Consider the following 72089-nt stretch of genomic DNA (forward strand, 5'->3'; position numbering starts at 1 on the left):
GAAGAGTGTAGAGCTGCAGACAGGAGTTCAGCAGTGACTCTGTGGGTGTATCTACATGAGACACTTTACTGTGCAGTAGACTAATTTACTATGCAGTAAAGCATCACCAAGTAACCATGCTAATAAAATACAGTGCAGTAAATTAGGCTACTGCTCAGTTAGCTTGTACCTGTAGGGCTCATGTAGATGCTGACAGGAAACAAATTTATCCTGAGCAGCCACACCAGCAAGGGGCCCGGTCCTGGTGCACAGCTTTTGGCTTGCCCAGTGCAAAGACTAGGTCCCTCTCTGCCCCACCTCCCTCTCCTGGCACTGTGAGGCTCCCAGCTCCCTGCCAGAGTGGGGAGCTGAGCAGCACCCTGACTGGGAAGCTACCAGTGGGGCACCTGTGTGAATCTACAGCTGGGCGGGGAATCCCTAAGTGTTTCTCCTGGTCTATGTCTGGGTAATTGAAGTCACCCATGACTATCAAGTTCCTTACCCATATGGCCACTGTCAGGTCTCAAGAGAACTCCAGATAAAGCTCCTCCCCTTGGTTCATTGGCCTGGATTAAATACCCACAGTTAGGTCTCTCTCACCTCGCTCCCCCTGCCATCCCCACCTCTCCCCATAGCTTGATCCAGACCAGGAGCCTCAAGAGAGGTGTACTGCTCCCTCATGTAGAGAGGTATTCCTCCACCTTTTCTTCCTACTCTGTCCCTTCTGGGCAGGGTGTAGCCCTCTATGGCTATGCTCCAGTCTTGTGAGGAGTCCCACCAGGTCTCCATGAGGTCCCACTCCCAGTGTTAACTGGGATAGCCAAATTCTCTCTTAATGGGGTAATTATAAAGAAAGACACCTTACCTCTACAGAGTAGGGAATACAATAGAGGGCCTTATTTGCCACTAATGACTGTCTTATATCTGTGACTAGTTCCCAAAGAGAATCAAAGCTATGTCCTTAGGTGATATTGGTCTTTTATTCTGGAAAATAGCTGGGTTTTCAAACAAATTATCTTATTCACTGTGGAGAACTTTTATTAATGATTTTGTTATTGTACTTTTACAAGAGACATGGTATGCGAAGATGGTGTCCATCCCTGGGTATATTTCATTTTATAAAAGCAGTTGGAAAGACAGAACCAAAGGGCAGTTCCAGGGGGTTTGGCTACAGTTATCTTAATAAGGAACCTGAGTAAGGGATTAGAAATAGAAATCATCTCTAACCATCTACTAGCAGTTAAATACCATGGCAGATCTCCCTTGGATCTTATTAATTTTTACTTCTCATCAATCACATCAACATCTGATATAATTTTGAATTGGGAATAGTTATATAATACTCTTGAGAGGATCTGTAATACATTTCCAGAATTAGAAATAATAATAGCAGATTTTAATGCTAGTATTAGTGGCATTGACACCCATTACAATGAAGATGTCATTAATGAAATATGAAGAATCCCCTCTGAAAACTTATGGGATAAGAAAGTAAATGAAGGAGGATGGTGCCTCTTAAAATTCATTTATGAAGAGAATTTTAGAATGCTGAATGGACAAGGTAGCAAAGATGTACCAGGACATTCATAATGGTTACAAGTAAATGAGCAAGTGCGATAGAAGATATATTAATAGAACAACATATGTGGTGCAAGTATAAATCATTTTAAATTCTACCATGGGTAGAAAGTGACCATTTCCTCCTCTCATTGAAAGTCCATTAGAATTTAATGGGAAGCCCTTCCCAGAAACTGTACAACTAGCCTGAAAATTAGAGGTAGTCAAGAAAGAAAGAATTAAATGGAATAAGGAGTTATGAGATAAACATGTTGCCCTTCTCAAAGACACTTTCCCAGACCACTTATCTCATTCTCAAAGTAAAAGAACCATGAGAAGCAATTACACAATATGAAGCACTTGTCCAACAGTTGGAAAATTCTCTCACAAAAGAGAATGCGGTTGTTGGGAATAAGCACATTTGAGGGCACAGAGCTTGGTTTTATAAGGCTGTTCTATGTCTAAAGATGAGTTAGGAAATGCCTGGTATTTCAATGGATCAAAAAGATTCAAACAGACTAAAAAAAATTGATAGATAAGAAAAAGAAACAATATTAAATGAGGCTATGGAGGAAATAGCAGCTGTAAGAGAAAATAATGATAATTGATGTTTTTGGCAAATTGTAGCCAAAGGGACAAAAAAAATTAACTAATTCCTGATGAATATATCCCTGAAGATATATGAGTCTTGTTTTTTAAAAACAAGTTTAACAATTTATCTGAAGGTGGTGAAGGAAATGGTAGCTTCTTATTGAAGGAAATGTTATCTGTTGAGCTACAGATAGGTCATTATCTCACCTCTGAAACTCAAATAAAATCAAATATATCCTTACTGAGAAATGAAAAGGCCACTGGTTTTGATTTTCTTCCCCTCCAGAAATCTTCAAGAAATTCAGTGACTGATAGTGTCCAATTCTGACCAAAGTTTTTGATATAATAATTTTAGAAGACACTTATCCAAAGTATTGGAATGAAAATATAATAGGCCCAATTTTTAAAAATGGTAATAAAGGAGATCCCGATATTTACCCCATGTATATTTCTGCCAAAATACTTCTGAGACTTTTACTTTTTCACTTTCAGACATGGATGTCTAAAAATAATATTTTGGGAGAACAGCAGGTTGGTTTTCACAGGCAAGGTCAGCTTCCAGACTACTGTACTAGGCAGCACAGGGGGGAGGAGGTGAGCATCCGTCAGTGCTGAAAGAACAGGCTAGGGACTACTTAGAGAAGCTGGATGTGTACAAGTCCATGGGCCAGATGGGATGCACCAAGGGTGCTGACAGAGTTGGCTGATTTGATTGTAGAGACACTGGCCTATCATCTTTGAAAACTCATGGTGATCAGGAGAGGTCCTGGATGATTGGAAAAGAGCAATTAAAGTGCTCATATTTTTAAAAGGGAAGAAGAAGGATCCATAGAACTACAGAGCAGCCAGCATTACCTCAGTCCCTGAAAAAATCATGGAGCAGATCCTCAAGGAATCCATTTCTAAGCACTTGCAGGAGGAAAAAATTATTAGGAACAGTCAGCATGGATTCACCATGGGCAAGTAATGCAAGACCAACCTAATTGCCATCTATGATGAAGTGACTGGCTCTGTGGATGCAGCGACTGGTGGATGTGGTGTACCTTGATTTTAACAAGACTTTTGATGCAGTCTTCCACAGCATTCTGTCAAGCAAGCTAAGAAAGTATGGGTTGGATGAATGGACTGCAAAGTGGATAGAAAACTGGACGGATCATTGGGCTCAGAGAGTAGAAATCAATGGCTTGATGTCTAGTTGGCATCTGGTATCAATTGGAGTGCTGGTATCAAGATTGAGTGCACTGATCAAAGGGGTTGGTCCTGGAGCTGGTTTTGTCCCATGTTTTCATCAATGATCTGCAAGATGGCATAGAGTGCATTTTTAGCAAGTTTGCAGATGACACCAAGCTGGAGGGAGTAATAGATACTCTAAGGTAGGACTAGCATTCAGAGTGACTTACAGAAATTGGAGGATTTGACCAAAAGAAATTTCATGAGGTTCAACAAGGACAAGTACAAAGTCTTGCACTTAAGACAGAACAATTTCATGCACCAGTTTAGGCTGGGGGATGACTGGCTGGGCAGCAGCTGTGCAGAAGAGGACCTGGGGGGTGACAGTGGACAATAAGCTTAATATACACCAGTATCATGCCCTAGTTACCAACCAGGATAATGGCATACTGGGTTGCATGTGTAATCATTAGGTCAAGGGAAGTGATTATTTCCCTCTATTCAGCACGTGGTGAGGCCAAATCTGGAATACTGTGTTCAGTTTGGGGCCCACACTACAGAAAATATGTACAAAAATTGGAGAGTCCAGTGGAGGGCAACAAAAATGGTGAGGGGGCTGGGGCACATGACTTTTGAGGAAAGACTGAGGGAACTGGACTTATTTATTTAGTCTAGAGAAAAGCAGACCAAGGGGGGATTTAATAGCAGCCTTCAACTACCTAAAGGTGCGGTTCAAAAGAGAATGGAGCTAGACAGTTCTTAGTGATGGCAGATGACAGAACAAGGAGCAGCAGTCTCAAATTGCAGTAAGGGAAGTCTAGGATAGATATTAGGAAGATTTTTCTCACTAGACCAGTAGTAAAACACTGGAAAAGATTACCCAGAGAGATGGTGGAACCTCTATCCTTGGATGTTTTCAAAACCTGGCTAGACAAAGCTTTTCCTAGGAAGATGTAGTTGGGGATGGTCCTGCTTTGAGCTGGGGATTGGACTAAATTACCTCCTGAGGCCCTTCCAACCCTAACTTTCAATGATTCTATAATTCTAAGGCTATTTCTGCATGGACCATTGCTTGGCATTGTATTATCTTGCATCTTAAATATGTGAAAAGAGAAAACCATCTGTATGTAGCTTTCACAGATATCAAGGGAAACTTTGACCTCATAGATTGGTTAAAATCATAGAAGAAATTAGCAATAAGATCAATAGAAAAGCTCTCCTGCTATTAATCATCTCTTAGTATTCAAACACAGCATCAAGGGCATACCGTGGGATTAGTATAGGTTGTGGCCATGTTGTTCTAAGGAAATAGGCAGACAAGGTTCTTTATCTAAATCTGTTATATTTTATTAGACCAACTGAAATATTCGGAAATTTTTTTCTTAGCAATAATTTGAGTATAAATACCCTTCGTCAGACTAAGGAAGCATCTGCAGTTGGTGTGTGCTCTTCCTGGATGAAATGAATAGTAAAGAAGCTAGAGGCTGGTACGAACGTAAAAAAGCCAGTCAGTGAAGATGTAAATTGAGGAGTCAGTGGGTGAGAGACAGGCTGGGGGGAGTGGAGAAAGAATATAGCTGGTAAATAGTGGAGAGGTACCTGGGGAGTCAGATGTTAGGCAGGTTATAACATGTAATAAATCTAATGTCTATGTTTAGTCCATGATTTTTTGTATCCAGGAGGTTGGTGAAGTTCATAGGCTCATCTGTAAAAAGTGTTTTGTAAATTCCCCTTGAGCATTAGAACTGAGAGACTGAAGAGAGAGTGGTTTTCTTGTGAAATGTGTCCCACAGGTAATTGAGCATTCTTGACTTTGATAGATTTCCAGTGTGCATTCATTCTAGTGCACAGTTGTTGTTTGGTCTCTCCTAGATGCTTTCCATCAGGGTCTTTGGTGCATTGGATGAAATATATTACATTTCTGGAGGTGCAGTTGTAACATGTAGGGATGCTGATGGTTCTGTTGTGGGGTGTAGTAATTGTGGGGGTTAGAGGGTGGAGATATGTTGGTAAGCTTTACATTTCTTGTGATGGCATGGTCTGGATACATTCTGTGTACTTTGGGCTATAGGAAGTTTGCATTTGGTGATGAGGTTAGCAAGGTTTGGTGCTTGCTTAAAGGCTAGGTTGTGTGGTTCTTGGAAGATCTCTTCTAGAATTGGGTCTTTGTTTAATCTGAGTTGCAATTGTTTGAGGTATAGCTTCAAGGGAAAAGTGATATGTCATAAGCAATGGTGTGCAATTCATGGGGGTTTTCTTTCTGTGCTGCAGCAATTCTTCACATGGTATCCAGGTGGAATACATGAAAACTGTGCAGTAAGCATGTGTACCTGTAGACACATGTCCTTACTGTGGAGTAAACTCTGTTACCGCACAGTTAAGCATCTTGTGCAGATGCACCCATAGGGAATTAATTCCATGCACCCATTATTTTGCAAGACCATCTCTCTCTCTTGCTTTATGCAGATGATGCATTAATTGTTGCAATCCCAAATAGATCTTCAAAGATTATTAGATGTCTTTCAACAGAACTGTAACTCAAATATCTTAGAAAACAACATAGCGAAAACTAAAGTAATAGCCTTTGGAAATGAAAGAAGGAAACTGGATTGTATTTTACAGGAAAAGAAACTGGAGATGGTGTTTGCCTTTAAAGACATTGCAACATATTTTAGCAAAAATCTGAGGTATAATAATCACACAGAAAATGTAAATGTCACAGAAAAACAAGCTTTGGGTGGAGTTTTATTAAGACAGGCAGAAGAGTAGTTCTGGAAGCAATAAATGTCTGTAGATCCAAGGTATATTCCATTTTACTGAACAGAGCATAACTCTGGGGTGTTGACCTTATGGTCCACCTGAAAATTGAAAAGATTTCTAATTACTTTTTAAGGTGGCTTTTATCTTTACCTAGCTTTATGACAGAGGGGCTCATGAACTCTGAAACCAGACTGATAAATGTGAGCATTTTAGCCCAATTAACACCCTTAAATTACTGAATTAAAGTTAGATCTTATACTCCTATTAGATACCCCAAGAAATACATTTTAGACACCTCTCCTTTCCCAAATAAACCCTGGTTTGGAAGATTAAAGAATATCCATATTCCTCCAGATAAATGGCCTGGAAAATGTACCGAGTGTAACTGAACCAATATTTCCCCAGTATTTAAATCAAGACACAAATTTAAGAATTAAGGATGCCAGCATACAGACGGATATGATGGCAGTGAGATGGTCTTAAACTTCCCCCTTTTTTAAAAATTAATGAAACATTCCTTTGGCCCTAAAACCTGTCTGTGGTGCAAAACTTCAAACAAGAGGCCATCATTAGATTGAGATTCACGCTAATGAGATCTCTAGCTGTCATGGGCAGGTGGTGTCAGGTTCCATATTCAAATAGAATATACTCTTATGGGAACAATGCGATTGATGGCTTAACTTAGCATTTGTAGTCTTGTATGTTCTTTAAAGAAACGAGGGAGAAATGGATTTCTCCATCAATGGGAAAAACTAAATACTGGGCTAATGAGGAAAAAAAATTATGTGTCTTCTATCTAACACTTTGGAGCCTGTCTTTTACTCAGGTATATTTGCACTACTTGCAGAAAGAATAAGGAGTAAATCAAATATAATTTTTCTGTCTCAATTTATTGTTCATTACTCCATATTACCTCTTCTTTTAGATTGTTATACATAATGCTTTCCTTTAATTTTGTGTAAAGCGGTAGAATGGAAAATTGTACTGTACGTTTTAGTAAAAATCATTATTTATGAAAATGTTATTTAATTTATATTTTTATACATACAGTTTTTATTGTTCATTTTATTATACTATTTTGGCAAAAGCTGTTTATTTAAAAAGAACTATTGAACAGTACAGTTTAATATCATAAGCATTCTTCTACCTAAACAATCCATTGTCTGAAAGACTTCCTAATGAAACTTGGAACCCTGATATGAGGTCAGACTTCCAACAAAATAGCAATAAATGACCTGACAACTTTTCAACTTGCAGGATGAAGGCTATTTTCATATGAAGGAGGAAGAACTTAAATGTATTTCAGTGTTCACTAAACCTGTCTAGAAACAGAAATGAAACAATTATGAATATGGATATTTCATTGTTCAATACCTTTTCTTTCCTGGCCACCCCTCTGTGTCCTTTCTTCCTGTCTTTGTCTACTTGCTTGTGGTTTGTTTGGGTGTTTTCAATATTAAAATGCAAGTAGTCTTTTTTGTGCAAAATGTACCTTGGGAATTCAAACAAAGATATTCTTCTTTTACATTGTAATGGATTCCGCTTATTCAGAAATATAGCTGGATATCTATCTCTAATTAAATTGGAGTGTACTTTTCCCCATTCAAGTTGATATACTGGCTAGGTCAACCAATTGTCTTAACAGTATGTAACCCTGCACTTCAGGGTTATTATAACAAATTGACATTTCCCCTCTCAGATTTTCCTTTTCCTGTCTCATAGTAGAATGAAGCCCAATTTTGACCTGATTTACAACAACAAAGCTATATAAAAAAAGTGCTCATAGAAGGAGATCTTAACATAAGCTGCTTGCACTGAATGCTGCTTGTCAGTTCAGCAGTTCAATTGGTTTGAACACTTGGAGCAGAATAAATTTCCCACTGGCCTGGTGCAATTTTCAGAATGTTTTAGGCTCAATCCTAACTGTGAGCCTGAGGGAATATATTTAGACCTGCACTGAGGAGTGCCATACTAGTATCTAAAGCTTAAAAGTTCTTAGGGGATTGTTTATCAGTCTTTGCAACACTAGTGAAAAGGTTCAATGCAGCTCTAATTTAAAAAGTCCTGCGAGGCTATGTACTGTAAGACTGGTAACACTTCTGATGTGACATTAAGTATCTGTTTCATGACACTGTGCTATACTTGGCTTAATTTTAACATTTCAACTCTATTTTTTACTATAAATTTATATATAATATCTGTAACAGAAAAAGATGTTCAGTCCAGTATTAGACTTGGGCAAAATGGGTAGAAATTTATGCAAAAGGTTTGTGTTATTTTATTTTATTATTTTAATTTTGGCCAGCAGTTACAGACATTTTAAATGTCCTTTTTCCAATTTTGGATTTTTCATAACACTTAAGATATTAAAAATTAGTCCAAATGCAGTCTGAAAATTTTGATCATTTTCATGTCATTCATTTTCTCATTAGAGACTATGAAATAACCTGATACATCTTGCTGTGAAGGGTTTTTCCTAATGCTAAATTTCCCCTTTTAATTTAAATTTCCCCTTACTTTCAGTTACATATGCGTTAAAGTGCATAGGCAAATTTATTATAGTAAACATATCCACTGATCAAAAATTTGTGGACAGGGAGGTACCCTCTTTAGGTCTTGATATTTCAAACATATGGGTGTGTTTATTACTTGATCCTTAAAAATAGTGACCTGGAAGACAGTAAAAAAAAATATCAGGGGACTATAAAGACTGATTTCTGGAGATAGCATGCTCTACTCAACTAGGAGTCAATGTCTGCTGCTGGCTTGCTTTCTGACTTCAGGCAAGGTCCTCAAATGTCTCCTCCTCTATTTCCCCTTCAACGCATTGACTCTTACATTTATGGTATTTGCAGGTGATCCGAGTGTTCTACACATTTACACAGTGGGTGCTTCTACACAAGATGTTTTAAGGAGCATTAGCCAAAATGTGAGATGCATTAAGGCACATATTTACACATGTGCACCCTTAATGTATTTTAAAAATAGCAAGTAGGGCTATTTGCACCTAAATTTGATACTTTCAGGTGCTAGTTAAAACTAGTTAAAACACATTAACAAATGTGTAGAAGCATTAAAGCAAATTAACTAACTTTAGTCCCAAGTCAGTCCACACACACAGCTTTAATGCATTTTAATGCCTACACATGTGGCTGCCTGCCTAAACCTGCTTGATGCACATTAAATTTAAGTGTGCTTCAATGCATGTGTGGACACACCCCAAAGTATGTAGCAAAATGGTATTGAAATCTCCCTAAAATTCTTATAGCCCCTGAAAGATGTTTCGTTAAACATGCTATGGGAGCTGATGCATAATCCCAACAATCACTCTTTCTGCCTTACTGCACATTCATGGCAGGAGTCATGACTGAGGGTTCAGAGATAAGATCCACATCATGCCATATTACTGGTACAGAGCGATTCCAGGATCATAATCTGGAATCCCCTGAACTGGCTTTTAGAAAGCCAGTCAGATGATCCCTGCTTCCAGCCTTGGGGGTGTATCTGAGTCAAGAGAACCAATGCACCCCCAGCTGACTGTCACTCCCATCCTGTAGACCACAGCAGAGCTCTTGACTCTAGGGCTCCCAGCCTTGGGGAGACATCAATCAGCTCCTGTTCCCAGGTTCTGGGGCACACTAGATTCAAAAGCTCTGCTGTACTGTGGAGACCAAGTGTATAAATCAGTTTCTGCTCCCAGATGTGGAGGTGCATTGCAGTCCTTGATTCTGAAGTGCCCTGGGGGCTGGAAGCATCAGTCAGCTGATAGGTTCCCATCACTCACTGGGTGATGTCTTCAGGAAACTTTCAGTATAAAAAACTCATGCTGGCCCTCACTCAGGTAAACTCCAATATTGCAGCACTTCTTTTGACCTTGTAGAACACCCATTAGGTGGGATGATCACTGCACCTCCACACAGCTACATGAGCATTTGTTCCTGCCTCTCTCCCCTCTCCAGGGAAAGCTCTCACCTGGCTGCTGTGCTTTATCTTCTGGTTCAGTGCTGGAAGCCTATCAGGATGCTTCTCTTCCATCCTCTCCTCCTCCCAAGGTCTCAGATGTTAGCATTAAAGCTGCACTCAGGCTGATTAAGACTCTCAACCCCTGAAGTGGAACACTTCCCATCTACAGCACTCCTGCTTACTCATCCTTTGGGACAGGGCATAACTTCTGCCCTATCACAGGTGGGGATTTATTCTAGACTACCTAATCAGGAGGAGAAGGTGCATGAGGCACTCTTCAAACAGGTGCCACATCTATCCAAAATCTATGGGATGGTACTGATTGAGAGACTTCAATATTCCAGACATCTGCTGGAAGAGCAATGCAGCCAAACATAAAATGTCAAGCTGATTTCTAACTTGTGAAGAGGACAACTTTCACTTCCAGAAAGTGGAGGATGCAAATAGAAGATCATCTGTCTTGGATTTTATCCTAACCAACATGAAAGAATTGGTAGAGGATGTGCAGGTGATGGTAATGTGGGAGGAAGTGATCGTGATATGCTAGAATTCCAGATCCTGAGACAGGGAAAGAATAAAGTCAGCAAAATTAGAATGCTAGATTTCAAAAAAGGTTGATTTAATCTGACTCAGGGAGCTAAAAGCCATGGTGTCATGGGAGGATAAATGAAGGATAAAGGTGCCCAGGAAGGCTGGGCACTTTTAAGGGGTACAGTATTGGAAGAAACTGCCCCAACATGATGGAAGCATAAAAAGAATGGCAAGAGACTAATGTGGCTTCACAAGGAGCTTCTAAAATTCCTCAAATACAAGAAGAAAGCACACAAGCAATGGAAGAATGGGCAGGTCACCAGGGATGCATACCAGGAAATAGCAAGAACCTGGACGGACAAAACCAGCAAGGCAAAGATAAAGAGTGAACTTCATGTGGAAAAGTGAAGGATAGTAGGAAGTCTTGTGACTATGTTGGCCAGAAAAGAAGGACCAAGGAAGCTGTGGGTCCTCTGTTAATAAGCCAGGGGGAACTTCTAACTGAAGATAGAAAGAAGGCTGAACTATTCTATGGCTACTTTGCCTCAGTCTTCACAAAAAAGGTTAAGATGAAGTAAGACTGCTAATAAGGATTATCTGGATAAGGAAGGGGAGAAGCTGAGATAGGAGATAACAAAACAGACAGTCCAAGAGCTTTTGTTAACGCTGAATTAATTCAAGTCAGCAGGACCAGATGAACTTCATCCCAGGGTCCTAAAGGAACTGACAGAGGAGATCTCAGAACGCTTAGTAGTGATCTTCGTGAAGTCATGGGAGATGGGCCAGGTACCAGAGGACAGGAAAAGGGCCTATGTAGTGCCCCTCTTTAAAAAAAGGTAAAGAAGGATGACCCAGGGAACTACAGATTGGTTAGCCTCACCTCAATACCTAGGAAGTTACTGGAGCATATCCTAAGGAAGGTCATTTTCATCGATTTCATAGACATTAGAGCTGGAAAGGACCTGGAAGATCATCAAGTCCAGCCCCCTGCCCCAGAGGCAGGAAGTCAGCAGGGGTCATAGGCTCCCAGCAAGATAGACATCCAAATTTCTCTTCCCAGTGTTCAAAGTAGGTGCTTGAACCACCTCCAGCGGCAGTCTATTCCAGACTTTGGGAGCTCAGACAGTAAAGAAGTTCTTCCTTATGTCCAGCCTGAATCGGTTGCATTGGAGTTTGTGACCATTTGATCTTGTCATCCCTTGGGGTGCTCTGGTGAACAGTTGTTCCCCAGATCCTGGTCAGCACCCCGATAAAATTACAGGTGGCCATCAGATCACCCCTGAGCCTGCATTTTTCCAGGCTAAAGAGACCCATGGCTCTCAGCCTCTCATTATAAGGTTTTCCTGACCTCTGATCATGCACATGGCTCTCCTCTGGACTCTCTCAAGCTTCTCCACATCCTTTTTGAATTGTGGATCCCAAAACTGGATTCAGTACTCCAGCTGCGGCCTCACCAAGGCCGAGTACAAGGGGAGAATGACATCCTGGGATTTGCTTGAGAAGCATCTATGGATGCAAGCCAGCACTTTGCCTGTTTTACTAACCTCAGCATCACACTGAAGGCTCATGTTCATCATGATTCCCAAGCCCTTTTTGTCTGTAGTGCTAGCCAGCATTGCACTGCTGAGCCTTCAAGGATGCTGCAGGTTTTTCTTCCCAAGATGGAAAACCTTGCATTTTTCAGTGTTAAACACCATCAGGTTCTCATCCATCCATTTCCTGAGCCTGTCAAGGTCAGCCTGGATTACCCTCCTCTCCTTAGGTGTGGATGCTTTACCCCAGAGTTTTGCATCATCAGTGAAATTGGCCAGTCTGCTTCTGATACCAATGTCTACATCATTAATGAAGATGTTGAATAATGTTGGCCCAAGGACAGAGCCTTGAGAGACCCCACTGATCACAGGGCACCATGACGATTGACTTCCGTCAACCACCACCCTCTGGGCAGTCAACCACAGAGCCAATTCACAAGTCAGCAGATTGTGGTGAAGCCAAGGCCACAGTTGGCTAGTTTTGCCAAGAGATGATTATAGGACACCAGACCAAAGGCTTTTTTAAAATCAAGAAGTATATGGAGAAGGAAAAGGCTGATCACAAGAAGTCAGCATGGATTATGAAAAACAAATCATGTCAAACAGACCTGATCTCTTGCTTTGACAAAATAACTACTTGGGTGGATGAAGAGAATTTTGTGGACGAAGTGTATCTGAACTTTGGCAAAGCTTTTGACAAGGGTCCACATAAGCATAAACTTAAACAAATTGGACAAATGTGGATTGCAAAAAAACCCCTTACTATAAGGTGGATAGACAACTGGATTAATAACCACAAGCAATGAGTAATTATTAACTGGTCCATGTCAGAATGGCAGGAGATAGCAAATGGAGTCCCACAGGGGTCCATCCTGTGCCCAATGCTGTTCAGCATGTTTACTAACAATTTGAATGCTGCCATAGAAAGCTTCTTGAACAAGTTCACAGATTCCATGAAACTTGGAAGGATTCTGAACATGTTGGAAGATGTGAGTGCAACTAAGAAGGATCTCAATAAATTGGAAAGTTGGGCTAGAGCTAACAGGGTGTAGTTCAATACTGACAAATGCAAGGTGCTACACCTTTGGAGGAATAATAATAAAAAAAACGGTTACAAAATTAGCACACTTGGCATGATAAAATCTCTATAGAAAAGGACTTTGGAGTCTTAGTAGACCACAGGCTCAGTATGAATTTACACTGTGATGCAGCCACATGAAAGGTGAATGTGATGTTGGGCTGCATCAAGAGAAGCATTACGTATAAGACACAGAAGGTGATAGTGTCTCTCTACTTGGCACTGGCTAGGCCTCATCTGGAGTACTGCATACATTTCTGGGCTCCACCTTTTGAAAAGTATGTAGAGACTAAAGAGGGTCCAGAAACAAGCAACAAAGATTATTAAAGACTTGGAAAGCAAGTCACATGAGAAGTGCTTAAAGGAGCTAGGCATGTTAAGCTTGTGGAAAAGGTGCTTAAGATGGGCCATAATAGTAGTATTCAAATATTTGAAAGTCTGCCACAATGAAGAGGGAAAGCACTTTCTCTCTCTTGCTGCAGAGAGGAGGATGTGGACCAATGGCTTGAATGTGCAACAAAATTAATTTAGATCACATATCTAGAAAAAATATTTACTATGAGAATAGTGAGGCAGTGGAATAGACTGTGTAGGGAAACTGTGGAGTCTACATCACTGGAGTTGTTCAAGAAAAGGTTGGACAGGCACTGGTCAGGGATGATCTAGTAATAGCTATGCCTATGTTCTTCCATGGGTATTTCCCATGCTTCTGGACTTTGCTGGCTGTGCTCTTCTCCCCCTTCTGCTACATGTGTCTGGATGTTTTTAAGCCTCCCCAGAGGTATTGGGTGTTGCCTACAATTAAGGCTGGGACCTCAACTGAGGTTTTCCAATTCTTCTGCTAGGAGCAAAGCTGGAGTTTTCTGGCTGTAGGGTCTTGCCCCTCTGCTAAGGGTCAGATTTGGGCTTAGGAAGGAATTTGATCCCATGGACAGATTGGTATGTGCTGTGGGGTTTTTTGCCATCCTTTGTTGCAGGGGGCCTGGCCCTGTACCTACAACCTCTTGAGCACATATTCACAACAGTTTTTAGAAGCAGGACATCGGTTGCCATGTTTCCCCTGCTTTACCTGTGGCAGGTGAGTATGCTAGGTCTATGTTGCATCAGGCTTGAGGGTAGTCTTATGTAGAGTCTAGCTTATGGTTGTATAGGATGGTTTACCTCAAGCAGGGGGTTGAACTAGATGACTTCTAGTGTTTCCTTCCAGACCTACTTCTCTGTGACTCTGCGACTATGTCTAACATGCAGTTGCTGGCCAAGTCCTATTCTAGATGACCAGAATCTATGAGACCTCCTATTCCAGTGCTTTTCAACTGGTGTGACATGACACACCAGTGTGTCTCAGAATGCTCCCTGGTGGGCTATGGGAATTTTGGACTAATGAGAAAAACGTTTTCCAGCTGCTTAGTGCTAATGAATAAGCTGAATCAATAAGATATTCACAGAAGACTCGTGCATGTGTTGGCCGGGGGGCGGGTGGGGAGAGAGAACCAGCTAAGCAGAAGGAAATTCACCTATTGTGCATGTGTTGGCTGTGGGGGATGCACAGTTTGCAAGAATCTGACCAGCTGAGTCATGGAATATTATCACAGCAATGAGCTACAATGAGCTTATAAGTATTGGGATAGGGAATGGCTTAACAGGCATGGCGCAGAAATATTTTATTACTGTAAGAATGTCTTAGGCTGAAAAAGGATTGGAAACACAGTTCTATTCTATATAGGATGTATAGACTTGTATAAAAATGTAGTGTGAAATTTTATTTCACTTAGTGGACAACCAAACAAAGCTTCTGCACAACTCTCAGGTACCCCAATAAAGTGTAGGAGTGGAGTGATTTTATTACTCCTTTTGGATGTGTAAGTCCCTGAGGAAGGTACTCCTACAAATGAGGCATTCGCATGCCTATAGGAGGAAATATACTTTCATAGATTTCATAGACATTTGTGCTAGGAAGGACCCAGAAGGATCGTCAAGTCCAGCCCTCTGCCCCAGGGTCAAGAAGTCAGCAGGGATCATAGGATCCCAGCAAGATAAATATACAAATCTGTTTTGAAGACATTCAAAGTGGGTGCTTGAACCACCTTTGGTGGCAGGCTATTCCAAACCTTGGGGAATCAGATAGTAAAGAGGTTAGTGCTTATGTCCAGCCTGAATCAGTTGCAGCGAAGTTTCTGACACCCCTGATAAACGTATAGGTGGACACCAGATCACCCCTGAATCAGCACTTTTCCAGGCTAAAGAGTCCCATGACTCTCAGCCTCTTATCATAAGGTCTGTTTTCCTGACCTCTGATCATGTGCGTGGCTCTTCTCTGGACTCTCTCAAGCTTCTCCACATCCTTTTTGAATTGTGGAGCCCAAAACTGAATGCAGTACTCTAGCTGTGGTGTCACCAAGGCGAAGTACAGCAGGAGACTGACGTCCTGGGATTTGCTTGAGAAGCATCTATGGATGCAAGCCAGCATTTTGCTTGCTTTACTAGCTGCAGCATCACATTGAAGGCTCATGTTCATTTTGTGGTCAGTCCAAGTCCCTTTCATCTGTAGTGCTAACCAGCGTAGCACTGCCGAGCCTATAAGCCTGGTGCAGGTTTTTCCTCCCAAGGTGGAGAACCTTGCATTTTTCAGTGTTAAACACCATCAGGTCCTCATCCACCCATTTCATGAGCCTGTCAAGATCTGCCTGGATCACCCTCCTGTCCTTAGGTGTGGAAGCTTTATCCCAGAGTTTGGTGTCATCGGCAAACTTGGCCCACTTCTAATACCAATGTTTACATCATTGATGAAGATGTTAAAAGGTATAGGCCCTAGGACAGAGCCTTGAGGGAGCCCACCAGTTACAGCACATCACAACAATTGACTTCATCAACCACCACCCTCTGGGTCCTACCATGGAGCCAGTTCCCCAGCCAGTGGATCGTGGTGAGGTCGAGGCCACAGTTAGCCAGTTTTGCCAATAGGTGATCATGGTATACCAGATCGAAGGCTTTTTTAAAGTCAAGATATACGACATCAATCTTTTCCCCGTTGTCCAGGTGATAGGTCACCTGGTCATAAAAGGAAATGAGTTTGGTTAAGCAAAACCTACCCACAACAAACCCATGCTTGATATCCCTCATGCTATTGCCGTCAGCTAGTCTGTTAAGGATGGCCTCTTTGATAATCTTTTCCAAGACCTTCCCAGGATAGAGGTCAGGCTGATGGGCCTGTAGTTTGCCAGACCTACTTTCCTCCCTTTCTTGAAGATATTCACCACATTGGCCTTCTTCCAATCTTTGGGCATTTCACCAGAGCACCAGGAGTTCTCAAATATCTGTGTCGGGGCTGAGCTATGATGCTTGCCAGCTCCTTTAGTACCCTTGGGTATAAACTGTCAGGGCCAGCTGACTTAAAGGTATCCAGCCTGTCAAGGTGTTCCTTCATGAGGTCAGCTTTGATGAATGGTAAGGAATCTCCCTCACCCAGGCCTCCCTCACCCACAGCGGGCAGGGGAGTCCCATGGGACTGGTGAAAAATTGATGCAAAGTACCCATTAAGTAAGTTTGCTTTTTCATGGGCATCAGTTGTCAGTTGTCCCATCTAGTTCAGCAGGGGTCCAATGTTGCCCTTGCTTTTCCTCTGTCTCCCCACATATCTAAAAAATGACTTTTTCTTGTCCTTGATATTTGTAGCTAGCTGGAGTTCCATCACAGCCTTGGCTTTTGTGGTTTGCTCTCTTCAGGTCTCCAGACCAGAACAGAGTATTCCTCCTTGGTGGTGGATCCAGTCCTTCATCCTTTTAGGTCCTTCTTTTAAGATGCAGGAGGTCCACTAGTTCCCTGCGAGCCAAGGCAGCTGTTGTGCCCTTTTGCTGCCTTTCCTCTGAGACAGAATAAACTTAGCTTGTGCATCCAAGATTGCTCCCTTGAGGAGCAACTGCTATTCCTAAACTCCCCTTCCCTTTGGGTTGTGGTCCCTTAGGACCTCACTGACAAGCCTCCTGAGCTTGTCAAAGTCAGCTTTCCTGAAGTTGAGGACTTCTGTACTGATGACTGACTTGCCAGCTTTATGGTGAATGGTGAAGGTGATTAGCTCATGGTCACTCTCACCCAGCTTCTCTTCAATCATTAGGTTGCTGATTAGGTAGTCCCTGGTTGCTTTCATCAGATAACTCCTCTACTGCCATCAGAATACTCAGAGTTGGCCATCAAGCCACACGGTGGTCATGTATAAGATTAAATGTAATTCTAGATGTCAGGTTATACCTTCAGTGGGCACATCTACATGAGACACTTTGCTGTGCAGTAGATGCAGTAAGCCTCACCATGTACATATGCAGATACATACTGCACAGTAAATCACTCTACTTGGGAGTTAAAATTGCTACCTATAAAAGCAAGTAGCAAATTAACTCCTGAGTAGTTACTGCACAGTAATGCACATGTAGACACTGACCAGCAGCAAATTTGCTCCTGGTCGGCCCTACCACTAGGGAACTACCCTCAGCCTACCCCCCAGAGCCATGGGGCTGTGAGGTTCTCCAGCCCCAGGGCTTTTGCAGCTCTTTGTCTGCCCCAACCCCTGTCCCTTAAAAGCCATTGGGGATGCCAGGGCCCCGGGCAACCTGCAGCAAGTCTCTAGCCACTGTGTGTCACAGCAGAGGCCCCAGGTCAGTCACAGCATCCTGCCTAGACCCCACTGGCCTCAGGTACAGCATCATTGCAAGCAGTCAGCCTCTGGCCACCAGGTCCCACTCCATCCAGCCCCAAGCCAGCTACAGCAGCCTGCCTGGCCCCCACCACTGGTACCTGGCACAGCATCACCATGTCCCTGTCTGTCCTGTGCCATGCCCCTACTCTGGGTGCTGCAGGCAGCTCCCAGGTCTGGCAGCACCCTGAGCCACCTGCAGTCAGCCTCTAGCCACTGGGATCTACTCTAAATGACTACAGGACAGCTGCAGCAGCCTTCCTGGACCCCACTGCTGGTGCCTTAAACAGCATCACCAGCTGCCTGCCAGTCCTGTGCCATGCCCCTGCACTGGGTGCTGCACACACTTTCCCAGGCCTGGCAACACTGGGATTATTGTGTAGAGGCCCAGTGAGCCACAAAGACAGCAACTCTGACTTCCTCCCTGAGGATGACCAGTGGCATGCTCCAAGCACAGGGCTGGCATGGGGTGAGGTGGAACTAGCCCCAGGGCACCTCTCCAGAGAAACCCCCATGAGGGGAGGGCATGGGTGCCATTAACTCCATGTTGCAGTCAACCGGGAGCCCCTTGCCCCCTTAGCCTGGGCACTGTAGGCTTGGGGGCAGTACAGGAGACAGGCTGGCCTGCAGGAGAAGGGAGGAGGGGGAGTGGTTTTGGAGCCACTGCTGCAGGTGCTACCAGAAGCCAAGCCTAGCCCACCCTGACATGGGACCGGGGGAGGTAGGCTACCTGTGGGCAGCACCTAGCAGCCCACCTCCCCAGGTAGAGTGAGCAGGGATGGGAAGCTTGCAGCAGCTGACCATGCCAGGGCCTGCCCAACTGTCTTACCATGGTCTATGGCTTGTGCATGCGTAATCCCCAATCTGAGGCCAGGCAGTGCACAACTCTATGGTGTTGAGCATGTTATCTCAGAAATGTTACAAAGTCTTTTCCTGGCTCTGTCGGACCTGCAGCTGCACATGTGGGAGAGGCAACAGCTGTCACCCAGGATGCACCTTTAGGGTCACCGACAATCTCAGCCGGGACCTTGCATATGCACCAGCTCTGGCAATGCTGGACCCAGGACTGGACCCAGCTGCTGGACTGCCTGGTCATGGTGGCTGAGTTGCAGCTGGCAGACTCGTGAGCCTGGCAGGTGGAGGATGTCACCCATGAGTGGGAGAGAGATGCACATGAGGAGGAGATACTCACATGTGAATACAAGAGGCTCACACACAAAGAAGAGAGAGCCCAGTGGAGGGACTAGGAGGACCAGGAATTCAGCGACAGCCCCCTTGGGAAGAGGCACCTGGAAGCCCAGGAGTGGAAGGCTGCCCTGGGGACCCGGGCAGTGGAAACCATGGAGAACTTCTGGGTGCTGGACACCATCCTAGCCTTTGCGGTCACCTTCATGCCACTCACTGCCCAGTCTCTGGTCACAGCCCCACCTGCCCCCTAGCAGCCACCCACCACTCAGCCACAAACACCCTAGTGGGTCCAGGCTAATGGTCAGTGGTGCATCCACTAGCCAGAGGTCCGTGCCTCAGCTCCTGCCCTGGATCTCACACCAGCCAGACCTACAGAAAAAGCTACTTGCAGTGAGGCCAGCACCTGCATGAACCGTACTGGCTTAGCCCACTTGCTGCAAGAGGGGGAGCTGGCTGTACCAGCACAGAGGCACCCCTTGTTGCCCCCGAGTGAGCCCCCCAGCCACCGGCCTTGCCACAGCATACACACCTGTAGGGGTGTGGCCAGAGGCTAGGGTGCTAGTTGTCTGTCCCTGGGATCCACTCCCTAGGTGCCCCCACCCCACTTCCTCCTACGGCAGGAGGGCACACACAACACTGTACAGGGTCTTCACAGGGAAGGAGGTGTTTTATTGGTTGTGGGTGGGGTGGGTAGTGAAGGGGTGCTGTGGGGAGGGAGTAGTGCAGGGAAAGGAGTTTTTGGGAGGGAGGGAGAGGGAAAGGGCTCTATAAGCTACCAAGAAACAACCTAAATCTACTTAGATCTAAAACCTTATTGAAACTGATAATGTTTAATTATTTCCCATTGAATATTGCAAACAGAGCACTTATTTAGCTCCCATAAGATATGATGACATAATTGGCTACCCATTTTAGAGGCTTCGCTGGTCAAGATTACTGCAATCAAGTCCTTAGCCCACTTTTCTGGTTGTACAAAAAATCTGGCTTGCCCAGGATTTCCCTGGTATAGCTTTTTGCCACTACCATTGTAGCCTCAAGTATGCCAGGAGTGTGGAAGGAAGATCACTGAGCTCCAATAATCCCTAGCAACTGCAAAGGTCCACTAATGTAAAACAAAGCAGCTCCAATTTTCTACAGGACCAAGCTGACCTCCTGCATAATTCCAGAAATGTGGCAGCTGCAGAGGGAGTACTGCTTTTTCTTGTATATCACATGCCCCCAAATAAGACAGGCACCTTGCTTTTGGAAAGCAGAATATAGGCAAAGATGACTTATGTGTTTGTGGAGGGAAATAAAGTGCTTTCCTGAGAACTATCCAGAGTGGGCATGGTACTGGGGGTGCACAGTGGGGCTGGGGATGGCTGTTGAGATGGCCTACAGCAGCAAGTGCAAAGACAGGTGCTCAGCCAGCACCTCTCACACCTGGTGCCATGGCCTCTGCTGGTAGATGAGTAGCTCACATGGGGCCTTGGCAGGGGGGTGGGGTGGATGGGCATCAATCTCACTGCCACCTCAGCTGGGATTCTCATGCCAGGCATCCTCTGCCCACTAAATCTCCTCCACCCAGGCCTCATGGAAGAGCTGTCCCTGGGCCTTTTCAATGTTATGCAGCACACAGACTATGATGATGACCTGGGAATGTTGGCTTCTGCAACCTCAAGGCAGACAGTAAGAGTGTGCCAGCATCCCATCAGGTGCCCAAAGATGCACTCCACTAACTTGTGGCTTTGCCATAGGCACCAGTTGAAGTATACTTGATGGGAGTCCATCTGGCTATTGTAGGGCTGCATGAGCCAGGGCAGAGCCTCTAGCTCCCCCTTGCTGCTGCAGGGAGCTATTACAGAGCCAGATGGGGTGAAATCAGACTGCTGCCATGAGTAGCAAATTTTCTCCCAAGTCTCCACATGTATAGATGCCTGCCCAGGATGAGTTTAATACAGAATATGTTACTCTGAAGTAAACCCATCCTACATCATTTGCATATGTAGACATGCGCAGTCAGTACAAAAACTCAGCTCTCATGTCTCCAATGGCATATCATACTTCACCGGTCAGGGGCAGACCATTTTTCATAGTTTCATAGTTGGTAAGGTCAGAAGGGTCCTGAGCAGATCATCAAGTCCGACCCCCTGCCATGGCAGGAAAGAGTACTGGGGTCAAAAGACCCCAGCAAGGTGTTCATCCAGCCTCCTCTTAAAGACCTCCTTCGGCGGGCTTTAAACTAGGCTCGTCGGGGGAGGGGGAAGATGAGGGCGGAGGAGACGATGAACTACCAGGCCCGGCAACAGCCAGCGAGCCCAGACCAATGGTCAAAAGGGAGAAACAGGTAAGTGATGGGGGACGGGGCATTGCTGAGACTAGGGGGTCAGTGGGCACAACCGTTGGAGGCCTCAAATGCCTCTACACGAATGCTCGAAGTATGGGGAAGGAGCAGGAGGAACTCGCCCTCCTCCTAGCTGTCACCAGCCCTGACATAGTGGGGATCACAGAAACGTGGTGGGACTCATCGCATGACTGGGCGGTGAGTGTCAAGGGCTATAGGCTATACAGGAGGGACAGGATAGGAAGGAAAGGTGGAGGAGTAGCACTCTACATCAAGGAGGAATATACTTCCTCGGCAATTAGCAAGGGGGTAGAGGGGGGACACTCTGAGGTGCTCTGGGTTAGAGTAAAAGGCAGTCCAGGGGATAGAGACTTAACGGTGGGAGTCTACTATAGACCTCCCAACCAGGGAGAAGAGCTCGACCAGGAATTCTTAGGTCAGCTCACAGAGGTAGTGAGGGCTAAGGATGTGGTCATCATGGGGGACCTGAACTTCCCAGACATCTGCTGGGAAGAGCAGTCAGCTAAGTCTGATCGCTCACGTCGGTTCTTAGCCAGAGTGCAGGACCTCCATCTAACCCAGGAGGTGCACAGCCCCACCAGGGGAGACGCCTTGTTGGACCTGGTGCTGGCCATGGGTGATGACCTGGTGAGGGGGCTGCGGGTGATGGGCCACCTGGGAGACAGTGATCATCGCTTGCTGGAATTCACCATCCAGCGTAAGGTGGCAAAGGGCTGCAGCAAGGCAACAGCCCTAGACTTTAGGAGGGCTGACTTCAACAAGCTAAGGAGGATCGTTGGGGAAGCGCTGAGGACCCAGAGGGGAAGGGAGCCAGATGTCGAAGGTGAGTGGTTGCTCCTTAAGGAGACGATCCTCCATGCCCAAAGGGAGGTAATCCCAACAAGGGTCAAAGGGAGCAGGAGGGCACATAAACCCCCATGGCTCACTAGGAGCATCCGGGAATGTCTCCTTGCTAAAAGGGAGGCATACACCCAATAGAGGGATGGGGTCATCACCAAGAAGGACTATGTTACAGTCGCCCGAGGATGTAGGGGGGCAGTCAGGAAGGCCAAGGCAGAGATGGAGATAGGACTAGCTTCCCGGATTAAGGACAATAAGAAGTCCTTCTTCAAATAAATAGGGGGTAAAAAGAGGGTCCCGGGTAATGTGGGGCCCCTACAGGACACGATGGGCAACTTAGTCGTCATGCCAGATGACAAAGCTAACATATTTAACGATTTCTTTGCCTCTGTCTTCCTAAGTAGGGACCAGTTCAGCCACCTCCCTGCTGGGCCCCCCTTGGGCCCCAGGAGAGACACGCCTGGGCCAGGGGTTAGCGAGGAGTTAGTTAGGATACTTCTGGAGAGGCTGGACGTGTTCAAGTCCGCTGGTCCGGACGATCTTCACCCTAGGGTTCTACAGGAACTGGCCGAGGTCATTGCGGGACCACTGGCGCGGCTCTATGAGCACTCGTGGTGCTCTGGTGAGGTGCCGGAGGACTGGAAGAGGGCCAATGTAGTCCCTAGCTTCAAAAAGGGAAAAAAAGAGGACCCGGGAAATTACAGGCCAGTTAGTCTTACCTCCATCCCGGGTAAGCTCTTTGAAAAAATCATCCTGGCACACATCCAGGAGGGCCTTGCGGGGGAATGCATGCTCAGGGGCAACCAACATGGGTTCATCGGTGGCAGGTCTTGTCAGACCAACCTGGTGGCCTTTTACGATCAGGTCACCAAATCATTAGACACAGGGGTTGCTGTGGATGTAGTCTTTCTGGACTTCCGGAAGGCTTTCGACACTGTCTCTCACCCTGTCCTCATCAAAAAGCTGGGAGACTGTGGTGCCGATGCCCACACGGTCAAATGGGTCGCCAACTGGTTAGAGGGCCGCACCCAGAGGGTGGTAGTGGATGGGTTCTTCTCGACCTGGAAGGACGTGGGCAGTGGGGTTCTGCAGGGCTCGGTCCTCGGGCCCGCACTGTTCAACATCTTCATCAGTGACTTGGAAGAGGGGGTAGAAAGCACCCTGTTCAAGTTTGCTGATGACACTAAGATGTGGGGGGATGTGGGTGCACTAGAAGGGTGCAATAGGCTACAAGCTGACCTTGACAGGTTGCAACGGTGGGCGGATGAGAATAGGATGGGGTTTAACACTGATAAGTGCAAGGTGTTGCACATGGGGAGGAAGAACCGGCACCACACTTACAGGTTGGGGAACTCCCCTCTTGCCAGCACGGAGACAGAAAAGGATCTTGGAGTCGTCATTGACTCCACGATGAACATGGGCCAGCAGTGTGGGGAGGCAGTCAAGAAGGCCAACCGTACTCTGTCATGCATCCACAGATGCATCTCGAGCAGGTCCAGGGAGGTGATCCTCCCCCTCTATGCGGCACTGGTCAGGCCGCAGCTGGAGTACTGCGTCCAGTTCTGGGCGCCACACTTCAAGAGGGACGTGGACAATATGGAAAGAGTCCAGAGGAGGGCCACTCGTATGATCAGGGGTCAGCAGGGCAAGCCTTATGAGGATAGGCTACGGGACCTGAACCTGTTTAGCCTCCACAAGAGAAGGTTAAGGGGGGACCTTGTGGCCTGCTACAAACTGGTCAGGGGGGATCAGCAGGTATTGGGGGAGTCCCTGTTCCCCCGTGCGCTCCCAGGAGTGACCAGGAATAACGGTCACAAGCTGGCGGAGGATAGGTTTAGATTAGATATTAGGAGGCGCTACTTCACAGTCAGGGCGGCTAGGGCCTGGAACCGGCTTCCAGGGGAAGTGGTGCAGGCTCCTAGCCTAGGGATTTTTAAAAGGAAGTTAGATGAGCACCTTGCCGGGGTCATCTGACCCCGGTGCTCTTTCCTGCCAAGGCAGGGGGTCGGACTAGATGATCTTCCTAGGTCCCTTCCGACTCTAGCTACTATGAAACTATGAAACTATGAAACACCCAGGGTAGGAGCCAGCACCACTTCTCTTGGAAGTTGGTTCCAGATTCTAGCTGCCCTGACAGTGAAGTAGTGCCTTCTAGCCTAAATCTACCCTCTGCCAGCTTGTGACCGTTATTTCTAGTCAGTCCTGGTAGTGCTGGGGGAACAGGGACTCCACCAATGCCTGATGGTCCTCCCTGACTAGTTTGTAAATGGCCACTAGATCCCTGCTCAGCCTTCTCTTGTGGAGGCTGAACAGGTTCAGGTCCCTTAATCTCTCCTCCTAGGGCCTGCCCTGCTGACCCCTGACAATGGGGATGGCCCTCCTCTGAACCCTCTCCATGTTGTCCACATCCCTCCTGGAGTGCGGCACCCAGAACTGAACACAGTACTCCAGCTGCAGCCTGACCAGTGCTGCATAGAGGGGGAGGATCACCTCCTTGGACCTGCTCAAGATGAATCTGTGGATACATGACAAGGTACAGTTGGCCTTCCTGAGTGCTTCCCCACATTTTCAGCCCATGGTCATTTTGGTATTAATAATGACTCCATGATCCTTTTCTGTCTCTGCACTGATGAGAAGGGAGTGCACCAGCCTGTAGGTATGCTGCTGGTTCTTCCTCCCTAGGTGCATCACCTTGCACTTGTCAGTGTTGAATCCCATCCTATTCTCGTCCGCCCACCCCTGTAACCTGTCTAGGTCCAATTGCAGCCTATTCCTCCCTTCTAGCATGCCCACTTAGCCCACATCTTAGTGTTGTCTGTGAATTTGAACAGGGTGCTTTTTACACCTTTGTCCAAGTTGCTGATGAAGATGTTGAACAGTGCGGGCCCGAGGACGGAACCCTGCAGAACCCCACTGCCCACATCCCTCCAGGTCGAAAATGACTTGTCCACCACCACTCTCTGGGTGTGGCCTTCCAGCCAACTAGTGATCCACATGACTGTAGTTGTCGATGCCATAGTCTCCTAGTTTTTTAATGAGAATGGGGTGAGAGACAGTGTCAAAGGCCTTCCTAATGTCCAGAAAGACTACATCCACTGCTACACCTGCATTTAAGGATTTGTGGCCTGGTCATAGAAGGACACCAGGTTGGTCTGACAGGACCCGCCTCTAATGAACCCATGTTGGTTGCCCTTAAACATAATCTCACCTGCTGGGCCCTCGTGGACACACACCACGATAACTCTCTCAAAAAGCTTACCCAGAACCGAGGTAAGACTGACTGGCCTGTAGTTTCCTGGGTCCTCCTTCCTCCCTTTTTTGAAAATGGGAACTACTTTGGCCCTTTTCCAGTCCTCTGGCACCATGCCAGAACACCATGAATGCTCATAAAGCCATGCCAGGGGTCCTGCTATGACCTCTGCTAATTGCCTCAGCACTCTGGGGTGGAGATCATCAGGACCTGCTGATTTAAATATGTCCACTCCCTCCAGAAGTTCCCTAACTAGGTCCTCACTGACCCTAGGCCTGGGTGCACCTCCCCTGGGACCTACAAGGGTCCCGGGGTGGGGGGTTTCCCTGGTCCCTTCTCAGAAAAATGGAGGCAAAGAAATTGTTAAATAGGTTAGCTTTGCTGTCTGGTGTGATGACCAGATTTCTGAGCGTGTCTTGCAGAGGCCCCACATTACCCGGTACCTTCTTTTTATCCCCTATATATTTAAAAAAGGACTTGTTGTTGTCCTTGATCTGGGTAGGTAGTCCCAGTTACATCTCCGCCATGGCCTTCCTGACTGCCCCCCTACAGCCCTGGGCAACTGAAATATAGTCCTCCCTGGTGATGGCCCCTCCCTTCCATTGGGTGTACACCTCCTTTTTAGCTAGGCAACGTTCCCATATGCTTTTGGTGAGCCATGGGGGCTTTTGCACCCTCTTACCCCCTTTGATCCACACTGGGATTACCTTTGGGCTTGCAGGATCATCTCCTTAAGGAATGACCACTCTTTCTGGCCACCCAAGTCCCCTCACCTCTGGGAGCTCATTGCCTCCCTGACTATTCTCCTTACCTCTTGAAGTCCAGGGCTGCTGCCTTGCTGTAGGCCTTTGCCACCTTGTGGTGGATGGTGAATTCCAGCAGGCGATGATCACTGTCACTCAGGTGGTCGAGCACCCACAGACGCCTCACCAGGTTGTCGCCTGTGGCCAGGACCAGATCCAGCAAGGGATCTCCCCTGGTAGGGCTGTGCACCTCCTGGGTTAGATGGAGGTCCTGTATCTCAGCTAGAAACCTATGTGAGCAGTCAGACCTGGCTGACTGCTCTTCCCAGCAGATGTCTGGAAAGTTCAGGTCACCCATTTAAATGAACGGTACTTAAATACTTATGAAGATGGATCATCAATTGCAAAGACCAAGGCTCTCTATTCATTTCTATGAGGAATTAAATTGCACTAGATTGCATTTGTCTACTTGGAATCCTACCTTCATATGACCACATAAGGCATATATAGTATGCAGGGGTTCTCACCTGGCACCTACACCCCTATGCACCTGGCACCTACACCTTTTCCTCCTTTATGAATAAACTAGTGGTTAAGGCATTTGCCCAGGACATGGAAAACCTGACTTCCAGGCTCTCCTCATCCTCAGGGTGAGATGTGAGAGAGAAGAGAGTTTAGAATCAATGTATCCCTTATATGGCATTTGTGTTGTTACCACTGTTCTGCAGTGCAAATGGTGGGACACCAATTTGAAACAGTTGCAAGGTATGGTTTTTGCTTATCTACAATTCTGTGCGTTTATATAGAATTTCATGTGCATTGGTAGAGTTAAATCACAATGGAGTATAAATGGACTTGAGTGTCTCTGACAGCGCCACTCACTTATGACCATAAGCAATAAAGAAAAGCTGATAATCATGTAGGAGGGAAGTGGAGCCATAGATCATTAATTTAGGCAAAATAGAATGTTCTTAGATTATTTAAATGCTTAAAAACCACAGAAGTATCATTTAGGCAACTTATCTGGGAACTGGAATTCTGCCCTAAGAGTCAAATACATTGATACAGTTTTTTTCTAAGTGATGATACATGCACTTGGCATACAAATACATCATTGTGTAACTAAATTTTACTCATGTGACAAATCCCACTGAAGTTGATAAACTAATAAGACAAAATTATATAACACGAACTGAGAATTATCATGTGAACATGATCTTTGAAGGCCATGGAAATGGTATTTCAGTAATCTCCACATACTCAGTATATAATTATTTATTTGATATGTTATCACTAATCAATGGAATGGATTATTAATACATTATTCAGTGCCCCCTTTAATTTTCAGTGTTTTTCTTCAATATTTACACTAAACTTCCCTGATCTAGTTAGAAATTTTATAACTCTATTATGTCTTGTTTTATTCATCTCCTCTTTAGAATACACATTCCCAGTATTATTTTTCTACCTTACACATGTACTGAAGGCTTAATTATTAATTATTACAAAGCACTTTGAAATACTGAGATGAAAAGCACAACATCAAAAGGTTTGTGGATTGAAGGTTTGTAGATGGTCATCATTTCTTCATCTTATCGTCATTTATCAAAGCCACCTTTGGATATCTATCTAGAGTCTAGATGAAGCGTACAGTTACCTAGCTCTAGACGATGGGCAAATAAACTCAGTAAATAAGTGATTTTTTTTTGTTCTTAATATTCTTCAACTGCCTTACCTTATTCTTCAAAAAACATGGGCCAAAGTCCTCATTAGTCTCACAGAGGCGCACTGCACTGCTTGCCTCAAAGAGATTGCAGAATGCAAGTGCTGATCTCCAAAATCTTTAGGGATCACACCCAGCATCATAAAGGGAATAGAAATAAAGCAGACTCAAGGCATTATCCACAGATCCCTTTCCCATGTGCTTGTAAAGTTAACTGGCAGGGAGTAGGCTATAAACCCTAGGCAAGAGTCTGAATTGGAATGGAGTGGAAATATCAGAAGTTGCACTGGACCAGGATGTCAGTTCATAAAGGAATATACTACTGTTTGTGCTGGAGAGTTCAAGACAGCCTTTTCTGTAAGACTGAATGATCTGGTGCACCTCCTGAGACAGCAATTTTGCTCCATCACCAGTTTCTCAAACCCTCACCTATACTGATGTGTCAAGAACTATGTGTAGATTTTATCAACTACAGTAGCTTTACTAGGGTGTCATAAAGCTAGAAATCTTGGCCCATATAATAAGATGCCTTTTGCCTTTGTGTACATAGTGTTTTAATATATGTTAAAAAATGCAGGGACTATGGCTAATTCCCTTCAAGTCTAAATCAGATGCTTGGATTAACTAAACAAATTTGAATCTCATATTTTAATGTCAGCTAGAAAAACAAGCCAATGCTATTATTTACAACTAGACTCTAAGGTTTTTTAAGATGTTGGTTGAGCTTTTAACATTTTTAAAAACATCAAAAATTCATATCCCATTTCCTGTTAACTCTGCACCAGTTATTTTCTTGATGTGCATTATTGCTCAATCAAAACCTTTCATAAGAAGTACTCCAGTATATGTAAGCCTTTCAAATCCTCCATTCTACCCACCCACTTAGTTAGGACCCAATTTGCTGTGGTTTCATGCACTACTAGCATTTCAAATGTGCAAAATTCATATAAAATACTTAATGCAGCAAAAATGTGTAAAACCTTACAAGTTTCCTATTTCTCATGCAACAGTCACTACAGGTAATTGCCTTATATTTAATTAAGCTTTCTCCAAATAGACAAAATTCCTTCCTACATAAATATATTGCCCGGACAAAAAAATGGTTAAATATTTCCTAATTATGAAAGATCACCCTGAATTTAGAGAACAGGCCAATTTGATGCAATTTTTTTACATGAATTATCAGTAGAATCAGGCAAATAATCTAAAATAAATAATAATTATTCCATTAATTTCTGTCCATGAACTGTCTGACACCAAGTTATTAGTTTCTCAGATGTATCATTACCTGAAATTATTCATTTATCTTCAGATTGTTCTCTAGCAAATTCAAGCCCAAAATTTGTCATGAGTTCTCATTGGAGAGCTGCAGGAATGAGGGACCCAATTTTAAGAGTTTCACTGATGTCATCCAAGAACAAAAATAGTACCATGATACCTTTATGTGCAATCCCAACTGATTAACTAGATCTAACCCGTGAACTCCTTTTTTCATATTTGATGAATGTAGTTTGCCCTAATAAAAACATTAGATGGGATTTGAAAACACTCACAAGGGATTTATAAGCCTCAAATTCAAGGCATAAGCCAACCCCTAAGGCTAGGGACAGACATTACATATAAACTGATTTAAGTGATCAGAAACTAGTTTAAACCTGTAACAAACATAAGTTCAGTGCATATAAACCAGTTTCAAAATGGCTAAAACTGGTTTAAAATAAACCTGGTTGAATGTAGTATCAGACTTTCCTGATTTGGGTCAAACTGGTTCATGCAATGTCTGTCCCAGACCCCTTCCTGGTTTAAGTTAAACCAGAGTCCCCCAGCATCCCAGAAGCTTTGCAGCCCTTGGCTGTGCTCTCTGTTCCAGAGAACAGGGCTGGCCCTGTCACTCTGCTCCCTAGCCAGAACTCTGGCAGAGACTGCAGACACAGCAGGGTCTGCCTTGCTTTTCTCTGTCCCACCCCCCTCACTGATCAAACAGAGATTCCCCTCCCTCCCCATGTCCCACAGCATGGACCCAGCCTCATGGACCCTAGGCATGTGATGTGCTAGCTAATGCTGAGAGGTGCCTGTGTGTGTGTGTCCTATTTCACTGGGACAGGCAGACAGGACAATGTCTGCTTAGGGATTTTTGGAGGTAATCAACAGGTCAGCTGGTAATCATACAATCATAGAAGTAGGGTCGGAAGGGACCTTGTAGATCTTCAAGTCCAACCCGCCACCTGGGCGGGAGAAAAAAAAAATGCTCATATGAGTCCAGCCAGGTAGGCATCAAGCCTCTTCTTAAAGACCCCCAGGGTAGGAGCCAGCACCACTTCCCTTGGAAGCTGGTTCCAGCTCCTAGCCGCCCTAACTGTGAAGTAGTTCTTGCGGATGTCTAATCTAAACCTATTCTCCAATACCTTGTGTCCATTGTTTCTTGTCATGCCAGGGGGTGCTAGGGGAAACAGTGTCTCCTCCAAACCCTTCTGGTCCCCCCTAGTAAGTTTATAGACAGTCACCAGGTCCCCCCTCAGCCTTCTCTTGTGAAGGCTGAACAGGTTTAGGTCCCGCAGTCTTTCAATGTAGGGTCTGTCCTGTTGTCCCGGATAAGGTGGGTGGCCCTCCTCTGGACCCTTTCAATGTTGTCCACATCCCTCCTGAAATGGGGCGCACAGAACTGGATGCAGTACTCCAGCTGTGGCCTGACCAGCGTCACGTAGAGGGGGAGGATCACCTCCCTGGCTCTACTTGAGATGCACCTGTGGATGCACAACAAGGTCCAGTTACCCCGGCCAGCCGTGACCTTGCATTGTCGGCCCATGTTCATCTTGGAGTCAACAATGACTCCAAGATCCCCTTCTGCCTCCATGCTCTCAAGAAGGGAGTTTCCCATTCTATAAGTGTGTTGCTGGTTTCTACTGCCTAAGTGCAGCACCCTGCACTTGTCAGTATTGAAACGCATCCTGTTTATGTTAGCCCACTCCTGTAACCTATCCAGGTCTTGCTACAATCTTTCCCTCCCTACTAGCATGCTCACCTCACCCCAAATTTTGTTATCATCAGCAAATTTAAACAGGTTGCATTTCACCCTGTCATCCAAATTGCTGATAAAGAAATTGAACAGTGCAGGCCCAAGGACTGAGCCCTGGGGGACTCCACTGCCCACTTCCCCCCAGGTTGAATATGACCCATCCACCACCACCCTCTGAGTATGACCCTTGAGCCAATCTGCAATTCATCTGACTGTGTAGGCATCAATGCCACAGTCACCTAGTTTTTTAATGAGGATCGGGTGGGAGATGGTGTTGAAGACCTTGCTGAAGTCTAGAAAGACTACATTCACGGCGACACCTGCATCCATTGCCTTTGTGACCTGATCATAAAAGGCAATCAGGTTGGTCTGACATGACCTACCTCTAATGAAACCACGCTGGTTGCCCTTGAGCATCATCCCTGAGGCTGGCCCATCACAGATGTGCTCCTTGAGGATCTTCTCAAAGAGTTTCCCTAGGATTGAGGTAAGACTGACAGGCCTATAATTGCCCACTTTCTCTCTCCCTTTCTTGAAGATGGGGACCACATTAGCTATCTTCCAGTCATCCAGCACCTGGCCCAAGCACCACGAGCACTTGTAAAGCTGTGCCAAGGGCCCTGCAATAACCCCAGCTAGCTCCCTCAACACCCTGGGGTGGAGAGCATCTGGACCCGCTGACTTGAACACGTCCAGCCCCTCCAGAAGCTCACTAACCCAGTCCTCCCCAACCTGAGGCCTGGAGGCATTCCCCTCAAGTCCATCTGGCATCACAGTGGGGAAATCCTGGTCCCTACACAAGAAAACGGAGGTGAAGAATTGGTTAAAGAGTTCTGCTTTCTCCTCTGGCGCAACCACCAGATTGCCCAGCATACTTTGCAGGGGCCCCACATTACCTGGTGCCTTCTTCATCTTCCCTATATATTTGAAAAAGGACTTTTTATTATCCTTGATCTTGGACACTAGTCTTAGCTCTATGTCTGCCTTAGCTTTCCTGACAGCCCCCCTACAGGCCCTAGCGGAGGAGGTATACTCCTCTTTGGAGATAACACTCCCCTTCCACTGGGCGTACACCGCCTTTTTAGTAAGCAGGCATTCCCAGACACCCTTGGTGAGTGGGGGGGGGGGGGGGCTTTCAGGCACTCTTTCCCCCTTGCTTCTTGTTGGGATGGACTCTCCTTGGACCCTGAGTATCGTTTCCTTAAGGAACGACCACTCGTCCTGGACACTGAGTTTCCCTGCTCTCACGGACCCCAACACCTCATCCACTAGTCTCCTCAACTTGTTGAAATTGGCCCTCCTAAAGTCTAGGGCTACTGTTTTGCTGCAGACCCTTGACACCCTGCGCTGGATGATGAATTCCAGCAAGCGATGATCGCTATCACCCAGGTGGTCAAGAACCTGGAGGCCCCTTACCAGGTCATCACCTGTGACCAGGACCAGGTCCAATAGGGTGTTTCCTCTGGTGGGACCGTGCACCTCCTGGATTAAGTGGAGGTCCTGTATCTCAGCCAGGAACCTTCTGGAATGGTCCATCCTGGCTGACTGTTTCTCCCAGCAGATGTCCAGGTAATTAAAATCACCCATGACAACTACATCCCTTGCCTTAAGTGCCTCTGCAAGCTGGCTCAAAAATTCCCAGTCCAGCTCCTCCCTTTGTTTGGGGGGTCTGTAGTAAACCCCCACCGTCAAATCGCTCTCCCCATGGCCCCCTTGAATCTTGACCTGGAGCACTTCAGCCTGCCCTTCTCTCATCCCATTCTGCTGGCAGAGGATGTGTAGTGCTCCTTGACATAAAGCACCACACCCTCACCTTTCCTTCCTTCTCTATCCCGCCTGTAAAACCTATAGCCCCTAATGCTAACTGCCCAGTCATGGGACAAATCCCACCACATTTCTGTTAGCCCTATGACATCTGGGTTTGAACTAGCTATTCTGAGGGTGAGTTCCTCCTGCTTATTCCCCATACTGAGAGCATTGGTATATAGGCATTTAAGGCCTTGCAAAACTGTGTGTGCCACCCCCCATTTAGGGAGACTGTCTGGAACCCCGTTCCTTACCTTAGCACTCCTTGCCTTGAGTGATGCTATCAAACAAATAAATAATATTAATTATGAAATTGGCAGCATAGCAGAATGTTGATATTACAAAGGAGAGGAATTTTGTCCTGCGTTGTGAAATTTTTCAAAAGTTCTCCTTAAATTTATCTGATACAACCAAAATTTCCTGAGTTATTGACCCAAATACTGACACATTTTACCAAATTTAACTGTCTCTCTAGTGGGCTGCATACCTTAATTATCATCATTTTGAAGATTTGTAGTAAAGGAAATATATGAAATTACAGAGTTGATTATGTAGTGTTAGAATAGGTTAGACAAGGATTTGTATAGGACAAGGATGTGTATGGGTTGTTTTGGAGAGGTGTTGGACTAACTGACCTCTAGTGGTCCCTTCCACCCCTACTTGTCTATGGTTATATATAGAATTTTCCATTTCTGCGTTGCATACATTAAACTCTTTAGGAACAGAACACCTTGCAAAATAGTTTTAAAAAGACTTGTAGTCTTGTTTAATACATAAGGAAAGTGAGTCTTACATTCCTGTGAGGTACCTACTCAAAAACCACATGCAGTCCCATGTCTTTTGACTCCAAATCTTGTGTCTAAACATTCTGTGACACTCTTTCTCTCCTGCTTTCTCTTCCTTAAATAATATCCACATACAGTGTTTCGCAAAGACTGTAAATGCCAGGTTCTCTTCCACCTTTTAGGCACAACAGTCTTAACAGCCTTAAGCACCTAAGTGTGATTCTATTCCACCTGCTTGAGTTCCATAAAAACATTTATTGCAAAAGCTGGGTGCTCATTTTCTCTGTTCCCTTTCTTTTATGACTCAATCTTAAAAGTAAGATTAAGGCATGTTACAAAATCAATGCGGTAATGGATTTTCAGTGTCTTGAACATGGTGGAACAGAGTCACACTTAGATGCCCAAGTCCACTTTGATGGCTAATAGGCAGACAGAATCTAGGATAAGAGTTGGAAGTTTTGAATCCTTGAATTTCTTAATGTGAAGGTAGAAATGTCATTAATATCAAAAGAAGAGCTTTTCATTACTGGATCCTAATTGGAATAGTTCTCTAGAGCCTTCCTTTAAAGAGAATCAGGTTAGGACTATGTATCCCATATTTCCACCTTCAGCATCATACATATTCAGAAGTTTATACACTAAGCATTCCTAGTTATCATGACTTGAATAAACTGGCCTTTTTATTTGTAGTTTAATTTAACGATAATATGTCCAATACTTAGTAGCATAATCACTAGCCATATTTTAAAAGATCATAATCACAGGCTTACTAAGTGCAAAGGTTATGTTAGATAGTCAGATTAAGTTGTTTCAGGAATAGTGTAATGGGTTTTCTTTCTCTTTATGGAGATGCTTATGGTTTTATGACCTGAAAATGCATTATAATTTTGTTTTATTTTCTAGGATGGGATAGTTGAGCTGGAGGTGGAGCTGTAGGCAAAGTATCATATATGAAACTAAAGACAAGCCTTAACTTTGCACTGCTTATAATGAGATGGTGGGAAAAATATTTCTATTTGATGCACTTTAGGGAATTCTGCCTCAACTTAAAAGCATTTTTTCAGTGGTTAAAATTGATTTTTTAGCTTGGGAAAGCAAAATGTATATATTACGGTAGAAGAAGGAGCTGAAGGTCAAGGGGTAAACTGTGTTTGATGCAGAACATCTTCTTAGGCTGAATTTTAGCTGCTTGGTCTGTGGTACTAAAGCATATACTAGAAGAAATGAGCAGGCAGACTGGAGGCTGGAGTTGGTAGGATATTCTCAAATATTATCTGACTAATGTGATTGAGACTTTTTTTCTTTTGTTCAATGCTATTCAGAATGCTTTAACAGCTTTCAAAAATCAATTTCTTCATTTTAGGAGACTGGGGGACAGTGAGCATGTCTACACGTGCATTAATGCACTTTTCCCAATGCACATTAAATTTAGTACTTCCAAATGAGGTACAATACTAAATACATGCGCTTTAGGTTGCCCTAATGCAAATTACCAAAATCACATTCTTTAAGTGACATTTAATGCACAGTAGCCTATTTTATTGTGCATTAATGTAACTGCACAGTTTTTTATGTGGTACTTTAAGGCACAGTAGAATAAAGCTCACATGTAGATGCACCCAGTATGAGGGAAAATGTGAATTCCTTTTGCTTTCAAATATAAAAGGCTAAAGCACAAGCTGTGTCAACAGATACAATGAATTAGATACTCGCCTGTCTTCCAACATATTTGCATTGGGTTAGAAGGTCTAGAGGCAATGTAAAGAAACCCTAAAAAGTCCTGATTTTGACTTTCACAAGATTCCCTTAGCGGAAGAACTGACAAAGGCAACCCTTAAAGCTTTCCTCTGCAAACCCTCTTACAATTTTCATTATGTGGGGCATGCCAGGGGTAAAACAACAGCATCGAGCTCTGCAGAAATTTTGGCATGCGCCTTCACTTGAAGTCTGAAGAAGGTGAAATTAATTAAACAGGCCCCTAAAGTTGTCTAAATTACATGGGGACTTCTGCAGCTCCTGTAGAAGCTGAGAATATGAAGCATAGAGGTAGGTTAAAGCCAACATGAAAAAGCCAACATTTGACTACCACAATCCTGGCTCAGTATTGTCACAGAAAGCGAGTGGGAGGAGTGGGCATCATAATTCTATTAATCAGAATTGAATGGTTAAAAAATGAACCATGATCGTGTGAGACAAATTTTGCATTCATTCTACCAAGGAATGATTGCTAAGGAAATCCTATGCATTATCTTTTGTTTTCCCCCAGATGTAATGGATATGAACCTTTTTTCTTTTGATTTTTTAAATGATTAATAAGTACCGATGAAGCTTCTGTAACTGCTACAAAGATCTCCCTTAAAGAGAGACCCTATACAAGCACATTTTGGGTGAACTATACCAGTTACACTTACCATTTGTGCATCTCAGGTGACCACCGTGAATTTGTAACGAAGTCTAATATAGTATCAGACTTAACTGATGTAGGTGAAATCAGTTTATAGAACTTCTGTCCAAGATCCCCTCCAGATTCAAGTTAACTCACAGTTCCCCAGCATTCCAGGGTGCTTTGTACCTCCCCTGTAACCTTCTTCTTCCCTCCCCACAGGGTGGGTGGGCTAACCTTCGTCCAAGCTGTCTGCTTCAGCTGAACAGGCAAATGTGCTTTAGTGCCCCTGTCACGGAGTCACATAGGTGCCCCGTGATTGTGAGGGTGATTGGCAGAGCTGTCAATCACCCAGGCAGCTCAGGTGCCTGGTTGCCAGGGCAGCCAAGTGGGTCACATGGTCGGAAGGGGGCAGGGCCAGGCCTTTATATATAGCTTAGGCCGGAGCCTGCCTCACAGTTCCCTTCGGGCTGCCGCAGGAGCAGGAGCTCTGCGGCTCGAGCTGAGTGGCCTGAGTTAGTGGTTGCTGCTTTATCACACTAACCGGCTGCAATGATGCGGGAAACAAGATCACCCTGATGGAAGGTAGGACTGAGAGCCCTGGCGGGGTTTGGAGTTATTGTTAGGCGTGTGGAGCCTCTGTTTATGTTGTAGCCAGAGGGCTTGAGTTTACGTTACAGTTTACACCGGAGGACCGGGTGAGGCTGTAGGGGAGCGAGGAGGCCTCACGGGAGCTCCCCAGCAGCTTGGGGGTTCCCAGTGCCCAGTAGGGGCACAGTGCCAGGGGCACTATTGTCGGTGCCACAGGGCACCATATTGCGCCAGGGAGGCACGGTGTGCGGGGTTACAGACCCCAGCCCATAAGGGCGGTGTTTGCCCAGACAGGCAAACAGACCCAGCGAAGGGTCAAGGGGACAGGCACGGCGGTGAGCGCCTGTGCCCCTAGTGCGAGGCGCGCGGTGTCAGCCCTAGAGAGGGCAAGGCCCAGAGCGGGGCAGAGACAGGGCACGAGGCGCGGTGTCAGCCCTAGAGAGGGCAAGGCCCCAGAGCGGGGCAGAGGCAGGGCGCGAGGCGCGCGGTGTCAGCCCTAGAGAGGGCAAGGCCCAGAGCGGGGCAGGGACACGGCGCGAGGCACGCGGTGTCAGCCCAGAGTGGGCAAGGCCCCAGAGGGGCAAAACACAGAGGGTGCAGTACAGGCCCCAAAAGGGGGCGAGGACCCAGAGCGAGAGAGAATAACCGATGATAGCGAGCCGGCCCAAGGGCGCCGAGGCTAGGGCGGCGAGAGCGAGCCGGCCCAAGGGGGAGCCGGTATTAGGCGACGCTAGGGAGCCGGACCCACGGGGCGCCAGCAAGTTGCTGGGCGCCAGTAAGACAGGCCCAGGGCGCGGGGAATGGGCTAGAGATTGGAGCCCGACCCAAAGGGACGCCAGGTGGGCGAGGAGCCCCGGGGCCCGAGCGAAGGAGCGAAGGCACCCGAGGGGCGCGGGACTACACAAACGTCCCCCAGAACAGCTGCGAGGCTTGGGGCGTGCTGAGGGGGAGGTTTGGAGGCACGCATAGCCCTTAAGGCGGGACGCACATAGATACCCCAGTCTGGAATAGGGACAGGAACACCAAGACCGTCCACTAGGGAAACTGGCAGCCTCCACATCATATATTTAACCATCAAAGTCGTGGCGGGCGAGATTCTGAGGGTGCTATGTCACCCTAACGTGACGGTAGGGGGCGCTAGGGAGCTCACGGCCGCCCCTAGCCCCCGCTCCCTCACAGCCCCCTTACTTCTGGCCTGGGTCCAGGAGCATAGTGATGGGGGTGTGTGCAGGGGTGCTATGCCCCCAGGCATTGACCTGGAGGTGGGGACCGGCTGGGCCCTTCAGAGTTATTATCACATAATGTGGAAGAAGCAAAGCTGAAAAACAGCAGCTACTCAATATGCAGACTGGATACAACATACAACATCCAACATACAAGTCATTTGGCCTCTGTCAGTTGTCAAATACAGTAGATAGGCTTGGTTTGCAGTATTTTTGCTGTGCACAGGCCCATATTAATGTAATTTGTGGTTGAACCAATGTTTTTTCTGCAAGTTCCTTCACATCCGGGATCATGTCTGCAAATAAGTTGAGTAATGTGCAATGGTGGAAGAGGAAGGCTCTTGCAGAGAGGGAGGCTGAGAGAGCAAGTAAAGTTTTTGAGAACTTTTTCAAGCCAAAGAGAAATGAGGAATATGATCATGAAGAGAGGCCGGATGTAGAAGAAAGGAGTAGCGAAAGTATTGAAGTGGAAGAACAGCTAGAGAAAGAACAACTGAGTGCAGAAGAAGTGATTGATGGAGAAGAAGGGCAGGATCTGCAGGAAGCCATCAGCAACAATGAATATCAAGAGGAGGCTGATGAAAGCAATGAGCAGGAAGCAGGTGAGGGTGACTGGCTGGAATCACTACCTTCACACCAGCAGCAGGATGTTAAAATACATCTGGCCTTGAATTTTCCCTGAAAGGTGAGTCAGAGACATGATGGAGTGCAAGGGAAGATACTGTATAAGTGATATGTCAGGATTTTGACTGTCTAGTTAAGGTACTTGGATAAATGAGTGATGATGCTCTTGAGAACATGGTGGAGAGGACAAAAGCTGACAGTTTACGGAACATACTATTGAATTTCCCCTTCGTAGTTCTACTTCCATTTTGGAACAAGATACTTGAGAGAGTTAATATCATACAGAAAAACTCCAAGATCCAAAGATGACTATTAAAGAAGCTGCTGCTGTCATGTAAAATCTTGGCCTTTTTTTGGAGGAGAATTGGGATAGAATAGTGGAGGAAGCCATTGCAGCTGGTTTCCAAGTAACCAAAGAGTATGAAATTCTCACAGAACATGGCACCATGGAAGAGGAGAAGGATGCCTGGAGAAAAAGCATGAGATGCAGGTTTCTGTCTGCAGCAAAAATCAAGCTGTGTGATGCTCCTGGTGACTGACAGACTGAAGGAGGAAATGAGGAGCAGGCGTACTTGCCTGTGAGAATTTCACAATTGATTTGGACTTTTGCTCAACATGAAGTCTCTTTTCAGCGCTGATCTGGACCTCTCTTGGTTGAAAGAATATCGCTACAATTTTGCAACTTTTTACGGACCCAATGTTGGGGCAGCATTACTTTATCAGGATGCCTTGAACTGTTGCATGCTGCTTATGAACTGCCAAGAGAGTGACATTGCTATGCCATCAAGTGCCAAAGAACTACTAGAATCCATTATAATGTATGGCAAAGATGTTTTCCCAGATCTCTGAACTGCTGTAGTTTTGATGCTTACTGTGGTCATCTTGGTGGATTCTTGCAAGTGGACGTTCAGCAAACTGAAGATCATCAAAAGCCACCTAAGGTCACCAGTGAAACAAAAGCGTCTTTCAAACCTCACTTTAATTTCTATCAAAAGAACTGTTTTTGAAAGTGACAGTACTGACAGTGTTATAGATAACTTTGCTGAAATCAAAGAACAAAAAGTTGTGTTTTAAGTAGAAGCAATACAGTCAGTTCAGTTTTTTTTTCTATTCTTTGTATTGTTGTGATTCTCTGTGACTTTAAGTATTGCTATGAGAAAGAAGGACACACAAATGTGTTTTGGCTGCCAACGATGAGGGGCAGGGGAGCAACCCATGGTACGCCACTGCCTGGGCCACTGCAGGAGCGTGACCATGTTTCCAGAATCAGAAGTGAATTTCTGTTTACTTGCTTATTGGTTCAACCTATGCAGCTTAGACTAACCTGCAAAGATTGAATCTATTCAGCCGTACGCTTTTTGACTGTCTGTATTTAGCCTTAAAGGTGATCTCTTATGTTGCTATCTCTCTAGTATGATCTGTGCTTTATTCACCAGCCATTCTGATCTTCTTTAGATTCATGATTATTTTCTCTTTGATTAAAGGGAGGACAATTTCCCAGACACAGAGATTGTGGCTCATCTTCATTAAACCTGGCTTGTTTTACCTCTAGAGAACACAGTCATTTGTTTCCTGCAACCAGCTGTACTATTGATCACCCAAGATTGATATCAATACAGCAAAAATCAATGCTTCCTAAGACATAACCCAAACAATTTCCCTTTGGGACATTACTTTGAGATATGCATCTCTTTCAATATCAGACCTATGAGCAAAACAAGCATACAGACTTACTCCAGCATTCTTCTAGGCAAAGTGAACATTTGCAAAAAGAAATAATAGACAATGCTATCAAACAACTTCAGTTTCATCATGTATCACCAGACTTCCTTCAGTATGGGCCTATCTACCTCTTAAGACAGAGACTAAAAGGATTTCTCCTTGTTTCAATAACAGTTTTGCTAACATGGAGTAGATTGACAGCCAACTTTGTCAAATAAAGTCATAAAATAAATTCCCAAATTGCTTTTAAAATCTGAAATACATGCAAATAGAGAGCCCTCTAAATCCCTTTCATTATTGAGAGAAAGCATCAGACCAAGTTAAGGGTCTAGGGAGCTTAAAATGAAAAGGTAAAGACAGCTGAGAAGCATGATCAACTGCCACATCCTTCTACAGACTGCTGTAGCTTCAAATGGGAGCCTGTCAGAATTAGTTTTATGAAAGACTTTCTGAAAGTCAAATAAATTAAGCATTTAATTAAACAGTCTCTCTCTCTCTCAATCACTCGCCCTCGCTTTTTGCTATGCGTATATGCATCCTGGTTATCTCCTGTTAGATTATAATAACTAAGCATGTGCTCTACTACAACATCCTGACCTTCAGTGCATTATTCTTTCATTACCCAAATTACAAATATCATCTGATAAGCCTAACTTTTTAGTGAATTAATTCCTCTCTGGAAATATACATAGTATATCAGTATCTGCTAATTCTGCCATTGTTTCTTTTCTAGCCACCCTTTTTGCCAGGGTTTATAACTCTGGAATATTTATTTGGGGGTAGAATAGGCCAGAGCTCATAAAACCTTTTTTATGATTATATAGTTCTAGCATAGGAAATAATACATAATTCAGTGGAATGAAACTAGCCCTTAATGACCAAACCTTAATATTATAGCTTTCACTGAAACTAAAGGCTAGGTCCACATTAGTTAAGCATACACCTAAAATGGATTTGGTTAGAATTTGAGGTCCAAATCCTATTTTACCCCTCAGGTGCCCAACTTCAGCACTAAGTCACTGGTCACTAATAACATTGCTATTCCACCCTGTACAACAGCTACAATTTTGCCAGTTTCATATTTCTTATAAGACTCCATTTAACCTAAAAAGTTCCCTATGCAACTAGATCTGGTTTACTGAGAAGGCCTTCTACATGACTGCCCTAGGCTGCAGAATCACACTTGTCTTCTGTTTTCTCTCTGGATTGTTTATGCACTTGCATTGCAATATCAGAAGATACAATGAGTAAAAAAACCCACAGCAGTTGCAGGGGTATCAACCAAAGTTTCCTTCCTTCCAATGGCAGTATTCACCTTACGGGGCCATACTTACACTCCCTTTTGTTTGTTCTCCTTGTAGTCCCATGACTTTAAACACTCTTGGCTGTCCAATAGGCAACTTCAATGGGAGGAATGGAGGATGCTCTCAGGCCTGCCTACCCTACAGCAAACTATTCATTCATAGAATTGCAGATATGGAATCAAAAACATTAAAAGTGTGATGAGCCTAAAACCATGGTCTCTCACTTTTGAGCTAATGCTTTTACCAGTAGGCTACCTGGAAGAAGGCGAGTGTCTTGTCTCAACCCATCTTTATGTTATTTTTATAATTAACTCAGTACTGCAGTACGTCATTCAAGTAATCTGGTGGAATTGGATCTCAATAGGGTTACTTTCTTATTGAGTTTAGATCAAGGTGAATCTCAATGTGACAGAAATGCACTAAATCACCTAAAAGTGTACACATTGAAAACATAGGAATATGCATATGCAACTATTTAGAATAGGACTCTGGGGACATACCAGACTGTCCACTTTTAAAATGGAAGGCCTAGGCACCCTAAGGGTGCAAGTGGATTGCTTTATAATAAAATACATCCCACGAGCTGGATCCAGCCCTCCAGGTGACTGGATATGGCCTGCAGTTGGCCCCTTGGCACTCCACATAGATCTGTGCCCTGTCCACTTACTCTGGGGCAGCCTCCCTGCACCGGGCTCCCAGCATCTTCTGCAGCCCAGCCCCAGCCAGCACACACAACTTCCAGTGAGTTGTTCCTGGGGTGGCTGCAGATCTGTGCCCCCTGCCTCCAGCAGTAGCTCCTGTTCTTGATCTTGCCCCTGCCACACAGTGCTGCGTTGCACCGTGCTGCTCCACTATGGGAAAACAGCTTCAGACAGGTCCATCCTGCTTCAGCGCACTGGGCTCCAGCTCTAGATCCCACCAGGAGTAGCATGGCATGTTGTAGCAGGAGCAGAAGGAGGAGGAGCTGCTGCTAGAGGCAGAGGGCACAGAGTAGCAGCTGAAAGCTGCTCCTGTTCCTGCCCCTGCTGCACCATGCCACACCACACCATTCCAGGTGAGCAGCTCCAGCTGGGCAGCTCCTGCATACAGGACTTTAGTTCTGACTTTAGTTCATGACTGCTGTCCTGGGAGCTAGGGCCCTGTTTCCTTGGGCAGAAGCCTCCCAACTGAAGCTGCTCACCCCAAGTGGCATGGCACAGCATGGCAGAGGCAAGATCAGGAGCAGGAGCCATCACTGGAGGCAGGAAGAGCAAAGCAGCACCTGGTGGGGCTGTAAGCACCAGTAGGAGCATGGTGTGGACTGCCACAAAGCAAGTGGGTGGGTCTGAATCCCATGCAGAGAGCTGCAGGGACAATGCAGACTGTACCACCCGGGTGAGCTCTGCTGCATGTGCCCCCTGCCTCCTCTCTCCTCACCCACAGCAGGCTCCCAGAACCTAGCACCCAGGAAGCCCCCCCTCCACCCTCTCTCTGTCTCTCTCACACACACACACACATACACACACACCACCCCAGAGGGCAGGGGCATGTGATCCCAGCCTTGCACACCTTTCCCACTCCTGAACACTGCTCCCTTCCTTCCCACAGTCTCATAGGGAGTTTTGGTGAGTTGTTGCAGGGGGTAAGGGTGTGCTGACCTGGCCCACATCACAACTCTCCATGTGCCCACCTCTGCTCTATAATGTGCCATGAATCAAGAAATGAAATTCTGGAATGAAATAGTTCAGACATGCACTTGTGCTTAATATTGGGTAGCTGGTGAGTGCCAATTAGTTCCCTGTTAATCAGCAGGACTCTGAATTCCCCTTTAGAGGTGCCACTTTGGACTGTTTAAGAAGCTAAGCACCTAAAATTGCTGGGTGGGGGTGTTTTGTTTCATATTTTTTGAGTTATCGTCCTAGGACCAGGATCCAGATTTTTAGGCACACCAAGGCCTAAATTGGAAAGGAGATTATCAGAACACTTTAGAAGCCTTCAAATGGTGTGATTTAACTATGACAGTAAACCTGGAAACAGATCTGAAAGATGGGTACTGTTTGCTCTTCAAAGAGTTCACTTGTCTTTGTTAATAAATAGTTTACATTTTTTTCTTCTTAGGTGTTTTGCATATTTAAACCTCTACAGCTGAAAAACATGAACTGTGTTAGTATCAGAGAAATGAACTTGAACCCAATTACAAACATTTGCAGTGAAATTTTAGGTTTCATCACCCAATTTCAGTACAAATGTTTGAGCTTAAATATTTTCCTCCACTCATGGAATACTACAAGAAATGCAGAAAAGAATGAATAATGTGTTTAAAAATATATCTATGTCAACAGAAAGTTAATTAAAATTATCATGCAAAATGATCAGATAATGCTTGACTATGCTGAAATTAATTTAAAATAAATGGTGACATAGGCATATAATAAGATGATATTTCTACTTATTGACAGCTTTAACCAAATTGCGGTGTCAGAGGTGAATGGTAAGGCTACCTGGTTTCTATGCCACCCAAACATTTTCACTACACAATCATCTGAGAGCTGCCCCTGAACTAAAAATACAGTTCAACCATATTCTGCCATCCTCTAATGAATGTAGTCCTTGTAATCTACATGTTCTATCTGTATTTTGAAGGTATACTATACTCAGGGATAGTAATGGGAAAAAATAGGCTTTCTATGATGTATTCTCCCCTCTAAAAAAGGAAAAGGTACTAACTGAATGTGTTGTAATTAGCACTACCATGCAGTAGCACCAGCACTTGCCTTTTTTGTGATGCTAATGTGCAGTAGACTAATTCTACTGTGCATTAGCACATTAGCATGGTTTTTGCCTGCTGCGCTAATGCGCAGTAGAATTAGTCTACTGCACATTTAGTGTCTTGTGTATATGTAGCCACTGAGAATTGCACTTGTATAAAAGAAACCCCTGGATCATGGAGCTATAATTATTTATTTGGGCTCCCACTCCAAGATAATGCCAAATTAAATTTTTCCCTTGAATGGAATCAAATTATTGGAGGGTCATGTTAAATTCAGGGTCATCTTAGATAAGAAAAAATAAATGCTGTATTTTATCCCATGCTGGATATGTTCCTCTCCAGCATGCACTTTGTCATCTGTTCTTGTGTGCATGATGGAATTGTACAGGTGGCCTTTAAGGGAGTACTCTAAGGCCATGAGTGCAGAAAAGAATTTGCTTCTTAATTCTAATACTATCAAAATCATCTATGAATTTGTATACTATCTACTAACCATTCCAAGGCACAAGTTCTGGATTACAAAACTAGATCAAGATAAACCACTGTTAAAAAATGCCTACAGATCATATATAGATATTTGTAAATGTTAAACACTCACCATGCTTGGCAGAAGTATTGATCCACAAACTCCTACAAGGGCTAGATCTGTATACATAACCCTGAAAATAGCAGATGAGGAGTTAAATCCCACTTCCCAGGTCATATGCAAATATACCAAAGGATCAGCTTTTCACTTCATTCACCTGTCTCGGAGACTGTGTGGATGACACAGATATAGCATGTCTATTCATATGAGTGCACATTAGTTTTAATTGCTTTCCCTATGGCTGAGAAAATGTGAGCTGTGATAACATTTCTCTCGCCCACTGTGTTTGTAAGGAAACTGCTTTACCTTCTAAGTCAAGTATATATCAGATTAACTTGTCCACACATGTCAACATTGTTATTATGAGTATATTGTTGTAAAGTGACACATGGCAACTCATGGTTCCCTATTCACTTCTAGCTGTTCCTTGTTTCATCATTTCTTATGAGGGTTATATTTTATGACTCTTCTTTGATAGTTACGACTGAGCAAAAGTAGAAAAAGGCTGTTAAGACTCCAAATGGCTACATATCATGAATAGAACTGGCTGCACTAGGAAAGCAAAAACATCTTCTCTGAGATATGATCTAGCTTTTCAATTTGCACTAAGTAAAATAATAGAAAAATGTTTCATTTTAATTTGTTCCATGTGTCACTGATGAACAAAATATAATAGGTTTTTCTACATGGGTTTATAAAAACATCCAAGGGCTCAGCCGCTTCATAATATCTAAGTTCCTGAAAATATAGTGCAGGTTAGTAGGATTAATTCAAATCTATATCACAGAAATTGACAATAATCTGAAATAGCATTTGAAGTAACAAAAACATTCACATTACAACTCATAAACCTTCTACCTAATATTCTTTGTGTCAAAGCCAAGTCTATGGTATCTTGATTTATACAGCAAAATACTCTAGTCTATATTATAGCTGCTTTGTATAAGTACCTTGCTGTAAAACTACTTTGTCATAATCATATTTCCCTGTATTGCAGGTCATATGTGTGTGTTTTAAGAGTGTAATCATTAAATTGATGAGTTGGACAGGACCTCAGTGATCATCTAATCTAATTGACAATCTAATATTAGTAATAGAAGGCCAAAAACATGAAGATCAGCTAATATGAAGACAGCTACTTATTTATATTTCAAAAGCAGAACAGTAAAGATGATTAAGTGGGTTAAGTAACTAGAGATAAGGTGTAGTACATTTCACTTACAGGTTACTAGTTGGATTTGAAATGGATTAGCTTTTATTAAAAGTTAATAATAACTTACGTGTTCTAACTTTCTAGGGTGGAATATATCGACCTCTTATTATAATTTTGGAGTATCTTCCACATGCAATCTCTAGCACCAATGAAATTCCTGAAGAGTGTATGGAGTCTCTGCCACAAAGGAACATTGTAAACTATCGTGGAACACTTAGGTTACTGAGTCCAGTCTCCATCGGGATACAATACTACCCTTCCAGGTCTAACTATGGCCATTGTCTGATGCAAAAGGAAAATATTCAAACCAGATAAAATCACAAATGGAATCAAGTATTCGTTTTAAAAAGTAACAATGTTTCTCTCTGTCTCCTTTTTTATAATGCTCCCTTCTTTATTGGGGTATCACTACATAACACTTTTTTGGGATAATGTATTTATTATATGATATAGCTTATTGTTATATTTCCTTCTTTTTTCTTTTTTGGTTGGTAGGGGGTTTATTAGTTATAAAGAAGCGGTGAAGGTTTGTCATTCTTATGTTGGATAACCTGTTTAACAGAGAAAGCATTTTCAGCATCTCTTAAAGATGCTCAGATTCTGTATTCACTTGATTCACCCAACTATAAAGAATACTAGAAAGGTCAATAGTTATATGTGAAAGAGTTTAACTGCTAAGATAGGACTGAACAATTTAGATAAAATCTCCCACTTCCTTTAGTATGTGGTTCTGCTTTGAAGAGTGATTTTAAAAATGACATTGTGTATTTCATGTTCATTGTCTGTGTTACTCTATGTAATGTCTATTCAGATTAATTTTCTAAGCACCAGCCCTGCTAATCATGGGTTTTCTCTGACTTGTACATCATCATCAGTAATAAAAACTCTGTAGACCAAAATTTGCCCTTGGTGACACCCAGGTAATTCCAGTATCTACCAGGGAGTTGTGATGATACAGATGAGGACAGCATGTAGCCAGGCAATTAGAATTAATTAACATCTTTCTTGATGATGTACAGGCAAGATGATGCTCACTTTCCCATAGCTGAGTTGACTATACAAGCCATTAAAAGAATTTTCACTAATTCAAGCAAACATATCTGCACCAAACAATCTGTTTATATGAGAAGCATCTTTATACATAATCACTTTTCACTGTAGACTCACCTATATGGCTATATTTCTGAGAGGCCTGCAAGGAGTGAAAAAGAAAAATCACCCTCTCTGTATGTGCCTCCAACCATTAAATGGATTAAAGCCTATATGTCACCCATATGGCTATATTGTGAGTTGAGTTATATGCATGTATATGAAAATACTAGGAAGTAACACTCTCCTCCCTCCCCGCCCCTCGCTCCCTCCCATACACACATCTTTATGTGAGCTCCCTGGACCTTAGATATTGTCATACATGAGTAAACAGGGTACTTTCCTCTTTAAAATATGTGGCTAGGGAGCAAGGGGAATGGAAAAGAGATGGGTAAAAATGTGGATTCCCCCTGAAGTTAACTGTCCAGAGGATTGGAAGTCAATTGCCCATGTTGCTACTTCAAATAAACTTCTCTTATTGAATCCAAAGGTGAGCTGCAGTTATACAGTTACTTTACTAGAACATTCTGAAATACTATAACACGTGCCAGCTCTATGTTAGATAACAATATCACAGCATTTTTAAATTACTCCACCCACAGAGTAGTCTCAGCTACAAACATTAGTTTAGAATATTTGCAATCAGATTCCTGTCGGATGCTGGTTGGTTTCAGCAGATTAGCTCACATTAGAGAAGAACCCCCTTTGTTTCTCTGTTTTATCCCTTCAGACATCTTGTTACGTCATTACCTTCCACGTTCCAGAAACTGATCAAGTCTAGCCTGAAACTTTCATGCTTAGCTATTTTATTATATATCCATAGTTACCCTTATTAGATTCTTGGTGGGTTTTCCTAGATCTAGAGGTTTTGGTTGGGGTATCAATCTTCTTGCTATTGGCTAGATACAGGTATTCAAAAAGCCTGTGGCAGAATCAATTTAAATTATACGATTTTCTATAAGTGGCGTAGTTTAGATCAATAGTGAACAGAACACACATTTGCCCTTTGGTGGGGGAGGCAAATCTTAAACTAGGTTCCACCATTTTTAAACCAGTCTGTGCACACCAAACTTCTACCCTATTATGGGTATTGACCAATTTCCAATCACTTATACCAGTAAAATTGTAATGTCTATACCCAGCCATTGTCTACCACCTTCCCTCCTAACCACATCTATACAAGCTGCTTTAGCTGAGATTCATTACTTTCCCTTTGATTATATTAGCAGTTTAATAGTCTCTCTTTTTCTTTCTGCTTACACCATGTATTCCTAGAGGTTTAATCCATCATTTTATAAAGGAATATATGCAAACATACCATCACTTATTGCTCATGAAAGTTTCTTTAACATACTCCAACGTGTCAGCACAGAGGCAGAAAAGGATCTTAGAGTCACTATTGATTCCAAGATGAACATGGGCTGCTAATGTGGGGACACAGCCTTCGCAAGAGAAGGCTGAGAGGGGATCTGGTAGCCACCTACAAGCTTGCCAAGGGGGACCAGAAGACAATGGAAGAGTCCTTGTTCCCCTGAGCACTACTGAGAGTTACAAGGAATAATGGCCATAAGTTGACTGAGAGTAGATTCAGGCTAGACATCAGGAAGCACTACTTCTGAGTTGCTAGGAGCTGGAACCAACTTCCTAGGGAAGTGGTGCTCGCCCGTACCCTGGGTATCTTCAAAAGGAAGCTCGACAATCACCTAGCCAGGGCCGTTTGACCCCAGCATCCTTTTCTGCCCATGGCAGGGGGTCAGACTTGATGACCTGCTTAGTTCCTTTCCAACTCTACCAACTATGAAACTATGAAACTATGATTCCTAAATTGGTCAACAGTAAACTGCTACTTTCCAAGAACATGAAAAAAGAGGAGGGATTTTCACCCTGAGACAACCCACTGAGTCAATAGTACAGTGAATGGCATTAACAATATTTTCATTTGTATAATATGCAGGTGCAATAAGAACCTCTTTTCTTATTGAAGTTTTATATTGACAATGGCCTTCAACATCTGATGCCAATGAATTGAAAGAGCAATCACTTCAAGAGCTACTCCTGGAGTGACTGCAGCTTAAACACTAGATACAGGTTGAGCAATACCTAAGGCCTGGATTTAATATATTTTATGTTTGTAGGCACATACAGAAGGGGTGATTTTTCTTTTTCACATCTTCCAGGCCTCTCACAAAATAATCATGTCCCCTGTTTCTCAAACTTAGAGAGGTGACTTTATCACCCCAGTAATATCATCAAGCACTGGGGGAGTGGACAAAGATGACTGCTCAACCCATTAACTAAGGTCAAATTCAAAAGGAGAATGTTAAAAGGACACTGTCAACATAAAACTTCAATCAGAAAAAAGTACTTATTGCACCTGCAGATTACAAAGAGTAAAATATTTTAAATGCCATTTACCTTTCTTTTTGCTGTATCTAATATATGCATTTTGCATTTTACTCAGTTCAGAAAAAGATCACATCTGTTTTGCTTTATAGTCGGTAGTAAATTTCACTTTCCACTCTTGTGGCTTAACATATGGGTGCTGTTATTGTTTAGGTTCACACTGAGACATTTTTCCCTGAAATGTAATAATCAAAAATTCATTAAAACCTCTCTATAGTAGGATTTATAAACCTTTTTATTTCCACTTCCACAAATGATATGTTTTGATCCTAGAGGCAGATTGCAATAATTCATAGTGACTATGATGACTACGTTGAAGATTGTAATGGCGTCCCTTAAAAAATGAGAAAGGGTCTGTTTTCTAATTAGATGCAGCACTCTTGAGCATGTGTGTGTCCTTCTGGTGTTTAAAATGCACATTTTGCATGAACAATGTGGTACTTACAAATGTTTCATTCTGCATTTTTTAGAATCATTCACTCTGAGTATCTTAGATATAAGTAGGCATTTCTAGTTTGGCCTGGAAGGTAAGAGATTCTAAGTATAGATATATTTTCCCTAGAGCAGCAGCTGGAGAAGATGAAGAAGAAACATTGCTTGCAGTATGTATCCAGAGATAAATTAATAGCAGCAGCAGAGTCTGGTGCAACAGTGCTTTCCATGAATAAACTTTACTTGTCTATCTTTAAAGGGCTGCACATTTATATGACTTAAATAGTAGAGGATTCATTCTTCACAATAAATGAAGTTGGTCATTTCCCAGGGAAAGGTGAGTATTTCTTCATTAAAGTGCCCTTTGGTGTTTTACACCTGCATATTCTGTTAAGTGCCAACTGTTCTTTATTATTCACTCAAAAAATCATAAGGTTTCATGCAACAAAATGATAATTCTCATTAAATGTTTATTTTTTTAACTTGAGTAAACCATTTCATTGCAAATACAAGCCTTAATAGCTAATTAGATTTTCTAATAGCACTGGTAACCATCATGGGGATTATATATGAGAATTGTTCTATCAGCAAAATTAAAGGATAAAGCACTTAATATGTGTTTTATGCTTCACTGACTAATTTTTTTCTTCCCACAGAAAATAGAGACAAAGAAACACTACCTGGTGGCACATTAACCCTGTACATACTATGAGTATAACTGGTAAATGACAAAATGGTTGTTTCAACCATACTTAGACCAGCTCTATTTGAAAATGCTGCTAAAACCCAGCCCTTTCAAAGATTTTTATTAATAAGTGGGTTTTAGCATCATCCTTCAAACATGGTCAATTACAAGCATTTTAAGATGAAGGGTTATATAGGGCTTATATTTCATTTTTCACACCTAAGCATCATTTACACAGCTGCTTAACTGCAAATTTAGGCACTTATGCATAGTTTGGATTCCACTTGTACCTGTGGTCACCCTGCACCTACCTACTGTGTATGTTTAGAAGATTTGACTATACCAACGTAGGTTCCTAGGAATAACAGAATAAATAAATGGATCAATAATAAACATTCACTTTTTATTCAATAAATATGCAAGAAATGTGCTTATCAGGAAAAATCTGCAGTCTACCAAAATACTCTGAAATCCCTTCTGTTGGAGTTTCTGTCTTGGCTTGTACAAAGTAGATTTCTGCTGGATGACACAGAGAAGAGGGGTGAGCAGTGTCTTCCAGAGTGAATCTGTTCATAGAAACTATAGGAAAGAAGATCTGATGAGCCCAGTACTTGCAAGACAGTGACAAAATATGTTTCTGTTCCCTCCTTGAGTGAATAGAACTCTGCTTTCTTTACAACAATTTTTCCACATTAATATGTATGTAAGTGTGTGTGTGTGTGTGTGTGTGTGTGTGTATTTTAAAGACAACCTCATGATTTGGAGACATGACCTATGATGTTTAAATACATTCAACTGGGAATATTCATTTAAATATTAAATATTAAAACAAAATATGCATTGAAAGCTCCACCCCCACTTCCCAACTAGTTAATCCTCCACATTTCAGTCCCCTCACACATTTATTTCCTCTGTAAGGCAGATCCATACTTCAGTACAACTCAGCATTCAAAATGATATTGTCACATGAAAATAAAGCAAACTTGTCCTATACCAGTTGTTTTCCTTTAAATGAAAGAAGAAATATACTCCTAAAGGTCTAGATTGACAAGCTGTGCATAAACCATGAAGAACATCCCTATTTTTTCATTGTCAGCCACTAAGATGATTATGTTTATATATACAAATTATATAATGAAAAGCAGGGGGAAAGAAAAGATGAATGTCATTACTTCAGTGCTCTTTGTAATTGTTTCCAGACAAAATATTCTCATCCCTTGCTACTCAGACAAAATGTAGCTCTTTAGATGTGGAGATATGCTTATTATATGCCTTTCCTGAATAGTTATTCAAACTATGTATTAACTTTGAGATAAACTTTGAGAACTTTTTGACTGTCTTCTGTTCTACCCTTACATGAATGATTTAAAAAAAAAAGGTTTTCTTTCCTAGTTTATCTGGAACCTTTTGGATACATTACAATGCATTATTTTCCCAAAGGAGACAGACCATTTCAACTGAGATGTTTGCAAAAATTGTGTTGTCCCCTCCCCACCCCATCTCTCACTGACCAAGGTTTCTGTTCTGAAAGGTGATTGGCTTGAAGCACCAAATCCTGCCTCTTTAAAAAAAATAAGATGGTCAATTGAGGTAAATCAAGATGTCATTAAAATGGGATCTGAAGTAATCTTATTAGAACTATTTTTTTTCTTCTGAGTACATAGTGAGAGTATAAATACATGTTACCTTTAAAAAATAATATAATCTATTTAACTAAAGTTACTATATTTCCACATCTAAACAGTATTATGAAAGATTATAATTAGGACTTGAATATAATGCATATACAAAATGTTTAGATATAAGAAAAGAGATGGAAGAAAGAAATAGAGATGTAACATATCATTGATATTCAGTTTTCATGTGCAGCATCATATGAAAAATTTTCAATTTTTCTCATAGCATAACCCTCCAAACTTTTATTCTGTGTTCATTTTATTAGAATTATATTTATTAAATTTGGGCAGATTTCAAAGTGAAATTGTTCTTCTAAAGGAAAAAAAATTGTTTTGAAAATATCCAGCTAGAAAGTTGTGACATTTTGGGGTTATTTCTTCAGCTGCAGTAATTCACAAAATGTAACATGAATTCATGAATAGTTTGCTCAATCTACACAAATAAGCCATTTGGAAATTTTCAGTCAATTTTAACTGTATTCGCAAAATTCCTTGTACACTATTTTCTATGATTACTGTAATTTGTATAAATTATGTTCATGGGATAAACATTTAGCTATTTCTGTTAATAATTTTGTTTTAATTGTAAAGTTATGACAAAGCATCTCAAAGTCATTCTTTTGCATTTAGTCAAAGATGGTTCTTTCTCTACATTAGCTAATTGAGGACCAGGTTGCAATACAGTTTTTCATGTTCCTTACTCCACAGTCAGTGCCATTGAAGTCACTGGGACTAATCATGGAGTAAGGGGCCATATCTACACAATTAATGCTCCTGAATAAACACGATTTGCACCTGAGTTTATTGGTCCTGGGGGCAGCATTTACTCATGAGTCTGGGAGCATAGCATGTTAAGCCAGGGCAGCACAGCCCCAGCTGGCAGGGGGTATAAGAGGTCAACCTGCCAGCCCAGAGCTACTCAGCCTTGGCTCAATGTGTTGCAGAGGGGCTGACTGGAATATGAGGGTGCTACCATGCAGGGCTAGCTGGCACTGTAGCACCCTTGTCCCCATGTCCCCAACCAGGCCCAGTCACTATATACACATGCGGTGCAGTGGAGTAAATAATTCCACTATAGGATAGTATTTGTGTCAGGCAGTACTAACCTATGGCAGAGTTAATTAGTTTACTCCAGCCTAATAGGGATGCATGTGACATTTCCTGATGAGCTAATTAGTCAACTCCACAATAAAGTGCACTTTTAGATGCCTCCAGGGTGACAGAATCTAATCCTGTTAAATAAGTTAACACTAACTCCTCTTACAAATGTCCAAGTTTCATTACACTGTGTATAGAACATCATTCTGCTCTGGATATGATTTTTGTCTGCAGCTTATAGTTCTGTGGTTCAGAGGTTTATAATAACATCTAATGTACCATTTATACATATTCTTGGTCATTGGGACACAGGAAGGTTTGCTTTATATTTCTTTCCATCTGAAGAGCAAATTTATCTCTAAAGTAAAAGTCATGATCGCTTAAAAGATGACATTCCTTTTCCTATCTCTTTTGTCTGTCCAGTTGGGGTCTCCTTTACTTCTTTGTCCAACCCATTTAACAAAACGCTTAATGTATTAAGAGCCCTGAGAAACAAGTTAAAAGGAATTTATTCCTCCATTTCATTTGAATAAATTGTGTTTAGATATTGTTACTTTTGATGGGTAGGAGTAGATTATTAATCCAAAATGTTTAGAGTTCAAATGTACCACATTGTCCAGGAAGCCAGGACAGGGCATGCCTCAGTACTGGGAGTGAATTCAGAGGAACTGCATCTTTGGCAGTTGAGAGGTAAAGGCATAATGGGATCTAACGCGTGATCCACACAATTCACGTGTGCATGGCAGGAGGTTTGATTGTGGGATTTCCCATTAGATTCTATTGTGCCTTATCACTGGTGCAGGGGGAGCCTGGGATCATGATCTTGGGCTCCCTCTCCATAGGCCCTCATGCAAGCCCTGCCACCACTGTGAGCCTTGTCAGCTGTGGGTTGGGCAGTGAATGGTGCACATGTGTCTAGGAGCCTCTCAGTTGGTGGGCTCCCAGGCACAGAGGGGCAGTTGGCCACACATTCAATCAATGGTGTGATTAGAACAAGCAACAAAGAGATTACACATTTGTTGTGGAATAACGGTGTATCTTATTGCTTGTTTTTCACACCATTAATTGGCTGAATGTGTAGCTGGGTCTCAATTTAAGGCATGATTACCAATTAGTCATACCTTCAGTGTAATGTGCAGAGGGGGTCTTACTAAGTTCCTGTTTGGCGTGTTAAAGCACCTGTTCAGAGCTGTGCCCAAATGGCCCAATAAGAAGGTGTCCAAATGGTCCAATACTTTACCCTGATTAATAGAAGGCAGAGCAGTACCTTAATAAATAACTCATTCAGAAGTGCATAAACTTTAGTAGGCCATACCCAACTCCATCAGCATCTGATTAAATAGGCTGCTGCCTTTGAAAGCTTACGTATTTATGAACAAGTTAGTTTCTAAGATCCTACACTGCCCCCTGCCTTCTCTCTGATTTCAGACAAACACATAACTACTGCTCTCTATCCCGATGGTTATGAGCTTAATTATTTCACCATACCTCATTTTCAGAAGTGTCTTTCTTTAATTTCTAGCTAACTCAGGATGGGGTTTTTTTGATGGTTTTTTGATGGTTTTGTTCAGATCCATTCCTTCTCATGAACATAATGGATAATTTAGCCTGGAGAAGAGTAAGTTGTTGGGACAAATGGAGCAGGGTCCCAAGCTACATTGTGGATGGCTTAAGGGGCTTGTCTACAGCAATTCACCCATAATTTACTAAAGATTCTTCTGGGAGAAATGCAGTAAATGCCACTTGTAAATAATGATAATCAGTTGCAGGCCATCCTGTGTTGCCATGGGAATACTTTTGTACTATGTCTGGATAGCATAGAAGTATTCATGAGTCACTGCTATAAACCACATACTGAAAAATGGGAAGATATAAGACTAATATGCATGATTTTTGCAGAAAATTATACAGCATATGTGAATAAATAATCTTAGAGTGCCTGACAGGAATTACCCTTGGTTTACCACAAAGAAAGCCAACACTTTGTTTTTAGGAAGTTTTTGAATAATCCATTAAAAAAGAAAACCAAACAAAACATAGACTCCAGGAAGAAAATTTACCTCCCAAATATGCTCCCAAGGTCACTTTCCCAGCACACGGTGAAACTCACGGTGAAACTCATAATGCTGCTGCTTCATCTACTTTCTACTATTGTTGCTGCCTAATGGAACTTGATCAGTTCTCATTCCAAGTTTATTTCAACTGGCCAAAACACTGGTTTACATGAAAATAGAAACACTTGAAAAGTATTAAGTGGAGCATAGTCAGTCCTAAAGGAGAGAGTGCTAATTTAATCTACAAGTACAGGGGAAAAAAACCCCCACTTACTGCAGATGTGCAATTCAAGCATCTAAAGAGGGCCATCAACTATCCATTCAGTCAGGCTCTTTATAGCAGTGACCTACTCTGCAATCACTAGAAATAGAGAGTACAGCAGAGAGCAATGAAAATGGTTTGGGGTCGGGGTACATGACTTCTGAGGAGATGCTGAGGGGACAGGGTTTATTCAGCTTGAAGAAGAGAAGACTAAGAGGGGATTTGATAGCAGTCTTTAACTACCTGAAAGGTGGTTCCAAAGAGGACGGAGATAGACTATTCTCAGTGGTGGCAGATGACAGAACAAGGAGCAATGGGCTCAAGTTGCAGCAAGGGGAGTTTAGGTTGGATATTAGGAAATTACCCAGAGAAGTGGTGAAATCTTCATCCTTGGAGGTGTTAAGGCCCAGCTTGAAAAAGCCCTGGCTGAAATGATCTAGTTGGGGATAGTCCTGCTTTGAGCAGGGGCCTCCTGAAGTCCCTTCCAACCCTAATTTTCTACAATTCTAAATAAGTATGAAACGGCCAGGTACCTCTAGTCTTACTAGACATGATACAAATCCATGAACTTGAACAGCCTATCTTCACTTTTTGCTTCATGTAAATATACAGATACCTCCATATAGCATATATTCTATTGCATATTGTTCCAATATAAAAAAAGAAGCATTTTAATTTTAAGCAAATGTAGTTATCAGCACCAGCATCGTACTTGACAACTACCCTGCTGTTCCAGCTATTCAGTAGCCCATTACTGGCTTACAATTTTAATTGGTTTGATATTGTATTAAACCATTCTCAACATATTAAACCTTTATTCTCAATTTTTCCTCTACATTCTGCATCCCAGTTTAGGATGATCTGATCAGCACATTGAGCCATGTCAGAGCAGCCCCAGCTGTCAAAGGGCTCAGGAGGTCAGCATGTTGTGAAGGGGCTGGCTGGGGCATGAGAGGGCTTCAGTGCAGGGCTAGCTGGCAGCTCCTATACTGAAGCATGCTCATGCCCCAGCCAGCCCCATCAGTGTGTCGATATGAATTGCTGTGGAGTAAATAATTCCACAGTAGGATAGTACTTGTAAATACTAATAAACTACAATTACTCATACTTGTAAATACTAATAAAACTAATAAACTGTGCCATAGGATAGTACTTGTAAATACTGCAAATATAAATACAAGTATTTGTAAATACAAGTACTGTCCTATGGCACAGTTTATTAGTTTACTGTGGCCTAATGGGGCCAAATATGTAGATGTGAAGATATTTACTATGGAGCTAATTAGGCAGCTCCGCAGTACATGTCTTGTGTAGATGTACCCACAGTTTCTCTTTTAACTTCTGGATGTGAAAGCAAAAGGAAGTGACAGCTACTAGTTAGGTCAACAGATAAGTAAGTTTTAAAATGTATTTACTGAACTGTCTTGGGTCTTTTACAATTAAACCAGCAATTGCAGTGACAAGAAGAGGCACAGTGCTTGTGTCTTCTATTCATATTACTAATTGCTACAGTTTTGTATTCTAATTCAGAAAAAAAAAAAAAAACTAGCTCAACACCAAATGGTTATTACTACTGTACATTTGGAGACACAAGATAGAATACATGGCATACCTTTGGATAGCTGCGATTTTGGATAAACAAGGGAATTCTCCATGTAATTAATAGCTAATGGAAGGCAAAATCCAGTTTTGGATAAAAAATCAGTTTGGATTATTGAAGTTCAACTGCAGCTGCACTTTGTAGCCAGTTAAGTACAATGATCCTCTATATTTGCATATGGTATTTGCATTGTTAGAATGAACTCACAGTTGCATGTGAATATGAGTCTTACTAACCCTTGTTCAGAGGAGGTTCAAGCTTCTCCGTGTTGGGCAATCAAGCTCTGTTGGTTATTTATTCTATGCTAGGATATTCCTAAATTTGGCAGTGTTATTTTTAAAGAAAAATAACAACAAGAAAAAAAAAACTCTTTCTTCCAAAGTAAATGCCTTTGCTTCTTTGTCATTCCTTGATTTTCTTCAGATGAGATGCTTCCTTTTTATTTCCCTTGTTCCTAAATTAAAGCAATGGAAATGATTGAAACAATTAAATGCAGAGGGCAGAAAAAAAATAAAAAACATTAAGAATAAGGCTCATATTCAAATATAGCAAACAGCAAGAAAACAAAAAGAATCATTTTCAAAGGAGGAAGATCAAGAAGCCACAAAGGTTGCATATTAGCTCAAAGCAAAAAATAGGAGGGATTCACCCTGAAATCTTTTCAAATTTTAGCACCTAGGAATAAATTAGGCCACAATTATAGTGCTCTATTTTTGCTTCTTTATATACAAACAGTTTGTTGCTTCAGCATTGCTGAGTTAATGACATTTTTTTCTTTCTCTTTTCTGGTTTTGAAGTTATTTGATCTTTTGTTGTTGTTGTTTAGATCCCAGCTAGGGGTTTCAAATCATGTTTATTTTTAATGAAACTGCTGCTGGCATGTTCTTATAACAGTTCTGTCCCTCATAATACTTTCTATTTGAAATAATAATTCATCACTAATTCTCAGTCATGTTGGATCTCTTTTGTCTTTAGTATATGCATTGGTACCTTTTCTTGCTCCGCTGTCTTAAATTCATTAGTTATATTTTCTGTCTGTGTAGCAGGTGTTTTTTTACCTCTTACATCTACTAACTAGGAAAGCACAGACAGAGTAACATACTTGATAATATTCATTTCGCCTGAACTTCTATTTTCCTTTGCTTCTGTCTTAGCTTCTGAGCACAACTTTAAGAATTAGTTTCAAATATAGAAAAGAGCTCATGATAAAACTATCCAGAAAATCTGCTAATTCTGCATCATTTTCTTGCACAGTAAATCAGAATAGGTTCACCTAAAATTTTTGTAAACCTAGGCAGACCTTCAAATGTGTCTGGTCAAACAATTACCAGAATGTTCATAGCATCTGATCTAAATTTCAAAATGCTGCCCCACTAAAATCAATGAGAGATTCAAATCACTCTGGATTCATACATGCCTCAAAGTTCTTCTGGAAATATTACTCCACAGTCTGAACAAAAATTCATTGGTTGTTATATTCAAACATCAGCTTTTCTTATTATTAAAAATGAAGATTGGAGACATTGTGCTAAGCAAAGTAAAAATAATTCCATGGTTTTCCCATTAAATGTTTACAAACAGAAAAGAGGAACAAATAATTCTTAGTGGGAGGGAGACAGACATGTGTATTTTAATATTCATTAATTCCCAGGAGCCATTTTAACTATCTCAGACACACACATGTGCTTTTATTTAAGTTTTATAATCACAAAAAGAAACAACTACCTTTGAGTTTTAGAAGCTGCCTGCTATTATATGTTGGAGAGCTTTTCATGAGAACAGGGGTAAAAGAAAATCTTGAGAAGGGAAGTGCAGAGAGCACAGAATTTCTGAGAAATTCAAGGTAAGTATACTAGGTCTACTAAGAAGCATGAAAGAAAAAGAAATACATTTTAGAAAAAGGTAGTGGGTTTTGCTCAGGTTTGCTATTTGGTGCTTTTTATAAGTAGGAATATTTGATAAAATTATAAAATCATACTTTAATATTGTTTACTAGTGCTTGCATATATGTGGCCAAATTTAGATCTGATATTAAACAATGGAATCCAAATGACCTTATCTGCAGTGGGTCCATATTTTTTTTATTACAAATTATAAAAATTTGGGGGTTTTTGCCACTTCCTATCAAGAAAAATCTCATTAAAAGAGATCTATTCTTAAAAATGAACAATACTTTAATATTAGTTTGCCCCTGGGCATGACTACATGAGGCGCTGCGCATTATCATAGTTTACTGCGAAGTAAGCATGTGTGTCTACACATGCACATGCTTACTACACAGTAAAACTCCCTAAACCCAAGTAAATTTGCTACCTGCACATGCAAATAGCAAATTTACTCAGGATTAGTAATGGCACAGTAGCATTTGTGTAGACACCTGACTGGGAGCAGCTATCCATCAAAGATAGCTCTCTGCCCCCGGGAGCTGCCTGCTACCAGGGTGGGCTCTGCCACAGGAGCCGGGACAGGAACTATGTCCCCTGCCCTGGCATCGGGGACCTCCATGTCCCCTGCTCCAAAATCATGAGTGGGGAATGAGAGATCCTTATTTCCCAGCCCCCACTCCACCATCATGATTAGGGACTGGGGGGGGCTGGGGAGACCCTTTTCTCCCAGCTCTGCAGGTACTGGAAGATAATGATCTCCCAGCACCAGCCCTGTAGTCACACAGCTGGTGCTGGGAGCTTCCTGCTGGTAGGAGCAAGGGAACCTGTTCCTTCCCCAGCTCCACAAGCACAGTGCTGGGGTGGAACAAGCTGGGGAGCTTGTTCCTCACTCAGATCTGCATTTACAAATCTGAGTGGGGAACAAGCTCCCCAGCTTGTTCCCCTCCCAGCCCCACACTCATGGAACTGGGCCGGGAATAACCTATAAAAGCCTGCAGACATTTTTAGCTCTGGGGTGCACAGACAGGGAATATGAAGGCATTGCAGGCCCTTTTGTCCTCCTGGGCAGGCTACAGCATAGCTGTACCTGCCTGCCAGACCCCCAGCACTGCTGCCTGACATTGCACTGCTGTGCAGCTGCCAAGAGACTACAGTCCAGGCCAGCAGGATGGTGCAGGCTACTGCAGCCTCTGGCCATGCCTGGCAGCTGCAGTTTCTACCAGCAGTTTGGAGAGGCCCAGTCAGCATCTGCTTCACCAACTCTGCAGCCCCATGGCTAGCCATGAATCATGACCAGCCATGACACTGCCAGCCAACACCAGCATTCACTTCTCTCTGGGGGAGTGAGGACAACTGGGCACCTGCATGCCCTTCCGTTGGAGAACACTGCCCAAAGCTGGATGCCACTGCTGCCAGCCAGGTCTGAGTGGAGCCACCAGCCACACCAGTCCCAGCCACATGGTAAGCCCCACGTTACCAGGAGGGCTCTCCCTACCCCTGGCTCTGGCCCTGGCCCAGGCCCTGGCCCTGGAGCAAATTTTCCCTTAAACTGTCTAGGATCCAAAAGATTCATATCTGTCTTTGTCCCATCTAGATCTGATTTAATCATTTTTTGTGAATAATATTCATTTTGAATTTGTCATCTAATTATCATATATAAATAAACATTTTCATTCCTCAGTTTGTTTCATGACTGGTCAAATAATATTCTGTGACTATCACTATATTCACCAAAAAAATACTGTTAGGGCTGCACACTGGCCCTGCTGGGCCTGGACTCTGCCTGCTGGAGGGAGAGCTACCTGCACTGGGGGAGAACCAGCTGCCATCGCCCCAGGCAAGGCTTCACACTCACTGTGGTGTGTGCACCTGCAGAGGAACAGCCCAAGGCCAGGGTGCTGGCTGGCTGCCTGCCCCTGCCAGGGCCTCCAACACCCAGTGCTCTGACCCTCATTGGTAGCTGTGCAGCTTTCCTGAGGTCTGGGTGGGGGTGGCCTGCTGGGTCCAGCTGGGCCAGCACCATGGCCAGCAGGAGCATGGGGCACTGGTCATCACTGCCAGAGACAGAGGCTAGAGCAGCCATGATGTGGGGAGGCGCAGTGGGCAAGGAGAAAACTGCTGCCTGTTGCCCCTGTGCTGGGCATGCTTCTCCTGGGCAGGGAAGGAGCTGGGCAGAGTGGGGCTGGCTTTTGAAGATGGCTGGTGGGTGCTGGAAGCTGCAGCCAGAGCCTGGATCCCCCTTCCCTCTACGTGCCCCCTCCTTCCCCTCCCTATGCTGGCAGGGGCCCTTTGCAGGACTACAGGAAATTTGGTGCAAATCTGCCCTGAAAACACTTTGGCCAGAGTAAACCTAGGCCAAAGTAAATGCATCTGTAGATGCACCCAGTTTGTATTAATTTTCTTGAAGAAATCTGTTCCGGAAGGTCAACCCTGAAATATTCATTCATCCAGTATAGATGAAGCCATATATAAAAATGAACAGTGTTTTCAAAAATGTTTTTACCATATTTATTTCCATATACAACACTCATTTTTCCCCCAAAATGAGCAGTGGAAATTACGATGCATATGACATGCAAGAAATATGCCAAGAACACTTTCCATGGGTATAAGCAAAAGTGAAAGTGAAATCGGCACAGAACTCTCAGGCAGCAGAACAATGAGGAGTCTCATCTCCCTAGCTGCTGCCACTCACTACAAAGATTTTTTCCATAATACTGACTTTAAAATACAAGGTTTAGATTATAAACTGAGACATCTTGCGTAAGAGAAATGTAGTAATAACCCATCTGGATTATTCAAACCTGCCACAGAAGATTATAAAGACAATTGATTCTTTCCCATTATAAACCCTCCCAAAACAGCAATTATTTCATTCCCATACCACACTTCTGCCCTGCATGGAGACCATGAAAAACAAAAGAAAAAAAAAACTGTCAATATACCCTAATATTTGAAATCTGAATGTTCAATGGGGATTCCATTACTGCCATGAGCATTTTTTTAAGTGCTGACATTACTTAAATGAATTAAGGAGACTTCAGGATTAGACAGCAAAACACAATCAAATGCTGAGAGTACAGCTAGTTAACTAACAGGCAAGTGTTTTTGGTGAATATAGTATTATTCACAGAATATTATTTGACCAGTCATGAAAAAAGATCAAGGAATGACAATGTTTATTTATGTATAACAATTAGATGAAAAATTACAACTGAATATTATTCATAAAAAAGTGATTAAACCAGATCTAGATAGGACAAAGACAGATACCAATCTTTTGGATCCTAGACAGTTTCAGGGAAAATGTGAAGCAATAACAAGCAAGGCTTAAATTTGCCCTTTCTGTCATCTGAACTAGCATATTTTATTTCTGAGACCCCTTCATAACTGTTTGAGCAACGGGAGTCAAGAGAGATCATGATATAACTAGTATAAATGGAGTAGAAAAAAATATATCATGGGACCTTTTGATGGAAGGATTACAGGAGACTAAATTAAGTCAAGAAAAATGAAAATCTAATTTGGTCCGTGTTCCTTGTTTATGCACATTTTACTGGTCTCTGATGAAATATAAAGAATATGGGATGAGTAAAAAAGGAAAGCCAAGAATCATGTTAATCATATAAAAGAATAGAGAAAATATGGCCATTGGAGAAGGTTACCTGCCACACAGGGATGTTTTCATCTTCCTCTCCCCCTTTGCGTTTGGTTTGCTGTCAAGCCCCATAGCCATAGCTGGCATTTTAGAGGCAAGCAGCCGTGCTTTATTTATGAAAATGAACTGAAAATATACGAAAATATTCACAGATGTAAGTATGTGAAGCTGTTATACCAAAGCCCTAAGGAAATATGTCTAAGAGGGGGCCACTGGGGAAAACTCTGTAAAGATCCTCTTGCCTAAATTAATCCATCACACGCATCTGGCTGCTCCCTCTTCCTGTACAGAACATTGTAGAGGAGGCTAGACATGCACCTGGCTAGGGCTGTCTGACCCCAGCACTCTTTCCTGCCCAGGGCAAGGGGTTGGACTGGATGATCTGCTAAGGTCCCTTCCAACCCAAACATCTATGAATCTATGTTCAATGTCCAAAACTGAAATTCCCTCTACCAAAAGTCTTGTGAATTCCTATTTGTTCCAAAACTCCCTAGACCAGAGGTTAGCAACTTAAAGTCTGTGCTGTGGGCTAGATCCAGTCTGAAAAGGACCCATCTGGCATGGAAGATTTGATGACATGAAGCTGTGCCATGCTGCTGTTCCCTTTTGCAGTGCTCCCCTCTGCTGCATCTGTGCTTAGCCTCACTGCACATGGTTTGTGGCTCGGCGGTGAGGGTAGCTTCTTGTCGGTCAGCCTGAGAATGCCCTACTCCACTCATGGATCCTCTGTGTCCTGTGTATCAGACTGGATTCTGTGGCATGGAGCTGCTGAGCTCCTCTCTTGTACAGGGAGGAAGAAATGTATGTGACCCATTTCATCACTGACAGATTACATGATGTAGACCATTAGAACTGGAGGTTTCAGTAGAGCTGCTCATTATAGTATTAGAATTAGTGCTCTGCCTGTGAGAATGTCAGTGTTTACTGTGACACTGGATGCATCTACATGTGCAATTACTCTGAATAAACTCCAGCTCGCTTCACACCAGAGTCAGCTGCTCTTGGCTGCAGCACTTATACTTGCACCAGGATCACAGCAATTCAAGCCAGGCTGGTAGAGACCTAGAGCGTCAGCCCCACACTGCAGATGGCAGTGTTGGGTAGTGGAGGGGCTGGCTGGGGTGCAAGGGTGCTATAGTGCAGGGCTAACCTACAGGTAGCCCCCACATTGTAGCTTCCATGTGCCCCAGCCATTCCCAATCACCAGTTACACATGTATTTCATTACACTAAATGACTCTGCCCTAGGATAGTACTTGTCCTGAACAATACTATTCTACAGTGGAGTTAATTAATTTACTGCACCTTAATACAGGCACGTGTAGACATTGGTGCTTTACTGCAGGCAGTAAAACACACATGTGGATGTACCCACAGACACAGAACTTGGAACAAAATCAGTATCTAGAGCCATACTACTTCTACTATATATCTGTGAGGTCAAGCAGAGCTAAAGACTGCACAGCAGTTTTGCCAACTCTCCTGATGTTATCATAAGTCTTGTGAGAGCAAGTGTTTTTCTTCAATCATCTTTTCTTTGAGTGAAGTGATTATGTGACAATCACAGATTTCAAAAAAGCTAAAGAAAACTTTTGCATTTTTTAAATCGTATGATTTAAAAAAAAATCTTTAAGCCAACTTCACGATCTTTTAAGAACCCACTCATGACTTGAACACTTGAGCTCTGATACTTACCTGTTCACTTTAAATGTGGGAAAGATGCATGGGAAAAATTATGCATAAATTATGTATAGTAAAGCAATGCCAAAGTAAGCCTGCCAAAACCTTGTAAGTATTAGATAGTAAATGTCATCTGAATGTAGTCCTGTGTATAAATTAAAAATAGTGGGAATGATTCTCCCTTTTGTACAGCTGCCAGTAAGGAGACTCTCTAGAGATGGAATATACTGGCATACAACTACTGTAGACAAAAGGGAAATCAGAGAAAAATCAGAGAAAAAGAAGGACTCCTGACCACAAATCAATTGCCTGATTTTTTTATTTCACCCCAGAAGGTGAATTGTAAAGTCAATTCATAATCAAACTCTGTTTCTTTTCCTAATGTAAGAGACTAATTTCAGATGTCAGTCAAAGCCGAATAATCCTAATACTTATTTCCTTGACAGATTTTTTTTTTAAGTTTCAGACTATTCTGATTGCTCAGATTGCTTACTGGCAAATTAGTTACTTAAGGAAGCAAACGTCTGTTTGCTTTTTTTTTTTTTATGTCTTGCTTTGTTTAAATTTTATTTTGAGATCCTTTTATTTATTTATCAAGTTTTAAAGAAGAGGAAGGAACTTTTTGCCCTTGCTCATCATGGTAAAGCAGTTGATTCTAATGTAGGCTTTGATTATTAAAAGAAATCAGATATGTAAAGCAGGATACAATCCACTCCTCACATCTTATATCTATTTTTTTTAATGACGTTTACATCCAAATCTGAGTCAGGTATGCCAAATCACTGCAAGGATGACTAACAGACTTAAAATGAGATAAAAAAGACAAAAGGCAACATTTCTAATTATGTATGTTCACTGAACCCCAAACATGATAAAAGCAAACATTTATGCATATCTTCTTTAAAGTCCCGTTTGGAGTCTGGAAGTTTCTCTACCTCCTTTCCTTCCAACCCATAAAGTGAACATATCACCAGGAGTCAAGTGGGTCTCACAGTCCACATTATCAATGCAATGACCAAGAATAAGGCAAAGATAGTGAGTCCTGGACAAATCTGACCAGACTCACTCAGAAAGTTTTGTTAGAGCTAATACATTTAATGAAATAAAATATATTGTTAAAATAAATGTTGGTCTCTGAGGATATATATTCATACACATCTTCACTGTTATGTCTCATCATGCATCTTGGAAAATAGATTTAAAAATCATTCAAAACACTGACATACAAAAGAATGCTTAAAATCCTTTGATCTGATCATTGGTCAATAGTATAATGATAATTAGTTAACATTGCTACTTCTTCAATGTTATAAGACTGAAACAATGTAAAACATCCTGGTATTTCCAGTTCTCTCAAGTAACAAGTGACTAACACACCGACAATAGGAGCCTGGTCCTTAAAATTGTTTAATTAAGTTTTTGAGAGCTAAAGACCCAGTTTTTTTTTCTCAAAATGAGTCTTGAACAGGTTTTGTATGTCTAAGTTAGGAAGAGATCCAGTTAAGCACCATTCCAGCAGACAGAATCCACACTAGACATCAGTCATTTTGATCTTGAATTTCCCTAGGTAGCTTCATCCTGGTCTTTGGACATGCTTGGAGGAATGCCGTTTTGATGATGGTGAAGCTCAAAGTCCATGTAAATGCACTAGCTGGCCTTCCCCAGACATACCTGATTTGCACTGACAATACCTAATTCAGTTCAGTAATGCTGGTGTTCCCTTTTAGCTCAATAGCTTCCTGGTTAGAGCAACTGTCCATTGATAGGTTGAGTCCACAGTTCCAGTCCCTGCTACCAGGACTGTATGCATTTTAGGTATCCCAGTGTCTAAATATAGGCTCTTCAGACCAAATTTGATTGTACCTGAAGCCCTTCTCACTCAGTGCATCTACACGTGCAATTAGTGTGATTGAACATACATGGCTGATTTTGAACCAGAGTAAACTAATCCAACATCGTCATCTATATGTGCTTTTAAGCACAGTGTCACAGAGCACTAAGGTGCCTGTTCCTATTACAGCAGAGATTGCTCAGGGAGGGAACACAAAGGGCCAGATAAGAGCCCAGGTGCAGGTTACCATGGCAACTGCCTAATGAGGGAATTGGCGGTACCTGCACCTGGTCAGGTGGCCAGAAGAGGCAGGGCCCTAGGCCTATATAAACCCTAGGTCTGGGACCAGGCAGTTCAGTTCCCTGCCAGCAGCTGAAGGGGAAGGAGCCTTCAGGAAGGAAGGGCTCAGAGACACTACAGCTATTGGATACAGTACCCTTAAGGCTAATGGGGCACCAGGAGCCTATAAGGCACCCTCACCTACAGGCACCCGGTATTAGAGAAGGAGTTTGCCTCTTTTAAAGGGGCAGAGCATGCTTTGTACTTTGTTACATTATAGCCCAGGGGCTTATGTTTAATTGATTTTGCTTGTTTACTGTCTATTAACAGCGTTGGTTTGGGTGAGGCTATTTGGGGGTCTACTGCAGTGTGGGGACCCCAGTGCCAGATGGGGCATGGCATTTGGGGGGCACAGACCCCAGCGCCAGAGAGGGCACAAGAGACAAGGGTTGTGGAGAGCCCGGTGAGGACAAGGGGCTGAATTATAACAAGGCCTAGACAAGATGATGCCAGTACCATTTGTGAGGCTTGGAGCATGGTAAAGGGGTGCTTGGAGCCACGTATATAGCCCATAAGGCTGAGAAGACTTGGGTATAACACACCATAACATGGTACGCCAAGGGGTCTATGAACCACAGGGCTCAGTAAGATCAAGCCAGACGGTGTCTAAACCCAGAGATCAAGGGCAGCCTCCCCATATAAATTGTACTATCAAGATGTGGTGGGCAAGATAGAGGGTGCTTGTAGGGCAAGACTGGCATGGTTAAGGAGCCTAGAGGAACACAGCCACTCCTAGGGACCCCACCCTCAAAATTCTCTTATCCCAAGTGGAGCTGGTTGAGAGTGATTCTTATAGATGTTTTATTGCTGAAAATGCTGATTTGTTGAAATGAAAACTTATCACAGAGACATAACAGTGGGCACATCAACACATGCATATAATTGCTCCTGGGTTCTGTGTTTCCATATACGCCTGGGACCGCATCATTTTGAGCCAGGTCAGAACAGCCCTGGCAGGCAGGGAGCCCAGTGGGGAGGGAAGGTGAGCCTGCCAGCCTGGGGCTGGTCTCATGAACAACTCGTGCCCCCAGGGGCTGGGAGGCACGATGGCGGGAGTGGCAGGAGCACAGCAGCGGTAAGCAGGGGGCTCCCACAGCCACCGCCAGTGATGTCAGTGGCAGGGGGTGGTGAGTGCTGACCCAGGGTTGTCAACCACCTGTAGTCACTGCTGGCAGTGTCAGCAGCAGCCAGCAGGGATTGTGGAGCACCCACAGATGTCATTGGCACTGCCAGTGGCAGGATGGCAAACGGCCACCCACAGGCACTGTCAACGGTGTTGGCAGTGCCTTTTTGTAGGGGGTGCACCACAACATGCAGCCCCTGGCTGCTCTGACCTGACTCAACATGCTGCAGAGAGGCTGGGGGCACAAGCCAGCTGGATCAGTGTCTACATCTACATTGCTGTATACACAGAAAACTCTCAGCAGGATAGTATTTGTATTTACAAGTACTAATCTATTGCAGAGTTTATTAGTTTCCTGTGGCCTAATAGAGTTGGACATGTAGATGCTGAGATGTTAACTGTGCAGTTAAATCCACAGTAAATGTCTCTTGTAGATGAGCCCATTTTTGACAACAACAAAAAATCCTTTGGATTGAGACATGGGCCAGGATAATGATCAATAACCCAGTGGCTTTTAGGTGGCCAGGAATTCTTAAAAATTTGAGGCTACACCTTAGTAAGTCCAGAGATACTTTGCTGACCCTACTCAGAGCAGGGACTCAAACCTGGGCTTTCCATGACCTAGGTGAACGGGCTCAACAACAAATTCTTGCTTATTTTGAAATTGCTTTGTCTCTTCTTTGTCCATGAAAAGTGTTTTGTATATTTTCTTTTCCATTCTGTTGCAATTCAAGACCAACATTTCAAAACCTGATCCCCCCCATGACCCCCAAAAGGAATTCTTTTTTTTCAAAGCCCTAACTTTATATTGTACCATATGCATACATATTATGTCAGGAGCACTCAGGCTGTGGCCTGCAGAGCTCCCCACAGATTGGAAACTTGGTGGTAAGGGAGCAATGTCAATAAATATGGCCACCCTCCCTTGCTGCCCAAGCCACGCAGAGCAGATTGAGGCCAGGTCACACCCTTGTGGCTAAATAAGGCTAGGCCATGCCCCCTTTCTCCCATAGGGCCAGACTGGGGCTGGCTCAAGCTCCTTCCCCGCCCCACCTTGCAGGGATGGGTCAAGCCTCCTTTCCCTCATAGGGCTGGGCCACAGCCTCTCCCTCCCCTCCTTGGGGCTGGGATGCTCCCTGCTCCACACACACCCCACTCCTCAAAGCCAGATTGGGCCCTGCCATGACTGCCTCATTCTGCATTTGGAGCATCAGCTGGATCTGGTCTACAAACAGTTTAGGCACTACCCATCCAGCCTCATGGCCAAAAAGGTTGAGCACCGCTGTATTAAATTAATGTCTATTATTGTCATTCTTGGGCAAGCTACAAATTAAATTATCATTTAAATAAAAACTATTTTATGGACTTAATATTTCTCTTATTAGAGGCCTCTGTAAAGAAGCTGGTTCTTTTGTGTTCCTTAATTTTTCAGGTCAGACTCTAGTCTCTTGGACTGCATCCTACCCAAGGATAACTGTTATCCATAACTTTTTCCCCAACTGCCAAGCACTGATGTACTGAAATTGGCAATTACAATGTTCAGACACTGCTTCGAGTTTAATAAGATATAGTTCCATCATAACTGTCAATGTCAAGTCATCTTTACATACCATAGTTTGGACAACTTCCTTGTAAAACAACTGGCATTGGCATTAAAATTTGTATTAAAATAAATTATGAACCTAGAATAGTAGTTTCCAGAAGCAAATATTGATTTTGCTTGTCTTAATTTTTTGGGTTTTCTGTTTGAGAACCATAACAAGGAGCAATTATCAGAAAGTGCTGAACATTTACCTTGCAAAAACCAGGCTCTCTTATGATGTTTTTAAGTGGACATCCAAAAATAAAGAGGCATTTATTAAAACCTCAGTCTGTGAGTATACATACATTATTTTTAACTGAATCTGTGCTAATCAAAACATAGCCTTGCTGTCCTTTATTTGTTGTTATGATCAATCAATAACTACATCAATCTTTCTCTTTTATCACAAGGTTTGGAAGAAAACTTAAAATAATAAAAAACACTTATAGGAGACAGTTCATTCAAGTGATGATTTATATGGGAAGTCGGAGAGTTCACGGGGACACTGCACTAGTAAGTTACGAGTATGAAATTTTAGTTTTTACAATTTTCTACTACCATTCTTTGTATTGGTCATTACTTTGGTCTGATGTCAAAACTTTGGAATATATCTTTGGATGATGAGGAAGAGGACAAGCAGAATGAAGCTTGTGACAATACTCTAGGGATTGTACAAGCTAATTTGAATGTTAACCCTGCAATGGACTCTTGGGGCATGTGTTTGTCAGTCAAGCAAGTAAATATGCATTTTTTGTGTGTGTTCTTACAGTTGTGCTTTCATTTGCAAAGATGCCAAGTATAGGACAAGTTTCATAGATGCTAGGGTCGGAAGGGACCTCAACGATCATCAAATCCAACCCCTTCCTAGGCAGGAAAGAGTGCTGGGGCCAGATCACCCCAGCCAGATGCCTATCCAGCCTTCTCTTAAAGACCCCCAAAGTAGGGGAGAACACCACCTCCCTTGGAAGCCCATTCAAAATTTTGGCCATCTTTACCATGAAGAAGTTTTTCCTGATATCTAGCTTAAATCTGCTCTGTGTCAGTTTGTGACCGTTGTTCCTTGTTATCCTGGTGAACAGAGCATCTCCAATCCCTTGCTGCGTCCCCCTAATGAATTTGTAGGTGGCCACAAGATCACTTCTCAGCTTTCTCTTGCAGAAGCTGAAGAAGTCCAGGGGCCTCAGTCTCTTCTCATAGGGCTTGTATGGTTAGGGGCTTACAGGACAAGCGGCCCACCTCTGGACCCTCTCGAGTCTATCAACGTCCTTCTTTAAGTACAGCTCCCAAAACTGGATGCAGTACTCCAACTGTGGTCTGAACAGTGCTGCGTAGAGAGGAAGTATCACCTCCCTGGATCTATTTGTCATGCATCTGCTGATATATGATAAAGCGTGGTTAGCTTTGCTGATGATTTCGTCACACTGACTCATGTTCATCCTGGAGTCCACTATGACTCCGAGATCCCCTTTCACTTCTGTGCTGTTGAGAGGGTCACTTCCCAGACAGTAGATATGCTGGATATTATTGCGCCCTAGGTGCAGTACTCTGCACTTGTCCTTGTTATACTGCATCCTATTGTGTACTGTCCACTTTTCTAACCTGTCCAGATCTGCCTGCAATCATTCCCTACTCTCTGGAGTGTGCACTTCTCTCCACATATCCAAACTTAGTATTGTCCACAAATTTGGACAGAATACACTTCACACCCACATCCAAGTCGCTGATGGAGATATTGAAGAACTCTGTGGGACCCCACTACCGACATCCTTCCAGGTCAATACTGACTTGTCTACTATCACTCTCTGGGTGTGATCGCTAAACCAATTTGCCACCCACTAGACCATGTAAACATCTATGTCACAGCCTCTTAATTTATTTATGAGACTAGAATGAGATATTGTATTGAAGGCCTTGCTAAAGTCCAAGAAAATCATATCCACCTCTACTAGTGTCTAAGCATTTTGTGACCCTGTTATAAAACAAAACCACATTGGTCATGGATTATCTACCTGCTATGAATCTATGCTGGTTTCTCTGATGCATTATTTTTCTCACTGGACTCCCATAAATATGACCCTTCAGTTTACTTCAGATAACTCAGTTTCTAAACTCAGACATTACTGAGCCTGAAATATTGGAGGTGGCCTGTTTCTAAGGGGTAGTTAGCAATATTAGAAGACCTTAATTCTGATTTAGACCCTATTTATTACTCTCGCATTCACATGGGAAGGCTTTTCTTAGAAGCCAAGAATTAATCGTATGTGCTGTAATTATAGCCACTGCTTATAATGGCTTTAATATGCAAAGTATTGTATAGTATGCTCCTCCTGCAAGCACTGCTGCACCACCTAGAAGATCCTGAAAAGCTAATTTCCATCTCAGGCATAAAATGGCATGCTAGCCCCTCCAGTATGGTAGCAACTGCAACCCTCTTATAAGAACTACGGTATTCTATGACAGTGGAAATAGTGTGAGGAAAGTAGGGTTGTGATGTGTGATCATACCATTTGTTACCTTGAATCATGTGGCTGCAACCCATAAAAGAGAGAGATTTAATAAACCTACAGGATTAGGATTCTGAGAATCGGTCACTCTTGGCAGCCTATACCTCTAAAAACCTAGTGAGGTTAAGGCGGCTAACAAAATTACTTTTATGAGAAGTCCAGGGTGGAACAGAATTGGAAGAAGAGCAATAAGACACTCATCATCCCCACCCACTAAATAATGAATGTATGAGAGAGATACTGGCTGTCT

This window comes from Crocodylus siamensis, chromosome 1 (assembly GCF_052110815.1).
Source record: "Crocodylus siamensis isolate JL-2025a chromosome 1, ASM5211081v1, whole genome shotgun sequence".
NCBI lineage: Eukaryota > Metazoa > Chordata > Crocodylia > Crocodylidae > Crocodylus > Crocodylus siamensis.